The sequence below is a fragment of the Pezoporus wallicus genome, unplaced genomic scaffold, assembly GCF_028554395.1.
Source record: "Pezoporus wallicus isolate ANWC-B61680 ecotype Strahan unplaced genomic scaffold, APGP_CSIRO_Pwel_v1 scaffold_2584, whole genome shotgun sequence".
In the NCBI taxonomy this organism is placed as follows: domain Eukaryota; kingdom Metazoa; phylum Chordata; class Aves; order Psittaciformes; family Psittacidae; genus Pezoporus; species Pezoporus wallicus.
The window spans coordinates 2,013,838-2,085,926 of NW_026642851.1; the positions used below are offsets into that span (position 1 = coordinate 2,013,838).

Below are 72,089 nucleotides of genomic sequence, written 5' to 3' on the forward strand. Positions count from 1 at the left end.
GTCTTCAGTCCAGACCAGGTCTCTGCACAGTTCATTGATGAAAATCTGTTGGTTTTGCTTAGATTCTTATCCTCAAAGTTTCATATTCGTCAACGTAAAGGGTTAAGAATTTTCCATTTAAGTGAGTTTCTTAGTTTGCAGGTACTACGTTTTTCCTATTACCCGCCTCTCTTTGAGTCTTAGTTGAGAGAAAATGGCAGTCACTGTTAGCTCGTTGTTAAACTGAGTTACTCTTATTTTATCAACATTTGTTTTCACATTGTTCCTCTTCCTGGTTCCCCCTTATGCTCCCAGATGTGTCTCTTTAAAATTCAGAATACTTTATGGGACAGTCTTTGGAAGCCTACACAGCCACTGTCCAAGCTGTGTCATAGAATCATAGAATAGTTATGGTTGGAAAGGACCTTAAGATCATTAGAAGTCTTCCCTAATACGTATTTCATCCTGTAATTACCATGTCCTTTTTAAAACAGAGAAAAAAAAAATTATAAATATACAATTTCCATTTTTATCAGTGTAATATCTAGAAAAAATCATTAACTCTAATCATCATTAACATTCTGTGCAGTCAATTAGTAGTCTGTCTGATACTGGTCCATTAAAAAATACTTAGACTTGAGTTCGGAAAGTCCTACTTCAGTGTCTCAGGCAGCTTATGGTTAGTGTGCAGCTAAAACATATCCTTCATCAAAAGTCACCTTTGTCCACTGATGATGTTAGGCAGGTGTACACTGATAAAAAAGCCAGGTATCTGTGTGAGAGTTTCTTTTCATTTATTCATTACCCTATTTTCATTTATTAATTACCCTGACCTGAAGCTAAGAAGTAAGGAAATTCCAGGAAGAACTTTACAGAAAACACTAATTAGGGAATATAGCAAATGAACTAAAACAATGTAATAGAAGACTGAATGAAATACATGGGCAGAATAGTTTTTATAGATGTAATAGACCAAAAACCAACTTAGTACTGATTCTTTCTACATTTTAAAATGTTAAAGAATATTAGCTAAAGAAATGTTAAAAAACCAAACAGGTAGATGATCCAACTGTTCAGGAAGGATTCAGTGCATCTTGAAGTGCAACCACCCAAACAAGCATGGGATTCATCCCAGAGGAGCAATGCCTGAGTGCACATCATTTCTAGGGGTTAATATCAAATCACTAATATAAAGCTCCATTACTACAAATTTAACATGAAAATATAACTGAATTTTCATCCTGTCTATAGGCCAACTAGGTCCAGTCTTTAGTCTAATTTTTATACTTTGTGCTACTGAAACAAGCGTGCTCTTTCCCATGATACCATCTGGAAACAGTTTAAGCCCAAATATATAGTTTTTTAACATGATTTATAAGATAATAGAACTCCTATTAAAAGCTTTTAAAAGTCTTTTCACACACCTACTTGCCTGCTAGCCCTGCTTGAACAGGCTTCACTCGTTTCAACTCTAGGAGGAATCTTTTCATTCTGTGCTTGCATAGCACCTACTCTTTCAGCTTTGTTCATGACTTGTGCCTGTTGATGCTCTTCAGTTTTCAAAGCCTGAAGTCTGTAATGGGGTCAGCAATCAACATAGAGTGAAACACAGCAAAGAAAAAAGGAAAACAGGCAGAACCTTTTGTGTGATCAAAAGAACATCACAAAGAGGCTCAGATAATGAGGAAAGTTGGATTTCCTTGCAAAACAGTGTTCACAAGATAAAAGCAGTATAAGGAAGGAGTGACATTTTGAGAGTTGAAGGTAGGTAAAAAGAACAAGAAGGCATAGCTTTTCTGTTAGAAAAGAAAGTGAGAAGTGAAGCAGCCATTATTCCCTGCAGTAATGCCTGGAACAGTGGGATGGGGTAGTCCTTGAGACTGGACAGAAGCAAACTTCAATGTCACAACGTGTGGAGACAGTGTTCTCATGGGAGAATGCATAATTGGTACATAAACTCTGAATAATCCTGAAAGATACAGCAGGGCCATGAGAGGCCCGAAGAAGTTTAAGCAAGCAAGATAAGAGGCTGGAATTCACCAAGTTAATGAGAACTGTGGACCGTTGGCAAGCTTTCGAGGTCGAGTTCTCACACCTGTGTTTAACCAATTATATGTTAGTCACCAAGGGTCTTCAGGACATGTATCCAATCATAATATGCCAAATCACTGTAAGTGTATGTAAGAAATAGTATAAAAGGGGTTAAGGATTTGTATAAAACGAACAAGAAGCATAACTCATATTGAGTCGTTCTTTTGATTCCGGTCGCTCTCTCTGACAACAATGGACATTTGGCTAAATAAAAAATAAGCACAATGTAAGTGTGAACGATGAATGAAGTTACGTCTCCTGCTGCCTATGAGAAACTGGAAGAATGTTCCACTGTGTTTCAGACCCCAAAGCTGACCGGCATGTTTACACTTATGTATGATTGACACCATGTTTTTGTGCACTTTAGTGTTTCAGAACCTCTCCAAAATAGAAAATGAAATATTAAATATACCTATGTCAATTGGCAAATACTTGACTAGGCTATTTAATGCTGCTGGGGGGGAGGATGCACTGCAATTCCTTCATCTGGCCACTGAGAATACCCCAGCTCTGCAGAGCAATTTTTAAGCTGTCCTCAATTCAGCAGCCTTCCCTTCATTTTCTCAGCTGCTGTTGCTTATCCAGCAGTGTTTCAGGCAGGGAAACTGGGTGATTGTAAAAGAAGCACATATTTCACTGTGGAACCAGCTATGAACAAGCTATGGTATTTAAAACTTAAAAGCAAATATAAAAATGGGAAAGTGTGAGTAATTTATGGGACAAAAGCTAAAATGGAAGAGTCAAAACATGGGAAACTTTATTTGTGCATGAAAAATTGTAGGTGACTGTTAGGGGTGCCTGTGCAAAAATATACTTTTTGGAAATTATTAAATGTCAACTCTGATTTTTTCACGCAACTGATAATTATATACTTGATTCTATAATATTGTTTCAGGAGTGAAACCCAAGCTATATTAGAAATGGAATAAACCAGGTTTTATAACCTGTATCTCCAGAAGGTCATTTCTCACTGAACTTGATGTAACTCTGTCTCTTTCGAGTTATGCTAATTTCCCAACTTTTTTAAAATGAGTTTGAAATTAGGTGGAACTGGGCATGCTTGACTGAGTGAGGAAAATATCCCTATGTGTTGATTTTGGAAAATATCCCTATCTGTTGATTTTGATAGTGAGAGATCAAGCCTTTGGAGGAGTGCTTTTTTCTCCACACTAAATAGGGAAAACCTGCCACCATTTCTCCAATAATGACAACATTATTTATTTTCTATTTTCTATTGTAATTTCTTACTGGAATTTACAGGGTGCTGTTGAGTATTTCTTCCATTTGAGCACTGAATTACTTAGATCTCATATGACCAACTACAAAGAAACACTGCATTTTAAGGTTTTTTCAGCTTGAAAGATAACAGTAGGATTTAGTGCAGAGTAGCTCAGGTACTTGGAATCGATGTTTTTAGGAAGGTAATTTTAATTTAGGGAGGAAAATTGTTTTTATTACAAATTAGTTGGGAGTAGGGAGTCTCTGTGGCACAATCGGTTAGCATGTTAGGCTGTTAATCAAAAGGTTGGTGGTTTGAGCCCACCCTGAGATGATTGTTCCCTTTTGTCTGTACATGGCAGGGGGATTGGAACTAGATGGTCTTTAAAGTCAGTTCCAACCCAAATGATTCTATGGAACCTTGGAAAACAAATTCTCTGTTAGCCTCAGGCTCACTGAAACATGAGTTTGCTGAAGTATCAGCAATGGGTTAACAGACTGAAATATTTCCCTGCATCGTTATTTAAAGATGAAATTGCATAGAGGTAGTTCAATTTAAGAAGAATATCACAGAGTGTTCTTAGGGTTCACACTGTTCTGTCCTTTATTTTTGTCTGTATGGTGCTCTGTTGTGTTTCTGTGAGCTCTAATGGGTCTATATAATTTTATGATGTTGAAATGTAAACATAGATATGCAAAATGCCAACATGGGCTACTGTGCACCTCAGGCTTAGCAAAGATTTGTCATTTAGGAATTAACAGATAGCTGAGTAGTTGTGCCATTTGAAGAAATGTTGTGTTATGAGCCTGGTGAGTTGGAATCTGCAGGACAGCTGTTATTGTTTCTAGCTTTAACTTTCCTGTGTATGGCACACTAATAGTTGCTTCTAATGATAGGCATATGGATCTAATTCTTTGATGTGATGTTCTGCTTATGCTTTAAAAACACTTGCACTGAGAGGCTTAACTAAAAGAATATGACTTTCTCTAGAGCTTAAAACCAGAACAAAACTATATGCAGTGAAACTACTGAAGCCCATATCCTTCAGCAGTTGTCTCTTGTTATCAGTTTGAGTCAGCCCTTCTGTGTCATACTTTAAGCCCACAGTCTCACAGGGAAAACAGATACAACTCTCTATCCACTGCTCGTCTGCCTGTTTTCACGGTGTGTGGAAGAATTTAATCTTTTCAGATGTCTTCCTTTCTATAGTGCTGGAGCATAAGGATCTAAATACTAGCAAAGAGGCAATCAAAATGCTGTTTTCAAAGCTGAAAGCAAAAACCCTAACATACTATTGACATGGAAGCAGGAAGTCGAGAATTAGCTGATAAAGACGTGAGACAAGAACAAACTATATATACATATAATATTTATATGGCCTTGATCTAAGGGGAAAAAAAGTACCTAATACAACCAGAAGGGATCTTTACTCTTGTCTGTCGGCTTTGACAGAGTGCTTCCATTCTGCAAATAAGCCTTAGAAACACCTCCTGTTTTTCAGAAGATGGCTCTACCCCCTCAAGGTGGCAGAAGAGTGCAAAGCAACTTGAAAATGAAGAGAAATCCCGGCCGTTTTTCAACACAGTAGATCACATCAGATAATCAGTTTAAATTTGTTATTTTCAGTATCACAGAATCAAAGAACGGTTTGGGTTGGAAGGCACCTTAAACATCATCTGGTTTCACTCCCCGCCATGGGGACCAGGTTGCTCAAAGCCCTGTCCAACCTGGCCTTGAACACTGCCAGGGATGAGGCAGCCACAGCTTCTCTGGGCAAGATAATGCTATCATGAGCTTCAGATAGTAAAAAGTACTAAATAGTACTGCATACCTAAAATGACAAAAGTCCATCTAACAGTGGTATCTTTGCACAGAGGTTGTTGCAGCAGCTTGGCAGGTGAGTTAAGGACTGCATGTTAAAAAACATTTGTAAGCTCTTAATCAGATGAATTTGCATCTGCTGTTTCTGATTCATAGAACCTGACACCTCAAAGTCTAAATCATTATTGTCTTTTCTAGTCTGAGTAAGACTGCAGTTTGTTGCCAGGAGCTTTCCTGGTTTGGATGGGTGCTCTTCTGATAAACTAATATGTTTTCAGGATGAGCTGTAATACTGATCCCTTGGTCAGCAGGTCAGAAGATTTGGATAGTAACCATGACAGTGAATTCAGGCAAAAAAACAACCAAAACAAGAAAAACTCTCTGCAGGAGCCGGTAATGAGTGGTTAAGTCAATAGGTGGTGCACTATGCGTGTGGAGAACTGCTTTTGCTGGTCCTCTAAGGGTCTTGAGGATTTGCGTTCTAGAAAACTTGTTTCATTTCACCCAACCAACCAGTTTCAGTAGCTTGAATGGAGTAAGAGAAAATAAAATACATGTTTTTAAGACGGTGTTGGTAATTATTGGAATTAATTACATGTATTTCAAATGCTTGTGTTCGAAATGGCATTCAAATGTTGCATTTGTTTTGATACTTATATTTGGCTTAATGAGAACCATCGTTTGATGGTTAGTTGGAGAGTACACTCAAGCATGGAATCACATTTGGGAAATTTTGCTCATGTAATGCCTGTAGTCAGTCACCCATCTTCCAGGAAAGGACAAATTTCTTCTAGCCTAAGAATACAGACATACAGTCATTTCTGTGAAAGATCTTCGTTTATGCACCACATATTGCTTTATCTGAACTTGCCGTTATCTCAGTGTTTGAAACGCCTTCCAGATTTCTTCTTGTTCTGAATGCAAACTTTAATCTATTTTTAACCCTGTTGTTTAAACTAATTTATGTTAATTTAAACTGGTTGCATTACTACTGATAAATACCTGGTCATAATTAAATTCTCCAGAGATAATCCTTTTAACGAGGCAGACTACTCCCGAGGATAATTAAGCTCACTTTACCAGAAGTTTATTCAACATTTTATATTCCTGAAATTAGATGATATGAAGGCTCCTTGCCCTGTCTGCGATTCATCTCAGTTATTTTCAGCTACAATCCTGGAGAGAAAAGACAGTTTCTTCAATATTGTACATAACATAAGCAAAATACTTGATTGTGCAGTAAGTTCTGATGTGCTTCAAGCCTGCAAACCACACTATCTTCTTGGCGCTAATAAGTTTAGAAGTTGTGAGGTAGGTGCTATGTATTTTTTGTGGCTTTGTTTCCAAATGAGTCCACTTCTGTGGTCAAGGTGTGAAAACAGAGAAGAATTTGGAAGTTACCAATGGCCTGGTAGAAAGCAAGCATTCTCTGCCTGGCAGGACATGCTGTGGAACAGATCACAGAGAGCAAAGGAGAAATCAGAAGATGACAAAAGAGAGAGCATTTGCCCTTTGTAGTTTCCTTTCTAAACTTCACATGTTACTTTAACTGTGGTTTGTTTTTTTTTTCATTCCCAAGCAGCAATTGTCCTCCTCCCAGCCCTAGCAATAACCTTCATATGTCATAGTTGATTACACAGTCTGAGGGATGCGGTTTTATATTTTCAGTCATGTAAGAACTTCCTGGCTTATAAATAATCTATGAGAAAATAAACTTTTAACATCTTAACATATTATTTTCTTTTTAGAACAACATCTAAAATTATATTTTGAAATACTAAGACAATGATAAAAATATTAACGCTTTAAGAATCACCATGGTCCAATGAATAAATGCAGGTATTTACCTGCAGTATATTCTGCTCAAGAAAAAATGGGTTTTATTTTATCATGGCAATTCCCCTTTTACTAATTCAGCACAGAGCTGTGGGCACAGAGCAGCTGCATGTAGGGCCATGTTTTTACGTTTGCCCTTTTTTCTTTATACAGTTCATTGCAAGCATGAACGAAAACCTTTCTTTGGAAACAGTTTTTAGTGCTTATACCTTCGTGCACCATTTGGAGCTGCCTTCAGACTCTCAGCTGCTAACCTTTGATGTAACCTTTGGAGTGGTGCTTTCTTCAGGTTACAGGGAACTCCTGGATATTTTCCTCACGCTTCCCTTTGGGGGATCCTGCGGACTAAGCCTGTCTCACTTCTTCCCTTACCTGCTTTTGCTGTTGTCTTCATGGTCCTCCATGTGCTCCGCGAGCACCTTCGTTGATTCCAGAAACATGGCTGTTGGAACTGCAGTTCATTCGGGGTTTTCAGAAATGCACTGTGTTACAGTAGTCTCTTAAAAGGCCTCAGATTAAGAACAGTCTTTCCTTTCCATGGTGTTTTTGTGGTTGTAAATTATTAAGGTTAGCAACAGCGGATAGTTCTGTGTCTCACATAGAACTGACGGAACTGCAATGGCGTAACAAACCCTGATCTTCCTGACAAGGCAACTAAATTTAGAGATTCCTTGCATAGACCTCTGCACATCATTTCCAGAGCACACAGGCACAGTTCTGCTCAGCACAGCACAGCAAGCACAGCTCTGTCAACAGCCAGCAGCTTCCTGTCTTCAAAGAAGCTTAATTTTCTTTCCATGCTTAAGTGAGATTATCCTTCTTTCAGCCATTAATCCTGTTTAGCATTTTGAAAAAAAGGAAGGGATTATTTCTGCTCCTGAACTTCTCATACTATGAGGCATGGAGTTATTGAGTTCCTCGTGGACTTGTCAAAAGGTGGTTTTGAAACAAAGAGTCAAATAGACAATCACACCCTTAAGTCAGTTGTAGGCAGTCTTTGAATACTCTAAGCAAATGTTTTATAGCAGTGGGCTAAGATAGCTGCAGTAATGCAAATGTATTGTAAATTCTGGGTATAAATAAATATCTGCATCTAAGCAAGTAACTTAACTCATTAAATAGTTTCTTTTGGAACACTGGAATGCTTTATTTTTTTTTCACAATTTATTTAAACATCTCACATATACAAAATACATTTTCTTTCTTTTCTTGAGAAATGATGATTTTTTTTTTTAACCCATCGTAGGAGATGGAAATGAGATTCAAAAATGGGAACACCTGATTTTGGAGGAAGAGGACAAAGTTGAGGAAAAATTATCCACATGCTTAAGCTGTGGGTGAGACAGGACATTCTAAGCTTTGAGACAGACTTCAAAAAAACAGAGAAGTGATACTTCAAATGCTACTAGCACCATCAAAGTTCAAGTATCGGAAAGATAGTCTGTAATAACGCAATTAGCACCACTGTATTTTGAGTGGAACTGAAAGTACCTCAGATCATAAGGAGAAGTACCTACAAAAGATATGGATCACACTTGATTTAGTGTATGAGGTAGTTTAAACCTTTGGAAGTCATGGTTTTAAACTTCCTCCATGGAAGATATTCAAAGGCCACAAGTGGTGCAAACTTTCATGATTTTTTTATTTTGTTTTTTTTTTTTTAATTTACAAAGGTTGACATTTCCCACAGCAAGGTGTTAAATCTTGAAAGACTTCCAAGTCCTTTTGGGGCTGTATTAAATTTCATTGCACAATGCTCCAATCAATTCTTCTCCTTCTCTTTCGCCCAGAGTTTAAGCAAGTAGATGAACAGAAGAAATGGAAGGAGTCAGCTTTCATTATAAAAAGAAATGACAAGAGAATAATTTGGAAGAGGCTTTAAGTTAATTTTAGTTCATTCATTTGAAACAGACTGGGCCAATGTCCAAACCGAATTCTTGGTCAGCGCCGCCAATATCCAAAGGTGCAATGTCAAGGATGGGCAAGCGGGATGGCTTATTTGTTCTGTATTCAATGATTGTTTTGCCCCATTGGTTGTTCTTTCTCTGCAAGAGAAGATTCATTGCAATCGTTATTGTATTGTTTATGGTATTGAGAATTGCTTCACCTGAATGGATAATTTCTGAAAGAACTTCATACTAGTTTTGCTGCCATTGTTTGCAAATTAGATACCCATATCCAAGTATTTAGAGCACTGATACAGAGAAAGTGTTTAATCTTCTGAAGTCACATTTGTGATGGTCTACATGAGCTGCCATATTATTCATTGGTAGCTCAGAAACACCTGCCTCAGTTTTTCAAGACTTAAAGATCCTGCCCCTCCTTCAGCTTGTGCACTGTTTTCTTATCAATCTTCAGCTTACACAGAATTTGGGTCTAGTCTCTCTGAAAAGCTTTTTCTCTTTTGCCACACTGCACAGTACAAGGCAGGATTCGTTTGTACCCCAGTCCTTCCCACTTTTTAACGATCTGGCATAGCTGTTTTTTTTGAGCTATTTATCTTCAGTGGGTAAAATTTTGCTGGTTTCACTGATGCTCTAATTCAAATAAATCAAAGCCCAACTCTGTCCCCAACTATGTGCTTAAGCATGGGCAATCATAGTGCCCATGGTTTCTACATTACTTACAGAGCAGCCATCCTCAAGAACACTGAAAGTGAATCTGCTGTTGCCTTCAGCTCGTAGTTCAACATCATTGGATCCCTGCAGTATGACAGCCTTTTTAAGGTTGCCGGTTTCCTCATCCATATAAGCAATGCTGTTCTTGCAGTGGTAGGTGATGTTCTGGGAGGCATGGTTGGCCAGCAGACGCATGAAGGCAAGTTGTGTGGCCATATCCTTTGAGGTCACTCCTTCATCATTGTATTCAAACTGAAAAACAAAAAGGAACCCAGTCAGTGGTACTGCTGTGGAGCAGTGGATGTCTGTAATGGAAGTATGTGATATTTGCTCTAGGAACATTAAAAAATAATCATGTAAGTCTGCAATTGCTTGTCTGTTGCAACTCCAAGAGCTAAAGTGCATCAAATAAAACTAGCAGGAACAGACTGAAAACCAGACAGGAGTGGACATTACTGTAGAACTCTGTTCCAAGATAGGGTGTTAACAGTTTGTGTGCATTCAAAGATAAGATCAGACAAGTTTGAGGAAGACAAAATACTGTTTCCATAGATGTACAAATAATGCCTGTCTCAAGAAAAAACTGAATTTCTGTTACTAGTCAAATAGAATAGTGTCTACAGGTATTACAAAAGTTTGCTTCATTCTTGCATTCTTGTACAGCATCTACTTTTAGCCACTGTAAGAAACAGGACCCTAGACTTTTTGACCCAGTGAGATCAATCTTATGTTCTGCGAAAGATCTTGGACACTGTGATTTCATCAGAAGATCCACTCAATTTAAGTTAAGAATTCTGTTATTAGATCTCTTTAGCTTTAAAGAAGTTATTTAGTTGCGATTGACTGGTGTGTCTAATGTATCTAATGTGCAAGTAAATGTATTTCTTGTTTTTAATTACACTGGCAATTCTGAATGATATGGTGGCATACACTCAGGATCTGTGATGTGTAATACAATTATCTTTTCAGGAACAGTGTCATACATAAAAAAATATCTCAACTAAAAGAATAAGCAAAGATGTTTTTTACTTTTTCAGAGAGTTTCTGTGCTGTCTTTATATTCCAGTCCAGGCTTCCCTTAGCAATAGCCATTAGTCATGCCAAATTAATCATTTCCAGACAACAAGAAAAAAATAGATACTGAGAAATCTTTTTAACAAACTGTGACCCAAACCAGAACTGGAACTCTGCTCCCCTGGGATAAAAGGTAGTTCCCTTTTTTCATATTTCCCCTCTAAAAGTTTAATTTATATGTTTGCTTTCTGAGAGTCAGTGAACTGGGAATTCTTCAGACAGCAGAGTAGGAAACAACCATCCTCCCATCCATCACTTACTTGGCTGCCACCATTGATAGTTTCACCAAACCATACATGCTTCTTGTCCTTGGGATTCTTGTTGATGTACCAGTTCTTGGCAGGAATATTGTCAGGGTTGGCATGGATACAAGTCTCGCCAGTAGCAAAGTCACAGTATGCTCTAATGGCATCCGCAGAGCAGCCTTGGTTAGGATCAATCCAGTAGAAGCCTGCCATGAAGGAAAGAAATGCAAACAATAGTTTGCTCAGCTTAGTGTTTGCATTCAGTTTATATTCACTTGTTTGCTATAGTAATCCAGAGAGGTCACAAATATCACAACTAGATACAATATTAAGGTGATAACTGGGATAAATGCATATTTTAGATTGTTAATGTCTAAGAAACCGTATTTGAAAGCTAAGGTTAAATATTTTCTGTATTATTTTGAAAAAATTATTGCAATAATCATGCAACAATAGCTATAAAGAGCTTTTCAGAATGTCCTTGTGTCTATTTTCGGTGGAGGCAAAGAAAACTTCTTTGTGGGTCATTTAGTATTTTCACTGGGTGGCCAAGGATACCATTCGCCAAAGAGAGCTAGTCAGCTGGAAGGACTCCCTGAGCCAGAATGGGCAAACATCTGGCAAGAACATACCGCTGCTCCATTCTGGGTGGCTGAGCCTTAGGTCACGGCAGGTGCGAGCTGGGTTCTTTCTGGAGCCTTCTGGGGTCAGCAGGGTCTCAATTTGATTGTTCAGTGTTTTCAGAGTGGCATCAACTTCATAATCCTTGGGTCTGAGAGCAGGCTGATCAGCCCGGTAGTATTCTGCATCAAAGCCAACCTCATATCCACCACCATTGGGACCAGGAGGACCAGGGGGACCAGGAGGACCAGGAGGACCCTAAAATTTTTTTAAAAGCAAAAGCCAAGAAGCATTCTATCAGACATATGTTTCTCTCAATTAAAGCTTCCACACCTGAATAGTCCTACTTAACTCCTAGCACCATTAGCTCTAATCTGAGCACATATGGACTTGCCCCGTGGTGACTACAGTGGGCTCAAGCAGTGAAAGATGCACAGTGTAGGACTACAGCATCTTATTTGTGTATCTGCTCTCTGGCCATAACAAACAAACAAGGTGTAGCCCTATTAAGGAAAAGTTTGATGCTAAAAACAAAAGACGTTTGGAACTTGGTGGTTTGATTGTTTGGGGGTTTTTAATTTTTAATAATAATTTTGTTTTTAAATAAATAAACCCACATCTTATCCTAAACTGCTAAGCTTTTGAAGTGATTTTCTTGCAACTGTGACATAAATGTGTTAAATCAATTAAAAATACATTATACTTACAGCAGGGCCTTGGCTACCATGAGAGCCACGTGCACCAGCAGGGCCAATAGGTCCAGGGAGACCATTGCGACCATCTTTACCAGGAGGACCAGAAGGACCAGGTGGACCCTGAAAGGAAACTTAACAGTTTAATGGCAGTAGAAAACCCTACAAATAGAGCTTCATAAAAATGGTAGTGCACATATACAATTGCACAAAAGGAATGGGAGAGTTATTTGAATATGCTCTTAAATTCACATACCCTTGGGCCAGCTGGGCCATTGTTACCAGGAGGACCTTGATCACCGTGTTGGCCCTATTGGGAAAGACACAAGCATAGTCATTAAAAAAAATGCAGGGGCACACATTTGTTTTTGCATGATTCAAGAAGGAGCTGTAGTTTGCATGTATATTTGTGGTCAGAGAATGGGAATCTAGGGCTAATGGCATTTGTTAGTGGAGTTGAGGTATAAAAGGCCTGTTTGGGGAGGGGAGGAGAGAGAACATAAAGAGGTATTTAAGGTGATAATGTATAAAACTCCTTGTATTGTTTCTTCAGATTTTCAGAGAAAGCTTTAATATAGAAGTCAGAATTCCTAAAGGAGATACCAGAATTTAAGGGGAAGAAAATCTACAAATTACTTCTCTGTGATGCACAGGCTTTACAATTTCTGGCCAAAATAAGACATAATATTAAAAGAAAGGCAGAGCTTTTTGAATTCTGTGGTAGCCAAATGTAGTCGATCTTCAGGGCAACTAATGGATAGTAAATCAAACTATCAATGGCAGTATGAAATTTTTGTATTAAGGAGAGTTTAAAGAGAATCTTACAGCCTTTGAAAGATGATGCTGAGTGGAGTAAGTGGTATCAAACTGCTGGGTTGTGCATATTTACTTTTTTTTTTTGCTCTTTATATTAAGAATCTTGAAAAGCATTTACTTACAGCAAGACCAGGAAGACCCTGCAATCCATTGTGTCCCTTCAAGCCAGGCAGACCTCTATGCCCCTTATCACCAGGTTCACCTTTCTCACCACGTGGACCTTGTGGGCCCTAGGAAAGGATAGAGGTGTCAGAGGAATAAAACAGAGGCTTCAAGCACATACTACCGTCAAAGCAAGGATTAAGGATGAGCATTCTATGTTACGCCTAGGGCTTCCCCTCATACATATATGTACATCTTGTTAACACACCCAGGAAGAGTGTCAATCCCAAAAGCTTTGGGAAAAGTCCCATAAATGAATGCCAATTGAGATTCTAGGTCTGTAAATATTTACAGCTCCTTAAGCACTACTTTTTGGGCCCATGTCTTGAGCATAGTTGTGAGTCTTTATTAATACAGCATGTTTTCTTGCATCAGTGTGGTAATGGATTTAGAAATCAGACTTACAGCAAGACCTCTTGGACCAAAAGCACCAGCAGGACCGACAGCGCCAGCAGGACCCTGAAGCAGGAATAGAGAATTATGTCACTGCTCTATACTATACCTAATAAAGGTTCCATGCTAAACACATCTCTACAGAAAGCAAAGTAATTACCCACATATTGTAGAGGTTTGGTGTATAATGTATATATATATATATGATAGACAAAGGTTAGTCCTGGGTGAATCAAAAAAATTAAGGTCACATCAACTTACAGGTTCACCACGGTTGCCAGGCTTTCCAGAAGGACCAACTTGGCCATGAGGACCAGGAGCACCCACAGCACCACTGGGACCGGGGTTACCAGCAGCACCACGCTCACCCTGGGAACAAAGGAATGGAAAAGGAGAGACAGTGTGTTACTACTGATTGACACATTGGAATATATCTTCCATGATTATCAAATAAAGAAAAGACTAAGTTACCTTGAAACCAGGAGCACCATCACGGCCTGGAGGACCATCGCTTCCAGGATTGCCCTATTAAAATACCACAAAAAAATACTGAAGTCAATCAACCTTCATCTCACAGAGAACTGTGTGTCAGTCTAAGTGTCCCAGTAAGAGTAAGATGATATTGAGATGGAATAGCATAAATCTTGAAGATAGCCAACTCCCCCTTATAGATACCAGTCTCAAATCCCTTAAATAATATTAATGTTCTTAGAAAAGTATGATGGTATTCAAGTATTTCAGGTTTTTCAAAATTCAGTATAGAAGAAAATTACTGTGTTTTGCTATATTTCTCTAAAAGAAAAGGTCAGGACAACAGTGATCTTCATCTAGCTTGCACTCTTGTAAAACTGAGACCTACTTTTTAGGGGAAAAGTGCCACTGGTGAGAAAAGGATTTAAACAGTAGTCACAGCCAAACTACTTTGTTGTGGTACTTCACAAACTTAAATGGCGTCCTTTGAGAATGTTAATTTCACTTCAACCATTTCACTGTGTACACTATCAAACCTCTTCCTCCAGAAAATTCCCACAGAACAGAAAGTTTGTTTCTTTTTAATTACTATTTTCTGATCTCTTTGAAATCCTGTAAATCTCAGGACTTGCAGGAGTCCTCCATCAAGAGTGCTTCAGGTTATCAAATAGGCTTCCTAGATAAGGCTCAGAGAAAGCCTGATACAGGAGACAAGACAGTGTGTTAAAGTTTTACTTTAACTGTTCGTAAAGTGTAAGTCATGTGTAACCACTACTTGGATGCCCTTATTCAATGTGAACTCCTACCTTGGATGGTTCAATTGGATAGATAAATTTATTTCCTGCTCTATGAAGAGCTAAGAGCAGGGCCCTGTCCTCCAAGTAATCAACGATGAGGCAGGACATTAGATGGAGCATTTTTTTTTGCTCCAGTGTTCCCACATTCCCCCTTCAGCACAGCACAGGTCTTCCACTGTGTCTTAACCTGCAAGGATCACTGCAGTTCAGCACTGCCTGCCACACAGGCATGTTTTTAGCCTGAAGACATATTTTACATCTTGTGGTGAGGGAATACACATTGGGAAACACTGTGTAGCTCATCCACAATGTTAAAGAGCAGGCATCTAACATGACGTTTAAGAAAATTTGCTAGAAACAACCTTTCCTGAATTATTATTCTCTATAGCCAAAACCTCATCCTCTCGGATGTACTTTTTTTTCCTCCAGCTCTGACAATGAGTTAATCTTTTCTCCACTTCATCCTTATTGGCAATTAAGCAAAAATTCAAAAGATTCTGACAGTGACTCCCGGAAGTATTTCAGACACAATTTGTTCCTTGATGAATTTTTCCAGTAGCTGAGGACAAGGAGGGGAATCCATATCTGTAATAATCCTGCTATAACTTTCCCTGAAGACACCACAAGGTACAGGTTTGCTAGCAGAACAGCCTTCAGTTGCATCCATTTTTAGTCTGTATTTGTCTTTGGCTCAGAATAAAATAAAAGCAATCCTGAAAAGGAAATAAGACGTTGCTTACATCACGACCAGCTTCACCAGGCGCACCATTTGGACCAGGAGAACCCACAGGACCAGAGGGACCACGGGCACCAGGAGGACCAGAAACACCCAGGGGACCAGGTTCACCCTAATACAGGAACAGTGGAAAAAAAAATGACATTGTAACACAACACAAAGCAGTCTTACAGAACTTTTGGCCTCTATGTAAGAGAAACATTTATCTGCAATCAATTCTGAAGTGAAACAGAACCAGGACACAAGATACCTAACTACACCAAATATTATCTTCATTCTCAATCTTCTACCTTTTCTTCTTGAAATCTTTGATGCCATTCAAACATACGCTCATCTGCTGACACAAATCTTGTCTGTCAGCAAGCAATAATTTCTTCTACTGCCTTGTTAAGTCCATATCCTCTGTCTGCAGCAGCAATGGAAACAGCAGAATCTATATTTCCTTTTCTCTGGCTTCCCATAAGAGGACACCTCAACTTCTTTCTTTACACATATCTGTTTAAAGCAGTTAACTAGTTGTATACTCACTGCTGCTCCAGAGATGCCTGGAAGACCACGTTCTCCCCGAGAGCCTGGCAGACCAAGGATACCAGGAGCACCAAGAATACCCTGAGGACCTGGGGTACCAGGAGGACCCTGTGACATGAAGAGAATATTATTTATGTTAATAGAGAAAAATTAATTTTTATTGCCCTGCATATTTCTTATTTCCAAGGATCTCGGTGTGTGTCAGTGATAGTTCCTGCATGGAAGAAGTTGATACCAAGCCATTGATACCAAGACTTTAAACTCGAAGGCTAAAGGTCTGTAACAAGGTAATGCTGGTTCTACTCCCCTCACAACTATTTCCAGTGAAAACACTGTTTCTGAACAACACTGTACACATGCTTTTTCCTTTCCCATTCAGTAACAAGGGGTAATGCATGAAAATTGGAGTATTCAGCAAGAGAAGATGACTATGTGAGGGAATCTCATAGAGACTGATCATCTGAGACTAATTATGAGACAGCCTTTTAAGATATCTAGGTGGTATCTGACATCTCCAGACAACCCTTAGAGCTCCCTAATGACCATTTGAAAGGTAAACTTTAAGTGACTTTTCCTTTTCCTTGCAATTTGAACACCAAATGTAATCAGGTTGAGTAATCAGCCTAACAGATTGCCCTAAATTATCCTAACTTTCAGAACTATTGACTGTAAGTTTTCATAATTCAAACTGAATTAGAGTATCAAAAAATAGAAGATGAATTACTTTATGCTGGACATTCAGGGGCAAATTTTCAGTTGTCACCTACAATATTTTAACATCTGTGTATGACAATGACACTGATGATCTCATTCTTAGCTGTAACTTCTGCAGATCCCACAAGAACTTTCTATAATTTTTTACTGAGAATTAATAGAGTGGTAATTCACACAAGTCCATACTTCCATAAACCAGGAATGTGTCTGACTTTCAAATGCCAGTACTTCTGGATGTGCAAGCTTGAAGACACTAAAAGGTAATTAATTATTTGCATGATTATAAGCCAGAAAACTGGGGCCAGACAGCTTTGTGATTTCCACAAATTAAAACTTCTGATGCAGGAATGATTTGAGATTGCTCTAAATGAATGTTCACATGTTTCTTGTTTTGCTCAATTCAGAGCTGGAGATTCTGCTTCCCTTTCACAGTCTAAGTAGCAATTTCTTCTGTAGTTAGCCTTGATGCTTCCATTTGGCCTACTTGCTGGGAAAGATGCAACAGATTAAAACCTGACCCATAGATCAGGTTCATTTTTTTATGGCATGTTTGTCAAACATGTCTATAAACAATTTCTTGAGCCTCAAGGGGAGCTTCTATTTAAAAGCTTTGCTACGTTTGTGGATAAAAGAGAACTCATGAATACCAGAAGCATCTTGGAAGCCATAACACTTATAAGAAGAGACATATTTTTAATAAGGTGTGATACTCAGTAACTTACAGCAGCACCAGCCTCTCCAGATGGACCTTTCTCACCAGCAAAACCAGGTGGGCCAGCAATACCTTGTTCACCAGTACGGCCGACTGGACCAACATCACCACGTAGACCTCTAGCACCATCTTTGCCAGCTGGGCCAGGAGGACCAGGAGGACCAGTGATGCCCTAGGATTGAGCATGGATATGATATCACTACAATATAGACCCATTAACTGGGGAGAACAATTTTTTTTTGTTTATTATATTATCCCTAACCATGCAACTTGTGACTTATCTCCCATTAGAACACCTTTATTAGTTACTTACAGCGGGGCCAGGAGGACCAACTCTTCCAGCAGCACCAGGGAAACCAGTCATACCCTAAAAATAACAGTTACAAGGAAGATTTAGTTTAAAGGAAACAATGACCTCATGGAAAGCAACAATATCAGTGCCAAAAGCCTGAAGACTTACAGGAGGACCAGCATCACCACGAGGGCCAGCAGGACCAGCAGCTCCAGCGGGACCCTATGTATGAAGGATTGAAAAGACAGATGAACCAGGCCGAGTGTTAATGTCCCCTATTTAGAATAGGGGCTCAGACTCACTCTCATGAAAGTTAAAGGCAATTTTGCTTTTTACTTTAACAGGAGAAGGACTGGGACCAAAACCACAATTCCTGTCCTGATATAATTGTAGTAAATTCTCACTGACATTTTGTATCAGTATTCTAATGTCTGACAAAAGCTGCATAAGCCATTTATGATTCAAGTGAATTTGCCTTGCAGATGTTACATACACCTAAACAAATCTGAAAGTCAAAATGCGAAAGACATAGGAAGGCAAAGAGTAGCAAGTCCTCTGCACTGCAGGACTAATACAGCCATATAGTGCAAGGGCCTCTACTCTCTATGGGAATCACACAATGAGAACCCCAAGCCATGTTATCCTGAAACACTTTGAAGTATTTGAAATACCAGGGCCTGACTTTCTGCATCATTTCAACTAGCTTCCCAGTAACAAGCTGCATGCATATGAACTAGAACCTTTGTTCTACAAAGGTGCTAGCACATGAAGAACCTGTGTGCAAGTGGGTGCACAGAAAAAATTGCACATATATTTGAGGATGACTGGGTCTGAAAATCAGACTGTGACAGCACATCATGTTTTGAGAGGAAGGTATCAACATTCTCAGCTCAAAACTTACCCACAACCATCCCCTGAATGGTCCAAGACAGACTGATTTTGCTGATCTTCAGGACAAGTTGAAAATAACTATTTTTCTCTTCATTTCAGTTCCTGACTCATGATCTGGGCCCACATAAATAGACTGACAAAGTTTATACAATGTGTGAAGGTCAGCATGCTGACTTTCCTCACAGACCAGTTTTTGTTTCTTCTTTTAATTACCTTTTCAAAATTCAAGGCCTTCAGGCTAGCATATTGCTTGCATTGCACAGTTAAGAACTATGCATTTCATAAAGACACAGTTCACTTACCGGTGGTCCAGAGGCACCAATTGGGCCAATAGCACCTGTTGGTCCACTTTCACCCTTAGGTCCTTTAGGCCCACGCTCGCCTTTAGCACCAGGCTGACCCGCTGCACCCTATGGGCAGAATAACACACAGAATGAGAAGTTGCAGAGGAAATAGAGGAATGGCCTGGCATCAATAAGAGTAAAGTGCAAACAATACTCACAGGAGGTCCAGCAAATCCATTAGGTCCTACGGGACCAGGCTCACCACGTTCACCCTAGAGAGAGGACAAAGAAGAGAGGACTGGTTGGAAAGGGCTTTAAAAAGGCATTTTTCTGAACATCATGTCTTTGACAGAGGAATAGCTGTAGGAACTGTGACTTACAGGGATACCACGGGCACCAGCAGGACCAGCTGGACCAGCAGGACCACCTTCACCCTAAAAGAGATGGAAGAAAATATTATGACACTGTGGAGGAAGTCCTCACTGCAGCCAGGGCAGTAGTGGTCTTGCGGTACAGACACATATAGCGAGTATCTCCTAATGGAGAGGGTGTTACTGAAGATGCTTCTGATTTGACCCACCCTGTATTAATAATTTCTAATGATACTTGGACAGAATGAAGAATCATTCTGAGCTAATGTGTGGTTGTACGTGACCATATCAAAACTACTTCTCACATTTTAAGGACTGTGCAAATTAGCCTCAATTGGGAAGAATTCAGACAAAACCTAAACCAGAATCTTCTCCCCATATAACCCACTGCCACACAGATGTGCCCCGCTTCCCTGCCCTTTCAGATAACCCTGTCTTTTCAGGTGGCAAACTTCACTGAATAATTCTACAGTCCCAATAACTCTTGCATCCAAAATCTGAAAAGCTTGTAGAATGCTTGCACGCTAGAAAGATGGAACTTTTCTGGAACTTCTCATCTTAAATATACATGTGTGGATAAACTGCATAAAGGCAAGACACTTTTTCATTTGAAGAGTAGACTTACCCGTTCACCAGCACCACCAGCAGGGCCAGGAGCACCAATAGCGCCAGGGAGACCCTATAGATCAAGAGACAGGACACCATTTCTAACAACATGTAATTATAATTTTGTGCTGCTTTGCTGGCTGCGTTTAGAATTAGCTGTCTGGGCTGAGGACAATGTCACAGTGAACAACTGTCATTTCTCTGCTTGTGTTAACGAAAAGTGATCAGTTTTCTCTCTCTCCCCCCACATTCAAACATCCCTGGACAAGGAGAAACAAAGTCATATTGCACTGTATCAAAAGTGAGCAGATAAAGAGAAATGCAATACAATGGGAAATCGAAGTCCTGAACATCCCTTTCAGTCACTTAAGTTCGGAGGTGTAGCAAGGTAAACTCAAGCAGAACCAAAAGATACATACACGGGCACCATCTCTTCCGGTTGCACCAGTATCGCCTCTCAGACCTGGGGGACCCTAGAGTACACAGAGGAGAAAAAGAGCCTTATATTGGTAACAAACACGAAAGTTTGTATGAAAGAAGTCTTGAACTGTTTGTTGAGTACCCATGTATTAACTTGCATATAATATGAGATGCTTATCATGCTAGGGTGTTTTTGAGAATGGACTTTACTATTTCATTCTTATTGCTGAGCACATACTGACTTGCAAAATGAGAATTTCCAAACAAAGCGGCCTGACCTGCTTTCCAAAATTATAAGCCTGCTTCCTTCATGGGAAACCTACTTAGTTTCCCCCAGGTGGCAAGCATTTTGAATGTAATAAAAAACTCAAAACCAAGATGATGTGTGTTCCAAATTATGAATGTAAATTCCCACTTAAAATCCCTTTTCTTTCGGTCAAGAAATAACCATAAGCAGAAATCCTTCTGAGTATTCATGTTACACTTTCTATTTGAAGCAGGAAAACCACTGTTAAAAATGATGTCGTACAAGTGGTCACGTAAAATGTGTAACAAGAAATTATATCCAGGCTATGACTAGTGTCAAGAAATCAGACCAGCATTCTGTTCTATCTCTTTTTTTAACACATCCTACTCTTCTGCATTTATCTGCTTGTCAGTAAAATAGTGTTTTATAAAAAGTTGCAAGCAATTTTCATCTTAATTTCCTTGCAACTCCATATATGCCATGGGTTTTTTCAGTCAACACAAATAAAGCCGTTCTAGAAATCTCAGTTTAAATAATGAACAGAAGAGAATATGGGGTGAGATGTACATACCAAGATAAAAACCAATTTTATAGACAATGGATTAAGCAGAGGTGGCAACAGGACTTGCAAACAGACTTCACAGCTTTATATAAGGGTTTACATTGGCTAAAATGATAGAAAACTGATATAATCATGAAAATTTTGTAACTTGTATTTACTTGTTTCATAGCCAAGTTTCATACTTGTTTACTTGTATCACAGTCACTGCACCTAGAGCAGTCACAGATCTGATCAGTCACTGATCTGATCTGAACTTTATAGTAGGCCCATGCCTACTATAAAGCCTGTACTCAAAGACAGCTTTAGTATTTCTTTGGTAAAGATAAGCTCATTGTTAACCAATCCTGTAAAGAACTAGCTGCCACATAAACCAACTGCAGATGCTGAGCAAAGATCAAAATACAGTATCTTAGAAAAGACTGTCTGTTAGACCAACAAACTCTCTACTTACTGACTACTAAGTAATACAATTTCACAGTAAATAAAAGTTGCATTGGGGTAACCTGCAGGGTTTTTAAGTTAATGAAATTCAAGCATCTCCCAAACCTGTGCCTGCAGTAACAAATCAGGTTGTCCACTTTACCTTTTCACCCTTGCCTCCTGGAACACCAGCAACACCTCTCTCTCCAGGGATTCCACCAGGGCCAGCAGGACCAGGACCACCAGCAGCACCAACATTGCCAGGCTCACCCTAGCAGCAACAGCATATTATGTAAATCAGTCAAATCATCCACGTAATTTGGAACAAACTTCTGTAATTACTACTTTGCTCATCATTCTGCTTGCCTGTAAACAGTGAGAGAAGCAGTATTTTGTCTTAAGCTATCATACTTATTTTATTTTTTCAGCTAGTGAAGATGCTATGCTTGAACACTCTCTCTGATTCTGTGGGCTTCTGAGGTTTTAGGGTGTCCCATAATCCAAACTAAACTTCTGTAGGACTACCCATGAAAATCTTGAAAACTAAGACTAATTCAGCTAGCATCAGCCAATGTTGTTAGATGACTGCTCATTATTTGGCTTATATTTTGGGGGAAATATTTCTTACAAGACACAAGAACTTCCTGTGTATGAGTAGAGGTGGATACACACAGAAGTCAGCATGAATTTTTGCCAGAATCTCGGGCCCTACCTCAAAACAGAATAGTATACCCAGCTGACAAGCTGTATGCAAACAGTCCAAACTGGAATTCCCCTCCTATCATCTATAGTGTTAAACATAAGAACCTTTAGTACTAGTGTGGATTAGCTGGGATGGGGCTTTAACCACTTGAAGAAACAACCCAGGAGCTATGGTATATGGGTAGCTACCGATTACCAGTAATCATTTATGCTCTTAGGAATTCAATAGTAAGGCAATGGCAGCTGGAAAAGTCATACCTTGTTACCATCAGGGCCTGGTGGGCCAGCTGGACCACGGCTTCCAATGGGACCGGCAGGACCAACAGCACCGCTTTCACCAGGAGGACCACGTTCACCCTGCAGGAGACAGTCTGATTTGAGTTCTGCCTTGAACTGTTCTGAGGCTTAGAGGTTTAAAAGCACTGACTAGTAGCAATGACAATGGAATACATTTTTATATGAACAAACCATTAAGAACCGTATTAGAATTGTGCAGATATTAACTGAACTGGTTATGAGAACTGGCTCTAGGTTTTGACACAAACATAGCAAAGTGAAGAATTAAAGTCTTGTTGGATGATAACAGCTGACAAAGTACAAGTACTTCCTGAACATGCTCACTCTGGTAACACTGTCTTGCATTCTATTGTCAAATGGAGCTTCGGACACCAGTTAGAAGGCAGATAACGGATTCTAGTGAAATTAGAGCCATAGTAATTGGCAAATAATTATTTTTACAGCGGCAAATGCCTGATGAATATTGGAGAATAAAGGTGACAGCTAAAGCCTACTAATGTGACCTGTATATTATAACAGGTATAAGGACAAATTCTGAAACAGATGCCATCTGTAGACACGGAAGTAGCCAGAAATGGGCTTAAATGCACAATGGATCTACCAAAGATAGAAATATCAGTTTAGCTATCCTTGTTTGGGCTGGGATAGAGTTAATTTTCTTCCTTAACTAAAGACATACCAAATTATCCCATTGTGATAAAGCTGGACAACAGTGAATAATCTGATGAGGCATAATGCATATTTTTAGTTACGATGGAGAATCTGGGAATTTGTTTGAGAATCTAAAATGTAGTCAAATAACTGACTCAAAGAGAGACAGCACAGTGCTAGAAAGCACCAATGATGCAGAAGGCTAATTTAAAATGTACTGATGCTCCCCAATTAATAGATCTTTCAATTATTTTTACATACATTTTGTTAATGACAGAGGCAGAAAAGGAAGAAATATTATTCATGAAATATGCAGATTATCACAAAGGTGGAAACTCTTGTCATCAGGAAGAAGGGCTGGCATATTTGTTTATCTTGAGAAACATGGAAAAGTACATATCTACTATTATCATGGAACACATTAAGAAAGTCTGTACTAGATTTTAAACGAGTTACTCACTCTTGGGCCAGCAGGACCAGGGACACCAAATTCACCATGAAGACCCTAGAAGAGAGCAGACATACTGATAAAGCTTATTTCTAAAGCAAACTTATCAGCTTAAATTGTACTCTGTTTCCTAGCAGTAAACAGAAATACTTCTCAATTGAAGTAGCATATTGAAAAATCTTTCGCCCAAACCCAGGCATTTAGATACACAGAAATAAACCCTTTTCATATAGCTGCACAATATTTCAAAGCACACATGAGATGATAGTTTCTCATCTGAAGAAAGAGTTAGCTATTAAATTTCAAGCTCATTTTTCAGGTTCATGCAATGTAAACTCTTGTACAGGGACATAGAGAGATCTAACTATAAAGATTAAAGGTGGTGTATGCAAAAGCATACAACTGGAGTAACACAGTTACATTGAACCTTGAGGATTGCAAAAAAAAAATTGAAGTAAAACGTTTTTCATGTACTATCTTGTCCTTCAGAGAAGGAGGCATATTTTAGACCTAAAAAGCAAAGGACTGGCTTTGATTAGTTTCATACCAGAACTTTGAAAAAAGAAGTATGTTGCAGATTCCAATGGACCTTGATCATTTCTGGCTAGCTTTAACAAAAGGGACTATTAAATTTTGCATACAACATGGATTGCTTAGCTTTGGCAAATGGATGACAACAGGCACATATGCAATTGTAAACATAATGCTTATGCAATGCCTGCCTGCCCCTACTTGTGGAATACTGTATCTGTCACTCACCCTTTCACCTGGTTTACCAGCTTCACCCGCTGGACCTGAGGGACCTGGCAGACCCTAAGTGTAAAGAAACAAGAATAAAATAAAGTTAAAGCAGAAGCTCTTAAGATGCTTGGTAAACCACAGATAAGATTGAGCAGAGCACATAGTTATTTACCTGGAAGCCAGGAGGGCCAGCAGGACCTTGTTCACCCTTTCCACCTTGGTTGCCCTGGATGGAATGAAAACCAAGGGATTAACTTGGAAGGAAAAACACAGGAAAACAGATTCTAAAATTGGAAGTCTAATTAATGAAAAGTAACTCACAGACTGGATCTGTGCAGAAGCTGTTACTTACAGTGACTCCAGGAGGACCTTGAGCACCGTTATTTCCCTCTGGACCAGGAGCACCCTAAATGTGTTCAGGTAGAAAGCTGTTATCAAAGCTTTGATTTGTTATGAATAACATCTCCCTAAAGTGATTCTGTGCTGAACTAAAGGTTTTTGGCTGTGTATTTTGAACATAGCCATTTAATTGTAAGAGCTTCACTGTCGAAGGGTATACAAGATGCTTATAATTTTAAATTCTCATGATTCTTTTAGTTATTGCAGCATGTTCATCCTTAAGGGAACTTCTTTTGGAATTACAGATTATGGGAACCTTGCTGATAGTGTTATTCCTGCAACGGACCAATTATTTGGTCCCTTAAATGGAAAAACTGGTAACTTTCAACTGCAAGAACTTGGAAATTTCAGTTGGAAACAGGGTGAATTAGAAACCATACACTGTCCTTAAAAATCTGCACAGGGAGTGCTGTTTTTTCCTCTTCATAGGAAGCTAATACCCCATAATTTATTACCCAATTAATACCCAAGAAGGGTAGTTTTCATTTATCCCTTAAGTAATTGTTCCAACTGATAGGAAGCTAGACAAACGCATTCCCAAGTGCTTTTCTATTTCATTATCTATTCATGCTCACAGAAGACAATGCTATTTTATTACAGAGGTTTTGAAAATCTACTTTTTTATCTCTGGAGGTTGATAGAGGAAACATATCCACATACCCGTGGGCCAGCAAGACCAACATTGCCTTTTTCACCAGGTTTGCCAGGTTCACCCTGAAGTTGAAAGCAAGAGATACAAAAGTTAACCAAGACTTTATGTTAGAGTCAGTTTAAGCTACTAAAGAGACACTGTTCCACTCCTTGCCAGGACATTTATTGTAATGTTTCTTTAACCCTAATTAAAACACCTGCAAGTTCCATCTGCCTTTTGGAATAGCTCAGTTTTCAAAACTCCATTCCTCTATTTTTTGAGATCTTAACTGATGACACTCTGCACAGTACACTGCAGTACGCTATATATATTTGTCTATATATGTGTATATGTATAGCAACACCACAAATCCAGGAGATTATTATTGCTATATATGCCCTCTGTGTGACATGTCAAGAGCCCCACTGCATGGGTAGCTTTTCTTCTAAATTAAGTGAGCTTTGGATTGTGCTCCATACATAACAATGCTCTGGAACTGAAACTTAAGCTTGGTGGCCAACCTTTACAGAACTTTTACTTAAGTGCATACACAAAAGTGATAGACATGCAGAAAATACATATATATATATTATTCTAATAATTTCAATGTCCAAATATTCCTAAACTAATTAAATTGGTTGTCATTTGTTGTTTCATTGTTAATCATATTTTAGAAAACTGGAAAATAATGTAAAACAGAACTCTTGGATGCCATCCAGTAAGCAGTACAGGAGGACACAGGGGGATGTGTTTGATTGTTACAGCTGGGGACCTACAGATTAGTCTGGAAATAGTAATTGAAAGTCATAGAAATAGTAATAGAAAGTTTTTGTATTGTACTTACAGTGGGACCTTTTGGTCCAGGGAATCCAATGTTGCCGGGCTCACCTCTATTACCAGCTGGACCAATTGGTCCAACCCTACCATCTGCTCCAGGGAAACCCTAAGAAAAGAAATGATACTATTAAATGGCTGGGATATTTTAATTAGAGACATGTGTACTGACAGGAAGCAAATGCCATTTAACTTTTAAACACTGTTTATACATAGCATCCTCATGCATTTCTCCATTTGTGTCCTTTTTGTAGAACTGTGTGTTTCTTCTTCCAGGACATAGGCCTGATCTGAGACCACAGAAATGGATGGAAAGTTTTTCACTGATCTTGTGGGTAATATGACAGTAAAACCTTGCTGGTTTTACAAAGGGCTGTCTAAGAGCTTATTGCTGAGATCTCTGCTCTTTAAAATCTCAGTTTATGTTGATGTTTTACATGCAATGGGGAAACAGAATGAAAACCAAAGTACTTACAACAGGACCTTCCTTGCCAGCGGGGCCTGGGCTTCCAGGCTGACCTGGGAGACCCTGAGAAAAGAAAGGTTTCATGTTTTCAGAAAACAACTCACTCAACAATTAACCAAGTTTTTTTTCTACATTTCTGCATATACACACAGACACCAAGTTATCAATATACGCTGTGGAAACGGGGCTGTATGTCTCATCAAGTTTACATCTAATCAAGTTTAATTTGGTAGCGTGCTCTCCCATGCCAGTTGAAAATCAGTGTAGGTAAATGCCTTTTTCACTCAGATAAAGTAATTTAGGCTGTACTTTAGCAGCGAATGTGCTTAAATGTTTGTAGATGCCTAATAGTTCACATGTGCTTTGAAAACTTCCGCTTCATGAGGTGGCGTAGAAGAGAAAGAATAGATTAAAGAGGATAAAGGACAATGGCATGTACATAATCTGATAGCAGCCAGCACCACTAAAATTGGATGGTTATTTTCAGTGAAATAATTTGCAAAATAAAACTGAAATAATTGAGATCAGCTATCTCACATCATTTTAGTAGGGTTTGCTTTTCTTGTTATTAGTTTGAAGAGGACACACACATACTTCAGCTGTGATCTCAATGATCATACCTTGTAAATAATCATGAGTGGAACCCCTCTCAGAAGTCAATGCAGTATCCAGTACAAGGGACCACTGCTCCTTGACAATGCAATCAACACCACCACACACAAAAAACATATTTCAAGAAAGATTTTGATGCCTCTTAATCATTTCCTCATGGATGCTTTTTCAATAGAGTGGTGGAAGTGCCCTGTCATTAGCACAGGCTGAATTTTTGCAGTTGGATTTCTGAATAATTTTGCCCCTAAATTTCTTTTTGCACAGTTCAAACTTACATCACATAGTTCAAACTTACTCTTGGACCCATAAGACCAGGCTCACCAGGACGGCCAGCATCACCATTAGGACCCTTAGCACCAACAGGACCAGTAGCACCACGGTTACCAGCAGGTCCCTACCAAAATAAATACATGAAATTAGGCCGGGGTAATAAAAAGCATCACACATCTGTGTATAAAAGAAGATGATTTAGAAATAGTGACCCGGACAAAAATCTTACCATAACACCAGCTCTGCCATCAGCTCCAGGGAGACCACGAGATCCAGGCACACCCTGCAAGTGAACACAAAACAAATCTAGAAAGGGAAAGAAATAAATCTATTCTTGTGGAGTGTATAGTCCTTACTAAATTTCAGCCTTCCAAGCAGGTCCACTGAATTTGAGCTAAGTGCAGGCCTAAGCACACACACCTCAGTGTAAATGTATATTGTGAAAAAAATACACTTCCTTTAGATTTCTCCAAGTTCTAATCTGCTTGTATCAGAGTATTTTCAGTGTTCATTGTAATCTAATAACGGCCCTAGCAAGCAGCTAGGATCCCACAACCTGGCCCACACAGTCTCATGTTCACTTCTCTGTAGAAACTTACTGACTTCTCTATGACTCCGTAAACCCTAACCAAGGTGCAAGACTGAATCTTTACCTCTACCAAAAAAAAAAAAATCTGGTGGAAACACTGCCGTTTTCCCTATTATTTTCCTGTGAATTCTTTCCATGTATGAAACCACACGCATCCTGAAGTTCATGGAGTGGTTTCCTCACAGACTGAAAAGGTTACTAGGCACACTTGAATTGAAATGCTTTGCCTCACATTATGTGTGAGCCAATTATCTATTTTAAGCTGTTAAACCCATCACAAAGCTTTAAGAGTAATCAAAGATAATTCACTATTATACAGTGGATAAATCAGAGCAACCTCTAATTACTTCAAGGATAAGAGAGTAAACATCATTAATACATTAATACCTTAATACAAAGCAAAAACAGGTTTGGTCCCAGCTAATCAAAATGCTCAAAACTGCAAATGATCTTTGCTTAATAGCATGAATGCAAATTTAATTACTCATAATGACTTAATTTGCCTTTGTGATTGTAGCTTTATTTCCTTTTTGCTTCTACTTCTGGAACATAAAAAGAAAACCTACTCTTAGACCAGCAGGGCCTGGGGGACCAGCAGAGCCAGGTTCACCATTGCTGCCTCTCTTGCCTTCCTCACCACTAGGACCAGGAGGGCCAGCGGGTCCAGCAGCACCCTGTTTCAGGCAAAGAGAAAAGGAAGAAATCAGATGCTTTGTTACCGATATTATCAGGGTTTTTCACTGAAAAAAACCCTTCACATGTTGCTATACTTACAGGCTCACCCTTGTTACCACTTTCTCCCTTGGGACCAGCGGGGCCTGGTTCACCCTAGAGTCCAAAAAAAAAAAAGAGATCATAGAATTAAGCATAATTTCAAAAATCTCTCTTCTACCTCGACAGCTTTTAATGAATCCAACAACTTCTTAATCATCTAATGCCATGTCTTCCTCTACTGTCATACATGGTCAGTGAACATAAACTGTACTTTTGGCTTAACAGGCATGAAAAAAGGGATGTTAAAAGATGCTTAGAAATGACAGTAATTCACACATTCAGGGTTGGTCCCTATACTGAGGATACCCATTGAGGGCCTGTTTGTGAGACCGCTGCCACATCTCTCTTGGTACTACCAACATGGACAGAATTTAACAACCCTTGCACTCAAAGTGAGTGCAAAGTGAACCTCTTCAGTCTCAGCATTTGAAGCAAGCAGCGAGGCAGAGAAATGAACTGCGATGTTTAATTATAGTGGAGCAAGAAAAAATGCCTGCATTTAATAGAAAAATCTTTTACAATAGAGGACACTGTGACCAATTTTCAAATGAAGGCATACAATACACAAAGTAACTTACCACAAGTCCTCTAGCGCCACTAGGACCAGCGGGACCAGGAGGACCAGGAATACCACGGGGACCAGGGAGACCAGGAGCTCCAGCAACACCGGGAAGACCCTGTCCAGCAGAGGGGTAAAAGGTATTATGAGCCCAATATCTTTTCTGTTGCATTAACTGAATTGGTTTTCTTTAGAGCAAACAAGTGTGGGTATGGCTGTACTTACAGCTGCACCTTTAGCCCCTGGGAGACCATTAGCACCAGGGTTCCCCTGTTAAGAAAGATAACAGTAATGGTTATTTCAGAGTCTCAAGTGCACCCATCTGACAATAGATGAAGTCTGGCAAGTTACTCACTGGAGGGCCAACAGGACCACTAGAGCCAGGAAGTCCAATCTCTCCTCTTGGGCCAGCAGGACCACTAGGACCAACATGACCAGCAGGTCCGATTTCACCCTGTTTGCAAGAAGGACAGAGCCCTCTGTCAGTGCACACAATATTAGGGGTGTTAGGGCAATAGTGGAGCAATCCTGTATTATCCTGACATTAAGAAGATAATCATATATATGCACATATATTCCTACTTCAGAGGCCAGGAAATCAAGAGGCCGAGAGCTTTTACTGGATTTTAAAGTCACTGAAGCTGAGATGTCTAGCTAGGCTCCATCAAGGCTGATGGCTAACACAGGAACAACAGATGCTCAGCGTATCTGAAAAGCTTCATTATTGCCAAGGTTTACAAAGAAGGTTGATCTAGAAAATCAGAATTATGATTCTGGTCTTATCTGCAGCCATGTGCCTCCAGCATTGGCCTGAGATGCCTCATAGTGTAGGAGACCTAACTGACCATTATCTTGCACCTTAGATGCATTGCACTAGTGCAAAATGATGCCTGATCAGAGAGCTATAGGATGGTGTTCACAGTGGAGTAAATTACAGGAAAAGGCTCTTGGTTTTACTCTCCGAAGCTTGTATTCACTACATCTACTATAAAACCCCTGAATATTATGAAAACTTTTCTTCTGCAATTCTCTAAGTAGTCAGAATTCACCCTAGACGCATAGGCAGCCTTCTCTTGAAATTGCATGCTGTAACAACACTCACATCTGCATCAGAGAAGACATCATGCTTTCCAGAAGTCTAGCCTTTTGACAAGAATAACCAGAACAGGATCTCAATTTTCTCATCTTCCCTGCAGTTAATACTAAGAGATCTAGCAAATAACACTCTATTTTCTTCTACAGGTGGATCAAGACAAGAGTTTCATCTGCTGTGACATGGAATTCATGTACCTGTGTGAGGGTGAAAAACCGTATCACACTATCTCTATATGCATTCAGCTCTGAGCTTCCTGGCAAATGGTCAGTGAAATTTGTAAATGCAGTATATGGAATAGTCTCGCCCCAAATCCTTCGTCCTTCCCTGGACAAAGAAAAATTCAAAATAATGAGACTCTTACCCAGGTAAAAATGCTGAGATCCGGGCAATAAACTGAGTTATCTAAGTCACATTCTGTAAGAGCAAAAACAATACTGCCCTAAACCTGAAAAGTTTCAATGCAATCTCCTCACTTGCAGTTTCAAGAACCTGGGTTGGAAGGAGCCTGATACTCGACTGCAGCTTCTCGGTCCTCCACTACTTCTCTAAAGTGACGTAAACTGCTACTTTGCTTATTTATTATGATCCACGTCACCCTTCAAAGGTGTGTACAACTGCAGCACATAGGAAGCAGTAAGAAAAAAGAAGAGGTTATGTGTCTTCCTGAGCCTGCCTAAAGATAATTTGCAGCTGTGAAAAAAGTGCTGTATTTAAATTAGCGTTCATAGCAGGTCTTCTCCAAATACTGCAGGGATTCATCCTCATCCTGATCTGCAACTAATAAGGAAGCACTCCCCTTACAGAGAAGGTGTGTTTTTGCTACCTAGCAGTACTAGTTACTATATTTCATCTTCACTACCAAATGTGCCAGTAGAATCAGATGTTCATACCTTAGCACCAGGAGCACCTGGGAAGCCTGGAGGACCAGCAGCACCAATAGGACCCTAGGAAATTAAAGGGAAGCAGTTAGGTAAATGTATTCAGCGATGACTGAAACATCTTGCTTGCTGAAGTAAGCATTAAAAAATACATTTCCACACATTACCCTCTCAGAATATCAGTTGCCTTTTGCAACTCCAAACTGACAAATTTGGTTCACTACAGACAGTTAAGAACAGTTTTAAAAAAGTGTGAATTAAACAACAATTTGTAAAACTTTGCCTTGAGGCCAAACACCTGAGTAAGAATAAACAGAGAATGGGCAGAGGCAGACAAGGGGAGCACTGCATCCTGCAAATACAAATCTCAGGTGGCTGTTTCCAGCACATTTACTGTGCAGGAGTTATCTGTGTACGCTTTCAAACCAGTAGTCCTTCTGGACTACTGGCCACACACAAGAGCCCTGGATTGATGACAAACTTTGTCCTTCACCCGTGGGCAGAGGGTTGGTAAGATCTCTGCACCACTTTACAAGCCAGTGCTTTGCACAACTTGTATTTAGGTCAGTACTGGGAATTGGATCAGGCTGAACAGCAACTCAGGGCAGGAACTGATTCTAACATGCAAATGGATTAGAAATCTTGATTCATGCCTAGATCATACATTTTGCAGCAGTGAACACATGCAACTCCAATGCTTGTTCTTTATATTGTGTGGGGTTCAGTTTTGTTTAATGTCAAAGGGAATGAATGACATGTCAGCTTGAACAGGGACTTCTACTGATCCTGCTATATCTAGATATTGCTGTGAGATATGTAATTATGATGGGACAAGCTTCCTAATGTACAGAACTCAGACATCACAAGAGAAGATATACTGGTGGATTCATAGCCTTTGTTATTCTTTAATGCATACAAAGGGATGGTTTTTACTCAATTATTAATGAATTATTCAACTCATTCACAGCCATTGGGGATTGATATCTACTTCTTTGCAAGCTAACATATTTCAATTATAAATATTATTATAAAACTGCTTTGCAAATCTAAGAGAATTTAATGGGTCAGCTGCTACAGCAAAGAGGAGTTGGCTTCCAACATTCTATAATCTACTCTTATGAACTGAGTACCTGGAATTCTCACTGGTTTTGCATAAAGAGAGAAAAAAAGATCGAATGCCCTTTAAGATATGTATGTAAATATATACTACCAGAATTTCCACTGCAGTGACTCTTTTTATGTTTTAAATTGCAAGTGGCAAGGAGAATAAAACATTATTTGTTTTATTTTTTTAAAAAGAGTGATAGTAAGTGCTATGCAGAATGTTTACAGCATCATAACCTAAGTATGTGTAAAATAACCTTAGCCTGGCATAGGCACTGGGACCCAATGCAGCTCCCTGCTCCTGCCCATTCCCAGCAACACCTCCGCAATCAGCAGCTCCTGAATATTTTTCCTATAGTAACTCAATTGCCTTCAAGATAGCTAAAAGGCTTTGGTTCTACTTCAAACTGTAACATCAGATCTCAGCTATGAGGTCTCTGTTTGCCTGCAATTTAATTCCCAACCACGTATTTTTTAAATATCCCATATGGGAGAAATGAAGTGAAATTCGTACCTATGCTAACATTCTACTAAAGTATAGTGCAGTATAGTAAAGTATAACAGATGTTTCAAGTGACAAGGAGTTAGCAAAGTTAACAGAACCAAGTACAGCTTCATCACTCATTTAAATTTTGAAAGCAGGAAGGAAAAACTATTCTGGGCTATTCCTGACTTTCATTTAAGCTTCAAAAATATGCCCTAGTACACACATTTATTTCACTAAAACAAATGAGATTTATTGAAGTCAGTGGTATGCTATGGTGACAGTAATTCCTATTAAAGGGACAAAACTGCATTGGATTAACACTTATTCGTATAGTTACTGTTTAACACTCAGCTCAGGACAGTTGGATCTTACTGGCCTTCCACCCTAGCTCACCTAATTCAGGTATCAGGGGGTGAATGAAACAGATTAGCTCCTGTTAGTCAGACAGGACAATGCTGCGGGTGCAAAGCTAAGTCCTGGACTGCATGTAATAGTTTAAGGGTGTATATAATTATAGTCATCTGCAACATGTGCATGGTATGTATCTGCTAAAAGGCATAAAGTCTCTTTAGTTTTGGGATGAGAACTGTTCTGTTAGACTGTTGGAAATCAGAATTCTGATCACTGTTTCCCCCTGAACCCACCAGTGCAAATGACAGAATATTTGGTTCCTTTGATACAGATGCATTTTCTATATATCCTGACGCTCTCAGGATATTGTCTGCAAAAGGTTTATGTTTTATCAGTTCTTTTTGGATGAAGCAACAAAGAACTGTGTTAAGAATGTCCACACAGTCAGCTTCTCAGAAGCCTGAGAAATACTCTTATTAACAGAAAGAGACACGAGGCCTAATGGAACCAGACTGTCAAAGATCAAGAATGAAACTTACAGCAGGTCCAGTGGGGCCAGCGCTGCCATCACTTCCACGAGCACCCTGTGAGGAGAGAACATGACAAAAGAGTTGAGAGAGATTCAAAGATCAGAGAATGCCACAGCAAGTGGCTGGTCATGATGACAGGCAGATGGGAAGCTACTTACAGCTGGTCCAGGGGCTCCTATTCTTCCTCTCTCACCAGGGAGACCACGAGCACCCTGAAAGAAAAATTAAATTGACTCATTTAATCCATTCACTGAACAAAGATATACAGATTTGCAGCCAGGCAATTCTGTTGTAAATATTCACATTAGAGTATCTAGCTAGCTACAGTGTCACTGACGACAAAAACTGATCAAATGCTGGCCGAACCATATCTATCAGATTATCATTTTCCGCAGCAGCAGTAAATACTTACAGGTTGTCCTGGGGTACCATTTTCACCAGGGGCACCAGGTTCTCCCTATGAAAAAGAAAGTTTGCAGGCTTGAATTTCTTAAAGAATGATTTGGACAGATAACACAACACCATCTAGAGACATATTCAACTGCTGGATACTATCTTTGTTTTCTGTGGCACCCGAGCCACAGTATAAAATAACTGCACATCAAATCCTGAGGATGCAGAGACTGACTCTCCCTGCACATGCTGGAAGGTGACCAGCTGGAATCTTCTTAGAAGAGGAGGGCCAGAGCAAGTCACTTCACCTACCCATCTTAGCTTGGTTTATCCCCTTTCTTTGTTCTGATATTTACTCTGTAGCATGCACTTAAGAGATAGGGCCCGAATAGTCAACTACCAATTCGGACCAATCAGCAGCTGTTTTTTAACTAGAGCAGAAGCAGAATAATGCTTTACTTTGCCTTAGGTTAAGGTGACAAAGTTCCTGTTAAATGGCTGGAAATTAGGATCTGCCTCAGGTATTTTTAACGTAGGACCAATAATACTGAAGTATGACTGACAGCTATTAAAACATGACTCCTGTCCCTTTAGTACTAAGTGCTCTGAACAAGGCTGTAGTTGGTCTAGGCTGGTCTATAGGGGCAAGATTAGCCTTAAGGCCCTTGAATCCTGAACATATCTGAATACACGTAGTCTTAAATGCTGCAAACAGCACAAGTGTTTGCCTTCATCACTGCTTTCAGCATAGTTACATCATAGGTGAACTTCATTGATTATGCTTGTGTTTTGCAGTCAGATTAGCACTCTTACTAATAATGGTTCTTTACTTAATTGCTTTATCTGTCCTTAATCTCCAATACCGGCAGCCTGAGCATTTGCTGTCTCTTGACAAGGTTAACAACTTGCAGTGATATTGCAGAATGCTATGTTACAATTAATAATGCTACAAGCAAGTAGTGCGAAGCTCTTAGAAACAAGCAAGAGGGAGGATTAGTATCTGAGCTTCTCATTGTTATATCAAAAGCTATATAAATCTCCTGTGAATAAGTCAGCAGCATTAAAATTTCCTACAACCCGGTACTGTGGTAGTGTTTAAGAAAACTGCCATTAGTCACTGACGAGGAATGGGAGAAGAAACCAAGAGAGGAAGAGTTTGATAGAGATGTTTCTGGACCATATTTAGAAACAGTTTTTTAAGGGTAGACTTCAAATGTGCACTAATCCAAAGAAGGTAAATTGGGAAAAAGACTGTGAAGATCAAATAGCTTTAACTCGGAAAAGTTAAAGAGCACCTGTCCAAATTTTTAGCAGACTGGAGCAGGTCTCTTACATGGCAGAATTCTGTAGAAAAATCAGATATTTTCATTTTATTGTGCCTTAAAACACCATTAAAATGCAAAACACAATCCATACAAAGAGAGAGCAAAATCAGTCTTAAGCGCTGCTGGGTAGTCAACCATTAGGAGCTCAGTTCTGCAGCTCTTACTCAAGAAGTAAGTACAAACTTCAATAGGAAGTACAAACTTTAATAAAGACTCAAGAATAAGGTCCCAGGAATGATTTCTCATGTTAAGAGAAATGCCCATATTTGCTATATGCACACCCACTGACATCTAGATTATTGCAGCTGGGCAATATTTAATGACAACATGGAAGACTGATTGGAGGGGACTTCATATGTCTTTTGCTAGGAAAAGCTACAAATGCATCCTACATTTTCAGATGTCACCTTTACCTTGTTGCCAGGAGTACCAGGTTGTCCCTTTTGACCATCCAGACCATTGTGTCCCTATATTAAGTAGAAAAACAGATATTAATATATATTTTCCTACAAATGGCTACACATAAACTCCTAGTCTTGTAAGGCAAAGCCTTCTTTCCATACAAAATTATTTTCTAATATAATCTTAAGATTTAAAAAAAAAAACCCAAATCAGTCTTTCATATCAGGAGATAGTAAGAACTTCAAAGAGGTTCACACACTCTTAACTTGGAGGGTATTTCCAGGGGTTTTCAGCATGCTGAAGTGCTGTCAATCATAACTAATCAGGGAAATTATGCACATACTCACCCTAATTCCCTTAAAGCCAGGGAGACCAGGAGTTCCAGGGAAACCACGAGCACCCTAAAAACACACAATGCATGAATGATTGTCTCTCATATTATATAATGCAGTTAAAGACAAATAAAAAGTATTTCAATAAAAGTAACTGGTAGACCTGGGCTGTGATACTTCAAGTGAGGAACACAGTCCATTCCCGAACTCCCAGGACCAGACTTGCTCCAAGACTAACAGTAATCAACTTGATTTTCCAGCTCTGACTCTCAGAGATTTCATGTATTAACATGTGATAGCACAACTGTTTTAGCTTTCTATACCAAAGTGCCTCCTCATCTGTGCCTATGTAACTCATCACTATGTCACTTCTGTTACTAATTACACTAGCTTTACTTGGGGAGGGGGAACACAAAACAAATACATAACTATATGATATCCCCGAAGGTACGAACTGAATTTTGATTAATCCATATAAGAAACATTACTAGATAGTTAATGGTGCAATTCAGGAATGCTGTTAGGTTTCACTGATAGAACTGGTTTGCATTGTCTAGAGCAGATTGCTACATACCTGAGGGCCAGCAACACCCCTCTCACCAGGTCTTCCAGGTTTGCCGGGGTGGCCCTAAAAAAAAGGCAGTAAAAATGCACTAAGAAGAAAAGCTTACTTAATAAAATAACAACATAAACCATTCTTAAAAAGAAAAGGCACTGTCTAAGTTTCTCACATTTTCAATAATTACGGACAGCTTGTTAGCTTTCATGTTTCCTTCTCCCTGTACTCAGGAAGTGAAATAATTTATTTGGAGAGGTTTTGAAGTTATACATTTTTCTGTACATCTCCAACATACAGCATCTCTTGTATTGTAAAATAATTATTTCAAGGAGTTATTTATTTTATGGAGTATTAGAGAACAATGTAAAAAATTATAGCCAATTGAATGCTTCGTTTAACAATGACTTAGAGTTGAACCACAGCCCCAAAAGAAATGAGAAACATTCAGTAACCACTTACATCTTCACCAGCTTTTCCTGGAGGACCAGGGGGACCACGAGGACCCTGGGGACCCTGTTAAAAATAGACTGAGGATTACTTCAAGCATCAGTTTTTCAGGTAAGTCTTTTCACTGGGTTCTGGCTCGAGTTGGGGCACAGGTGGAGCATAATTGACTTTGCACTTTATGATTCTAGTCTGAAGGAGTCTGAATCTGAGTGTTCAGCTCTGCTTCTGTAACAGGACCAACCAGGAATATCCAGTTGAAACATTCAAGGACGTGCATATGGATAGGAGAAAGGGGCCTAAGCATTACAAGCCTACTTTGTTGTCCTATTTCTGATTCTAACAGTGTCTGTGTCTGAAACCTGTACTTACTGTTTGACCAGGTTCACCAGGCTCACCAGGAACACCTTGAAAACCAGGAGGACCCTACAGAAGGAGGAAGATTTTGTTAGTGTTTGAACAAGCTACTTGTGATTTTCCAGATATGTCAATGTTTATCAATCTGTAGGAGAGCTGAGACTGTACTTACAGGGGGTCCGGATGCTCCAGGTGGGCCTCTAGGTCCCATTAAACCCTAGGGGAGAAAAATTACAAAACATTTTGTTTTTTTAAAATCACCATTATATAAACTCATCTGTAACACCAATTCCTGTTATTCCTAGAATACTGGTAAGCCTTACAGTTTTCAGTGTGCAGTGTCCAAATCAAGTCAGAGGAAGTTAAGAGTTCTGCATGAATTTGCACAGGCAGTCCAAGTGCAAATAGGTCTTCTAATGGACGAATTAGCACAGAGGTGATTAGGAACATACCATTATGGCTGGGAACCCTGTGATCTATTCTAGCTTGTCAGTAAGCACACTGGTTCATTCTTTTACGTGCCTTCTCCCTTCCCGTAAGCTAAACGCAGAGTTTAAAGATGAGGGTCATAACAACAGATTAAGACAGACTGTATTTTTGGGCCTGCCAATTTTATCATAATTTTCAAGAAGAGAAGTTAGAGAAAAAGATCATTAAAATTGTAGAGCTATAAATGGGAAAAATAAAGATATATAAATGGTGGTATTACCATGAATTGGTAGGTTCACACACAACTTTGGAAAGAAATCAAACAACTCTGGCACATATTGTGTAATGATCTATTTCAAATAATGATCCATTTCTATTTAAATATTTCATTGTTTTTTATTTCCTATTAAATTCTCTTCATTTAACGTACGAAGTCAGTCAGTCACTAACACACTCTTCTTGACTGAATTCAGAATTTACATACATCTTGAAAAAAGGATCAAAAATCTCTCTTAAAAAGGAAATTTCCATGGATTACTGCACTTTTGTAATAGTTGTCTTAAACTTTACTAAGCAAGCAACTTTTAGTGAAATTTAATTTAGGCTCCTATTGTCCAAATGAATGTTTTAAGAGATGTGACAACAGAAATTGCTATAGAAATATGCAGTAATTCTAGGAAAAATAACTAATTCTGAACAGTCTGAATCACGTGCTGCACAAGCCCTGTGAATCTCTTCACAAATTATATTCCATAATGGCTTTCCCCTTCTTCTCTAAATTCCCAATCTCTCACATTTTCTTTATGAAATTTAAAAATTCCCCACAGTAGGTAGATTCTATTGCTGTTCCTACCAGGTGAACCCTAACTGATTCAAAAATTGAAACTTAGAAATTGTGACATCCCAAATAAATCTTCATCTATATTTTCATATTGTCAGACACTGAGGGCAGAACTTGATTAAAGATACTCCTATTTTCTTATATTTAGTATCTGAGTGGATGCCAAAATATTTTCAAAAATTCATTTAATATTACAATATTTTTGAGAAGGGAAACAAGCAGTTGACCCAGAATAAACCTGAGCAGCCTTTATCTTACTGCTCCCCCATCAGATGCATTGTCTGTGATGTTGGTAAGTGTGGTGAATTTAACCCATATTCTGCTGTCTATGCACACTGAAAACATCTGCTAACATCAGGAAGGGTTAGAAATCCATGTAGAGAGGCAATAGACTTCTTAAATGCCCATGTGAAAATAGCATGCAGTAACTGATACAGATTTCTCCCAAGAAACAGCTTTGTAGCAAGTACTAACATTCGGTTTTGGAGAATTGAATATGGTGGCCAATTTCCTACCAAGCCTGTGCAATCCAAAGATATCAAAAGGGTTTAACAGCCATGTGAGAAAAATGGTCATCAACTGGAGCTGAGCTATTGAGTTATTTTCTAGACCAATGTCTGCTTTAGACAGCAGCTTTATAATTTTTCTCATTCATAAAACACAATCTGTCTCATTATGGGAAAAGTAATACTGTATCAAAGTACATGTTATCTGACATCAGATTATAAGATTCACTTATTCATAAAAGTGTGGTCAACAGACAGAATTAAAGCACAAGGCCCATAAGTGCTATATTCAAATTAAACATGCAGTCCCAAGACCACATTTCAAGTCCTAGGGCTATATTTCAAACACTTTACATTGTCCTACATCAAAGAATCAATCCACAGTTTGGCTTGGTATATGATCAAAACACTAATTCTAACACTATGCTTAGCATTATTACAGCTGGATTAGACTCAAAGGAAAATAGCAAATGTGTTATCTATGCAAGTTATCAAGTGCTAAATCATATACCTACCATAGGTCCAGGGCCAAAATCAGCTGCTTTAGATGGATCATATTGAGCAGCGAAGTTCTGTAGGTGATAAAAAGTTTGAAATTAACATACTACAAATTTTCCTTTAAAAATGTTGATAATTATCATGCTACATATAACTACCATCGGACTTGCTATACAGTATGTTGAAGTGGCATACGTAAAACTCAGCAAACATGGTCCTATCATAAATACATTTCTACTCACTTTCAAGTTTCCAGAAAAAAATTGATTTTAATAGGAAGGCCCTTTCATGCAGTGGCCTGAAATATCTATGCACTACTGACAGAGAGGCATTGCAACAGTGTGAACTGAAAATTAAGAATGTAAACCCAGTACTCATTTAAAATTGAAAACTTTCTTGAAACCCTCAAATCATTCTACCTAATTTCCAATGAGGGAAGTTGTACATATTTTTTCACTGCATTGCTTAAGTAAAATCCTTGTACCAGCCCTGATGGGCTACCTGATGAGGTGGGGCTTCCCCCTTCAAAAAGATCTGAGGAGCATGCAGCCTCAGAAGCTCTGCACTGGATTTTTCATCTTCTATCCGTATAAGTTTTGTAAGCAAATATGCATCTAGTACATTTTCTCTCTCCATTAAAATGGAAAAAAGTTCTATGCAACGCAGTCAAAAATCCTTTTCTTGTTTTATTAGCATATTAAAACTAGAAATCAGAGAAAGTAGTTCGGGGTTTGCTAATAGGAAAAAAAAAATATTGTTATTCATATTGAATGCAAGAAAGTATTCTTCCATGCAGGAGGATTTACTAAGCTTGAACAATAAGACACTGTCTATGTCTTCACGCTCCCTGTGTGAGCTAATGACAAGCAAAGAGTTAAAGCCAGCATTCTGCAGAGAATATATGATAGACACTTCTGCAAAAAGTGTGTTTGCAACACAGTCCACTTACTTAGGTTTTGCAGCATGAATACAGATAGAAATGAAAAATTCTAAAGGAAAATACACTAGAATCCTGAAGGACTTTCAAGTATGAACTTTCAGCTTAAGGGTAGTCTTCAGCCTGTTCCAATACAGTTGCTGTCTCTTGAACCCGCAAAGTGTTGTTTCTTTTCTCTATCTGCTTAACAGCACAGGTTTCACTTACTTGATTTCTAATCCATACAAATTATGGCTGTATAAATTTAATGATAATTAACATGGTTGATTTGCTCCCGTGCATAAGTTTGCTCCCGGCAAATATACATCCCAAGGAGAGTTTCATTGGAACTGGGACCATCAATTTTTTGCTGATCACGAGAGAATGTTTCCTCTACTTTCCTCCAATGCAACTTCAGTGTTTTCCAGCAGATGCACATTTAGTCTTAATCACAAAACACAGTTTATTGGTTTCAGTAACAAAGTTTGGATGCCTTACTCCGCCAAGACCTGGAGGACCAGGGGGGCCTGGAGGACCTGGTAGACCATCTTCACCATCTCTGCCTGGTGGACCTGGTGGACCCTAGAGTCAAAAAAAAAAAGGATTATAAAGTGAACATTAGAAGTGGCTAAAGAAATATCTGAAGTGATAAATTCATTAACAGCCGGGCACCTATAGCACATAATACAGCAGTACTATATATGCAATTTCAATAGTGAGAAAATGAGCATAGCCTGAATTTACATTGTCTTGTCACGTCTCAAACCAGGTATTAACTGTAGTTTCATGTTTGAGATTTATGGGGGCAATACTGAATATATGCTATCAAAGCGTAATCTCCAAATTGGGAAATTTCACTTTAAGCAATGAAATTTTGGACCCATAAACCCCAAGTGACCCACGTGGACCTAAACAGCCTGTCAGATTCTGCTAGCAAGATCCTAAAATCTGACCAAAAGGACTGACAGAAGTCAGCCCTACTGGTATGAACTAACATAGATTCAGAGTAAGTTGAGAACCAGTTTCTAATCAGTATATACTATTTGCTGGTACAATTGCAAATTCAACAACAATAAAGCAGTGCTCTTCTATGTATTTTTGATGCTACCACTCTGCTACCACTGTCGGAATTTCTTTTACAACAACCTGAAATTACACTCATTCAATACCATTTGCCCGTATATTCTTTCATCCTTGATGCACAAAGATATTCAAGTTTTGCCATCACGACAATGGAGGCAAGGTATTTTATTTGGTCTGTATTTTGGATCCAGTTCAGTGCTAGATAAAATCCAGAATAAAAGCCTTACGGATTTCTAAAGGAACAAGATCAGCCTTGCTGCCTTCAGGACAAATCATATATCTCATTTCATGAAACAAATTTAGCTAGTGGCAGACTAAAGCAAATACCCAGTTGACCACACGGATACACTCTTCCTAATAGTTCCCATTATGTTTGTCAGCATATTATGACCTAACAAAGCTTTAAGAGCTAGCTGTCACTACTATGGCATTTTCATTTTTAAGATACAAAAAAGACACATGATAATTACACACTGCCCGGATAAGGATGTGAATTTCAGAATACCACTTAAAAAAAAAAGCAGCAATAATGCAGAAGCAAATCAGAAAAGCAGCCATCAGCAAAATGAATGAACATTACAATTAAATTCTTCAACTGTCCTTATTTATGATTACTTTACAGTAGCCTTTAACAGTCCAGTATCTGCTTTGACTAATAGAAGGTAGATGACAAACACCTAACTGCCAAGAAAAGAGCTTTCTCAAGCCATCTTTGGAGGCACAGAAAATGAATGATCCTTGAAGCTAGCTTTGTCTATTCAGGTTTGATGTAGAGAGCTTATCCACATACCATACTGTTCAAAGACTACATTTTTATGTGTCAACTTTCCTTTCTGCATTTTCATGCACTATTTCCACTGTGGGCAGTGGAAAAAAAATTTTCAAACCACTACTTGTAGTTCTAGGCTGCTGTCTGAATTCAACCACATCTGCTCAGCCACAATGACCACAATAGTTTGGTGAGGTATTGCCAGGGCAGAATTTGGTACATAGGTAACTTCCTTTCTTTGCAATGAAATTTTACAGGGAAGCTTCTATAGGTACATTAATTTACTCTCACATCAGTGCCTAAGCTTAGTTTTTCCCTACTGGTCTTCCATCAACTGCTGTTCAAAGATCACAAACAAATGAACGTCAATCTAATTCCTTACCCTTTCTCCCTGTGGCCCTTTGTCTCCTCTAGGGCCCTGCCAGAAGAAAATAAAACTTAATGAGTTACCGCAGAAATTTTCCAGGACAACACAGGGAAACAGATACATTAAAAATAATTAATGTACACAGAAAAAGGAAAGCAGACCACACATACAGGTCCAATTGCTACTTTCCACGGGCAGTATATTCTTTTTCCACAGTAAGCTACTGGAAATACGTAAGTCACTGTCATTACTACATCAGTTAAAAGTATCACTGCACAGTCCACAGAAGTACTTGCAAAGTTGGTTTTAGTCTCTAATGAGTAATTTGCTCTAATTTAACAGCAAATTTCAGATATAAAATAGAATTTACTTAGATTTTTAGACCTGTATGGATATTGCTTGTGTTCCATTAATGTAAATCTTTCCAAAGGAACTCTGGTTGAACAAGAATGTCACTTTGATGCAGTTCAGTTCTTGGTAGGCTTAGTTCTGCTCTTGGGTAAAGCAGCTTAAATCCAATATTTGAATTTACTCTGGTGTTAAGATGCTGCGCCTATTGTTCCCTCCTTTTTACTTCATACTCATCTCAGTTCTTCTGCTGCAGCTAACACTGAAAATAATGAATGTAGTCAGTTTTCCTTTTATCCTATATTCAACCAAATATTAATCTGCCTAAGAATATCCGATATCATCTCCATTCCCAAGCAAGAAAAATAAATATGCTTACCTTCCGCCCTGCAGTTCCCTGGAAAAAATAAAGAAGATAATTTTAAAAATGATACAGTTTCTCTCACTATTTTAAACTAAAATAAAATATAAACTTGCACTCATCTTCTTACATATTTTTTCTCTGTACAGTATATTTCAGTATACCTTATGGTTTTAAATTACTTATAATTTAGGAGTAATTTAGCTAGGAGTTTATTATCTAGCAAAGATACATGTAACTACGTTAGAACATTTTGTTGAAGACTGACAATTTTATACGTATTACAGCCTATAAAACTGGCATAAAAACAAAAAGTCACACCTGAGTTCTTTCATAATCCTTCTGTGCAAGGAAATTTAGACTGTAAGACTGGCTTTAAAGTAGAGCTATCTTCAATCCAAACCGCCAGGTATAATGTCCAAACACCACTGCTCTGTTACTTTCTCCTCATGGTCTTTACACCTATGAAGGCAGTCTCTTAAAAAGGCCGTCCCACTTGAGAAATTGGGGTGGGTACCTTTCCAGGCAGTCCCTTCAGGATTTAATTGGTATCTTTCCATGACCATCTTGGGCATTAACCTTAATGAATAACACTGCCACGAAAGGGAAGTCTAGCCTGTTAGTTGAAGATGAGTGCTCATAGGAGATAAAAAAAAATAGTTATACTGACCTCACTCACATCTGGAAAAAGAAGGGAAAGAAAAAAAAAAAAAAAAGAGATAATTAGAGCATGGACTCAGTTATTTTTGCAAGTTTTACATTTCAATGCTTTTAAGTCAAATGGCAAATTTACATTTCTTAATGCAAGGAACATATTCTTAATGTAATTTCTCATTTTTAAGGCGATTATCTTAAACTGTAAAGACTCGCAGGTGAGATTGTCAGACTCAAAACTGACTTGCTAATGAAATTAGAACAAGTAATATGTTTGAAATGGTAAAAAGCCAGATACCTTCTATAAGCCTGCTCTAAATATGCTTGAACGTATCTCCATGGAACAAAAATGCACACACATATTTTCACATGTGTCTGCATGCAACAAATGAATGAACCCAGACAGGCTGACATGTGAAGATATTAAATTGTAGAAGTAATCTTAAATTTGAATGTCAATAGCCCCATCTCACTTTTTATGGGGCATGATCCTATCCAAACATACCTATTTCCACAATCTCCTGTAAAACGTCAGCACGTGTAACAGAGCGGTTTGAAGCCATTAAACACAAATAGGAAATAACTTTCTTTCTGCATGCTATTTGCTATTAAGTATGCTCTTGTTAACCAGTTGGAGATTCTAACTTTCAAAAATCTGTTTTCTAAATTTCAAGCAATCTGTTGCTTGAATTAAATTTAAATTAAAAATCTATCTTTGGGCTGAAACTTACCATGGTACGATTGTCTCACACCACACTTAATACCAGCAATTCCACTACTAGCTAACGGGTTTTGGGGTGTTTTTCCACAAAGTGCCACTTTGGCGATGTATGATCACACTAAATTCAGATGATTCATGCAGTCCAGCAGACAGGTAACAACGCCTGAAGTGCTGAACGCCACAAAGCACTGAAATACCACGGCAGAACACCGATCGCCTCTACTAGCTCCACTTTAAAACCACTACTGCCCCCAGGTGATGGTGACACTGGTGACTACAAGGTCTTATTTCGGGAAAACCGGGGTTGGTGGGTGCGGCGGGAATGCCCACGCGAACAGCTCCGTCTCCTCAGCCGCTGCTACCGCTGCCCGTCACCCGGGGATGGATGGATGTCCCCGGGGGGGAGCGTCCGCGGTGTGCTGGGACAGGCCTCAGTCCCCCGCCCCTTCAGAACGACCCCAACACGGCCGGCAGGGCACGGGGAGCATCTTCCCGGGAGCCCCCAGGAGAGGGCAGCGCGCTGCTGCGCCCTCCCTCCTCCGCCCAGGAACGCAGCTAAACCCCAGGTCAAAGCTAGTCTCGCGGAGCAACAGCGGCGAGGGAAGACGGGGAACGCTTCGGTTCACCAGTCAAGCGGGGCGCGGTTCTCCCCCTCCGCATTAGGTGTGTGGACAGCTGCGATTCCCCCTCCTGGAGGAATGGGGACTAAATCCTCTTCCCTGCACTATTCCTCCCCTGCCTCCCTCCTCCTGGCTCGTGCAGTCTTTTCCTCTCCGGATACCCCCGGGAGGCCGAGCTCAATGTCCGGGAGCCCCCGACGGCTTTCCCCGGCCGAACCGGAGGGCGCGCAAGCAGGGATCCCGTTGCGCCGCCAGGCGGCGCCGCTGTGAGCAGCGGGCAGCGGCATGCCAGCGGCGGCAGCGGTGGGCGCGGGTGCCGTACCGAGCCTCCCGGCCTGCCCTCGGAGGGAAGCGGCGAGGCACCCCTCTCCCTCTCCACCCGGCTCCCCGCTTCTGGAGCCGTGCCTCACGTCTCACGAAAGCGTAGTGTGGATGCAGCCTGGGTTCTTCCACTCGCCGCACACTCTCCTCCTAGCCCTTAAGCAGCGGCGCTTGGATTAGGGCTTTGCATTCTCTTTTGGATACAAGCCCCTCTGTCTTTTTTGGGGGTTGGGTGAGCAGGGGGGTCCTCGTTGGCCTTTTGCCACCTTTTTCTATTTCTGAGGGAAAAATAGCTGGATTCTGATCCGGGACAGAGGTGGTGGCAGTTGTAAGAGCTGGTCTCTACAGCTTGGGAAGCAGCAGCTCCCCGCAGGCTACCATCCGTGGGGAAAGAGGTCTGGACAGAGCGCAGAGGGTCAGCCCCTCCTGACCCCCGTCAGGAACAGCCATCCCCTGACACCCCCCACGCCACGAGCAAGCTGAAAGCACTTACGTTGGCCTGTTGCTAGGTATGAAGTTACTGCAAGCAGCAACACAATCCGCGTATCCACAAAGCTGAGCATGTCTAGTTGCAAGACATGCAGACTCCTTGTGGTGCAGAGCCCCCGGGTCGGTGGTTAGCTATTACCTATGGGGCGCAGGCATACAGTCTTGAGTAACTCCAACCCTAGCGGAAACCTGCTGCCCGGGATGCTAAATTAATCAAGACCCGCTCCGCCCTATTTATATCGCAGGAGGGTCCCGGGTCCGCGAGTCACCGGCGCCCGCGCAGCCAATGGGAGCGCGGGGCCTGCGCGGCTCCCAGGCCGTCACGTGCCCCGTGTCTCCGGCCCGGCGGAGCAGCCTTGGCAGCGGAGGGGATGGGGCGGAGGGGAGGATGCTGGAGGGGGGGGGGAGAGGCGGCGACCGTAAATTGGTTCCATGCTTTGAGGACGTGGACACTTTGAGGCTTTCGGGAGGAAAATCTGACTCCTCGTCCCGTTTTTTTATTTAAGGGATTTTTTTTTTTCCATCGTTCCCCCGCCCCTCGCCCGGGTTTTCAGGGCTGCGCGGCCCCGAGTCTTGCCGGACAGCCGGTTGGCAGCGGCCGGGAGGGCGCTCCGAGGGCTTTCAAAGCAGGAGCTGTCCAGGGCCTGCGCACCCAACCGTCCCGCTCCCGATGGCGGCGGAGAAGCGCCCTGGAGAGCCGGGAGGGAGCTGGGTCCTCTGCTCAGGCTCTCCTCCCAACCGAAGGCAAAAAGACGCTCTGGCCCTCCCCAGAAGTGCCGAGGCGCCTCCAGCACGGGGGGCGGGCAGCCCGTCACCCCGGCCCCTCGCATTACCCGGTAGGGACCAGCGGCCCGTGGGGAGCAGCAGAGCCCTCATCGGCTGCTCGCAGCCCGGAGGTTCTCTCTCCCCAGGGAGGTCTTTCCGGCCGGAGCAGGGAGTGTTTTTCCCCCTACTTCGCGGCCGCTGGGGTAGCGTGAACGTGTGAGGGGCAGCCCGGGGAGTCCCTGCAGCCGGCTGTCCCGCGTGCTCCGGCGCAGGGAGGAGGAAGGGCCCTCACGGCAACTCCCTGTCCCTGCAGCCACCCGCGCACCCCGCCAAGGGGAAAGCTGGAGGGGTTGCTTGCCACGTCTGTCTGGCAACTGGCTTCCAAGTCTCGGGCGGGGGGGTGGGGGGGGTGGGGGGGGGGGGGGCTAGCCACCGGCCGCCCCACGACAGTCAGGGAGACCGAGGGACGATGCAAGCAGCTGCCCACACCGTGCCCCTGACGACCGGCAGGCAGTGGCCTCCCCTTGCGGTGTGCTGCGGGGCCCCATCCTTAGCCCCCGGGCGCCTCTGTTCCCGGGACGGGGCTCGGGGGCTGCAGTCACTTGGGGTCGCCCATCTCAGCCCCGCCGGCCTCTGGCCCGCGGTGGCTGAGCGGAGCTGACGTGGTCCCACCGTCCGGGCCAAGCGGCGGCCGCGGCCAACCCACATCCCTGCCCAGGGGCTCCTCCCGGGCAGGCGGGAGGCCCCCTCCCGGGCCCCCTCTTCTCGCTGAAGGGAGTCCCGGGCAGAGCTAACCGAGAAGACAAATGGGAGCCCCGCCGCAGAGCGGGCTCCCCTCCCCGCGGCGGAAGCGGCGAGGAGGGCTCCGCGGAAAGGGGTGCTCATGCCCCTTCCCTCTCTCAGCCACAGGGTGTGGGTCGCCGGGCAGGTGGGTCCTGCGCGGACACAGCAGCGAGCCCCTGCGAGCCTCTGGTGCGCCGGCGGGGAGCCGCGGCGGAGGCAGAGGGAGGTCTCCCGGCAGCGGGGCCGGGGAACAGCCGATCGCTGCCCACCCCTAGGGCAAGGGGGTCCTCTCTGCCGCAGCCTGTCTTTGGGGAGGTGCGGAGGGTGTATCCATCCCTGACTTATAAGCTGCCCCCGGGGGGGACGTGTACAGGAAGAATGGAAAAGGTGGGACAGGGGTGTCCATCTGAGGGGAGACCCCACGGAGGTGGTGTCCCAAGAGCACTGCCAGCATCAGGAACTGCTGAATGCGGCAGCCCTGTGCCACGCTTTCACGCGTGGCTGGGAGAGCCATCCTACTAGCCTGGACAGCCTGCCTGAAGCCACCTCCCTGTACGGGATCTTCCTTCACTGTGAAGAGTGCACATGAAACGGGTAATGTGCATGACAACACACGGAATTAAACTGCATGTGAAACTAAATCTGCACTTTGGATAACCCCCAGCATTATGAAAAGACCAGTTTGGATGGGGCTTTGAGCTACCTGATCTAGTGGAAGGTGTCCCTGCCCGTGGCAGAGGGTTGGAACTGGATGAGCTTTAAGGTCTCTTCTAAACCGAACTGTTCCATGATTCTATGGAAAGGTGGTCCAATAAAATATGTCTGACCAAAAAACAGGATCTCAATGGATGATGACTCATTGAAACATGGTAATAAAAGTATACAGCATAAACAGTACAAAAGTACTCTCTCAGATTATCTTTCATGTGAATGGTATCAATTTAAATAAAAGAGATTTAAAATTAATCTGGACAGCAAAGTTAACTACTTTAAAGTTTATACCAGCATAAGCCTAAAAGAGCTCAGTAACCTTCAAATAAGTTGAAATAATAATTAAACTTAGACCCAAAGCACTGAAGTTCAAGTTTGAGTGTTTCCTGACAGTTCCACTTCCATTGAGTAGTGTGGGTTGTTTGGGGTTTTTTTTAAACCTCTCCCTTGAAAGCAATCATTTCACTCTATAGCCAGAGTTTTTCCTTGTTTTGTCAAATGAATTTTGACTCTGCTGCCTCAGCAGAACATTTATTGATTGGTAATAATAGTAACTAGACTCTTTTTAGTCTTTTCTGATTGAATGAATACAATGTCAGAAAACCATTGCTTGCCTACTTTTATGCACATTTTCAAGAAAACATAGTCCTTTTCTACTAACAGAGTAGTCTGATGGTGCAAGAATGTGGACACATGTATCCTGACCAAACCAAACTCAATCACCATTCCCCTACACCCTCCACATAAATTTTCAGACAGGAAAGATAAGGAAATCCCCCAGAGAAGGACGCCCTCTCTCCCAAAAGATGTGGATTTTCATTTACCACATGTACCATAAAGCAAGGGGCTGAGGGAGACACATAGCCAGAAGCTGAGCAACACACAAAAAGCATTGAGATGACACGAAACTACAGCTCCTAGGCTTCAAAAGAGATACAAGATTGGTGCCTATGGTAGAAAAAGAAGAAAGAGTTACAGAATACTAATTCATTGTCCCGGGTCTTCTCCCATGTCTATGGGTCTTTTTTCAACAAACCGTCTTGAAAGAAACATAACTGAAGTTCTCTAGGACCATCAGCTTTAACAAAACAGTCTTAGACCTTTGGGACCTATGGAGCCCTTGGCCATTTTCTTCACTAACATTCATCATCCTTGTTCTCCATATTTTAAAGAATGATGAGGAAGGAGAAATAGGAATCTCTTCTCCCCCTAGCACCAACACTAATTCAAGCAACACCAAATGATTTTAGGTTAAGTGACAAAGGCCTATTAAGTTGATCCTCCTGCAAAGTATCTGTTTCATACAGATACTGTCACAGCTTCTGTTGTGAAGGTAAGCTACATTGCTCATCTGCTCTATCTAAGCATACAAAAGTAATTCTGGAAACTGGGGGAAAAATAAAAGTATTTCCAAAACAAGGGAGCGCTTGGTGAATTTGGTTCTATGGGGTGACCTCAGATTTAATTTTTTTTTCCTAAAAAAACATTTACTGCAAATGGTTGCTATTAGGCAAATATCTTTACTAGTACTGGGACTCCTAATTTAACAGAAGTAACTTGACAGCTTTTGGAGCCATTAGCACGCCAGAAGTGATTTGATCAGCCAGCTTTAACAAGGAAACATCTAAGAACTCGTTTTCCCTTTGGATCATATCTGTTTAAAGGAACTATTTCACACTGAAGCCAATAATGCCTGTGGCACAACTTAAACTAAAACTGATGATGATAAAAAATAACCTCTAGAAAATTTGCTGTTCGGGCAAGCTTTGAAAGAGATGAGCTTCCAGGTGATGTTGAAGCAGATTTACTTCTCATTATTTTGAACAACTTGTTTGAATGCAGACTGTTTTTTTAAATACATAACACTGGGAAACATTTGCCCTGCCTACTCCTTCAAAGCTTACTCACCAACCATTGAGCCATTCATTATCCAGCCAAACAATTTAATACTGTCTGGCCAGTACCATATTGCAAGAAAACACAGAGCAATGCCAGAGTCTGGAGAGAGATCTGCATCTTTTTAGGCTGGCTGTAAACCTCATGCCCCATGGTGGATAACTGGGTATGGTGTGCTCTCAGATCCTAGTTCTTCTCAGGCTGGTAGGAATGAGAAAGCCACAGTATTTGTAGTTGGAGCAAATAGTCATTGATTACTTTAAACCTATTCCAACACAAAGCTTCACACATTTGTTCAGATAATGAATGCATGCCTAACCATATAGCAGTAAAGGATGAACAAGAAAGCTGCATAAGGAAAATAGTTTCCTAGTGGGGCTCCTTTGAGTACTGGAGCTGGAGCTGGCTAAGAGGCACAGTCTGGCTTTAGCCTTTCTTTTGTAGGATATATGGATATATGAGGGTCTATACAGCATAATTCAGTAAAGCACTAGCACTTGGATATACTAGGTGACTTGTGTAGACATATTGGCTTCATTTGAGCTAGCTTTGATAAAACTGTTTATGATTCTGCACTTCACATCTTTGCTTGGTTATAGACAGTATCTTGCTCTGAGTAACAAGAAGACAAGTACCTTGTCAGTGGAGAAAATACAGAAACAGGACAGTGTATCCCCCTCACCACAATTCAGTGTTTCATGTTTGCTGGTTTCTGTGTTTGCTGTGGAATACTCTCATAGGAAAACCCTGAAGAAAAACGGACAAGGCACTGCAAGGAACTTCCACCACTGCTCTGCACGCGGGGTTGAAGGGCCAGTTATGCTAAGCTCCTGTGGTCAGGACACTGTTCCCATGTAGGACTAAAGGTATACAGAGATCTAAGAGAATGGTACAGGTACGTAAAGAGTCATGACTTGGCTGGTCCATGGATCATCATTTAGAGGGAGTCTCTAGAGTGCCTGTAAATGGTATGGAAGCAGGAATATTTTCTTTCTGAAAATAGCTCATAACCGTTGGCTTTTAAGAAGTAGTCCAGCAAATTGACTTTTAAGGAGAAACAAACAGGTTCTATGTGAACAGCCATGGCAGCTGCTTCCTTTAGTCTCTGTTCCCCAGTGGCTGTCTACACTTGAAATAAATCATCGTTCATTATTCTCAACAGGTGTAATGGTCATGGACTCTCAAAAAAGAGCCACTGATAGGCTCAGCAGCCCATGGGGGATTGTTGTTGAAGGAAACAGCAGGCAAATTTAATGGAAATTTTTTTTCAATTATACATAAGTAAAGACAAAAAAGAGGATGGCTCAAGGCTGCTTCACTGAAACTGGGGTGTCTAGTTGTCCTTCTCAAAAGTGGTAAACTTCTGCAGTGGCAATTAGCTTTCTGGGTGGTGTTTACATATTCAAAGTACTGTTTTTCATCTCTCCCCCCCCCCCCCTTCTTCTTTTTTTGTTCCTTAAAGGTTACATATTTAGGGATTGAGGAGGTCAAAACAAAGGTTTAGTTCACATACTGATAGAAGGCTCAGTTGGTTGTTACTGGAGCCCAACCAGCTTATCAAGCTTAGTAAATTCAGGACACATAGGCTACTTTTCAGATCATTATCAACTCAATCTGATACTCTGTGACACTGAAAATCATCCAGTGAAATAATGTCATTATTAAGATGCTACCTTACTTTACATCTAAAAGCTTATTTTAGAACTATTTTTTTTAAGACCAATTGCACTTCACTTCTGTTCCCTTTGGTAAAGCTATAAGTCTGCATGGCTGTCATAAGTAACACTCTGCACTGGCTCTGATTTGTTCTCACTCGGATAATAGAACAGAAAATCACATCAAGTTTGGTAATAGCAGAGCCGGGCCAATATTCACTATAGTTGTATATCTCATGAGTATTTCAGTAATATCACAGAATTTTTAACCTCTTTCAGGTTTAACCATCTAATTAGGTTTTTTTTTTTTTTTGTCCCATTCTTTTGCCAACCTTAGAATTTTGACTTAAGGCATACAAGATTCTCAACAAAACAAAAGGCAAGATAAAACTAAGGCAGGTGGTCCTTTAAAAATGATCATCAATCTCAGTAAATTCTACTAACAGCAAATGAAAATAATGCTGGTGAGAACACTTTCTCTTTACAAACACAGAAATTAATGGATGTGTGTAGGCTTTAAATAAGTTGGTAATTCTCTGATGGGGCAGTGAATTCTGGTATACTGAATGTGTACCACTCTTCATCAGCATATTGCTGAAATGAAGATCCAATAATAGTATTAAAAAGGTTCCGCTGCATCTTTATGGCGTAGCACTGTGAAGTGACAGCGACAGAGCCTCAGCTTCTGGGGATTTTCAGAATTCTTCTTATGAGAAAAGAAAAAAATGAAAATGCAATGAACATCACATGTAGCAGGTCTGTATAAATCCATTCCTTCACGTTCTCAACAGGCTTAGGAGTGATAAGGTTAAGGACTCGGAAGTACATGAATCAAATAAACCCAGAAAAATGTAAGAGGTAGGGATTAATGGGATTACTGAAAATAAGCAAACGTGACCATGGGTTGTATTTGTTTTGTGTGCAAATGCATTTGCAGAGAAGGTTGTGGAAGGTATCGTATAAAGCTTTAGTTATTACTTGATACGATTATTATAGCAATTAAAATCACACAGGCAATATTAGAGGAGACTGCCCAATCACTGGTACCTTGCCTTGAAATTAAGTACTGAAAAAGTTTGCTGCACAGTTAGAATAACAAAAACCCCAAACCACCAGAGGAACTCACAATGGACCTATTTACAGCAGGTGGAAAAATAATCAGTCCTCTTTTACCTTCAGGTTGTGAGTTTCAAGAGCGTAATAATGAACGGTAGTTTTCCATATCAAGCAATAATTTCTACCTACAACAAGGAGTACGTAACTGATGATTTAATGGAAATAAATCTCTCTCAATGAAGGAAGCACCTTCAACCTGATCCTTCAATAGATACACAGCCAAAAGAAAGCAGCAGTGCAAGTAAAGGCTTGTTTCAGACAGTGCACATCACTAAAGCTAGCTTCTGAAGCAGCTAAATTCCCACAGGCAGTGGGTGTAGTTTTCAAATGCTTTTAAATCCTACTTTGAAAAATGAGGCAGCATGCAGATGTAAGACTCAGAAACAACATTGCCTTGTCAGTTCAGGCTTTTCCATGGCTTTGAACCTTTTTACTCCTTGTCATCCTGCAGATTCAAAAACCCTTCTGCACAGGCCTTGAAGTGCTTTCATCTACAGCAGCTATGGAAGCCTGTTCTGCTTCGTGTTTAGTTATAACCCTTCATTCTGGAGGGAGGATGCAGAGGAAATCATCTGCGTGCTGATCACTTTCGGATGTCCTTCCCGCAACTTTCTACTCTCCATTCACTGAAAAGACAAACAAGATTTCCTGCTGCAGACTAGGAAAAAGTCAGCACATCTGAGTACAAGGACTCACAGCGTATGCTCATGTCACACAGAGGCAAATGTGAAATCTCCACAGATGCACTCACTCATGTAAGGCTTGGCTGAGTGCAGTATCTTGCTGTGACCCCGAGTTACTTGTAGACCAGTGTTCCCATTTTTAACAGGTAGAATAAATGAATGGTTTGCAGTATGGTGTGGTTTCCCCCTACAAGCATTTTTAAAGCTGACTTAAAAGCATTTAGAACAGTTTAATAGGTCATTATTCATTGCAATAGCAAGTAGTTTTGTAAAAAATCCCGGGTGTTTCCATGAGTAGTGAAACCAATAGACCTTACAGGTAGATGTGGCATACATCCTAAAACCCTCAGCTCCTCCCTTCTTCCAGATTATCCTCTCATACCCTGTATTATCTGCTCCCTCTCACTAGGATCAGCTCCCTCCTCTGCAACTATCAGCTGGGAAAAAAACAGTCCATGGTAGGGCTAGTCCCAAGCAGGTCAGCGTATCTGTACTGATTAACCTGCTGGTAAGCTAAACAGGAGAGTCTCTGACTCCCAGTGCAGCCTTTCCCCTCAGAGTTGCTGATTTGAGTCTTTTCCCCTCTACCTGCCTGCCAATTTCATGAAACTGGAAGAATCTTAGAGTCTATGTGGGTTCTTCCACCAGTTCCACTGAAGTGGGCTGCAAGGTTAGGATGAGGGGATGCAATGGGCAGGCAAATAGAGAAAATGCAAGTGTCCCCTGCTGAGGTCTTTCATGCCTTCAGGGCAAAATACGTTTTGCTGAATGTTGTTGGCACTCTTCAGCACAAAATAACTTCTTGATATTATTTTCCTTGTTAGTAGATGCCGCTAATGGATAAAGAGTGGTAGCTCTCCATTCTCACTCCTACACAGTTTTCCAGTCTTTGAAAACAGTCACTAATCCTTTGACTTGGTATATTCCTGCACAGTCCTGTGAGAGGATAATCACCCTTGTTGTGATAATGTACTCCACTTTTTCACAGGGTGATGTTTTCACATATCAAAATTTAAAGATAGATTTGAAGCATTGAGCAATAAATAAGTGGACTCCTTGAAACTCTGCACAGGGTAAATCAGCAGGTGAGAGCTGAGGCTCGTAGGTGCCGCACCATGAGAAGCTACCGGCAGTCAGAATATATTAATAAAATTCACCTCTTATTTTTCAAAATGTCTTCTATGATCACAGTCAGAGACAAAGCCCTGCATTAGATGTACTACGCCCTGACCTGATAGGGCAACTCTCAGAATCCAAAGTACTTGTGACAGAAAAAGCCACAATACTGGATGGAAGCTGGGTTCTTTAAACAGATAGGTCAGTTGTATCCATTTGTTTTATATAACTGGTATCAGTATTGAGCCTGTGTATGTAAAATAATTTTTATTTCCAGTATAGTTTGTAGATTCAAAAAGTTTACTCTTATCTTCTTGATCTTTCTTGGGAAAAGTGTGTAGTTTAGATAATGCCTTAAACTGCTGCCAAAACATTAAATGGAAAACTAATGTACTTTACAGGTATACCTATGGGTCTCAGAGAAAGCACTTCTGGTGATACAGTCTAACTGTGTGTGTCTCCTCCAGAATTGGTTTATTCATCTCAGTTTAAATTCTCATAGGAATTATTGCTCGAAGCTATTTGCATTCAAATAGAGAATATGGAAGTACTACATAAGCCCTAGTTCATTATTTTCTGTAATAAATACTCATGCTTTTATCTCTTAATTTTCAGTGTTTGTGCTTTGAGACACTTTGTGCTCCCACTGGTATTCAAACTCTAGTTCTTCACTCTCAACATCAGCTGTGTCAAAGCTCCCAAGACCTTTGAAATCTTGGTGCATATACAGGCACATCAGTACTCAGCCTTACAGGTTCTAATATTCAGAACTCTAAGAATTTAGTGCTTATAGTTTAGAGAGATGCATGGTTCAAAATTCAAGCCTTATCATATATTCTGCATTATTGTCTCAGGACAAGATTTGCTTGTTTACATGCAGACTCCAACCTTACTCTACAGATACTTCCCAGGAGTCTGGGTGGTAACAAAGGGAAAAGCAAAATGCAGCAGAGAATGTGTATCTTAGCTTGTACAGGGGTTCTCCTTTTTTCTTTGCTTTGCGTTAATTTTCTGTAGCTGCTTCCAAATCCATAACTTACCCAGCAACTCAGTGTTGCCACATTCCAGATGATTTCTGACCAGAGTTGCCCAGCTGAACTTTTATTGCTTTGGTTCCAGACTCTCATTTTTCTCAGCTCTTTCCAAGTTGCTGAAACTGCTGCCCCTATTGCAGGAAAAAGCTCTACTGAGCTTTTTTGCAGGAAAAAGCTCTACAGCACACAAGCTTGCTGTCCCCTTTTTATGCACAAATATGAGTTTGGGATAAAAGGAATTACATTCTTCATGTTTATGCAGTATCAACTGCAAAGACTGTGTTTGAACAGTGAATTTTGTCAAACAACTCATAGTATCTTAGGATTTTCTTAAACAGCAATAGGGAAGCAGTGGGCTTGCTTCTATTTTAAGTCATCAGAGAAAGTGTGGAAACTAAACTACTCTGCCCGATGAGCACAAGTTAATTTGCTGATGGGTTAACTTGGCTCATGAAAAATTCTTATGATTCACAAATTTGACTTAAAGAAAATTGGTAACCTAAAGAACAGCATAGAGTTTCCTTTCATCCCCATTTGAGGAAATACAGAAGGAAAGAGTTCAACAGGAATAGAAGACTCACAATTAGAAAAAAACTTTTTTAGTTAAAAGAAATATTATCATTTCATCCTAGAGGTGTTTGATTTGTGTTTGCTGATCATATCTAGAACAAAAATATTTCTCATCTACCATTGGAGATATGCTGAATTATAGAAAGATTTTATGTAATAAATGGGTAATAAATCCATCATATATCAGGTATCTGATCTGCTAGTGCATTCAAGGGAATCAAGGCTACAAAATGTAAGCTAGAGTCTTTTTTCCCTTGTGAACCTCTGTCTCTGCAGTCTTCATGCATTGTATTGACTTCTTCCAACAACAGCTAAGGCAATGAGGAGAAAAGAGATTTGAGGGCAATGCTTTATTAGGCTTTTACCAGGAAACCTTGCTCAGTAACTAACATGGAAGAGTGGGCATTATAATTTGAGCAATAGTTTTTTTTTTCTAACCCAAAGTATTTGGGTAATGCCTGGGAAGTATTAAGATTCTAGGGCTTCATTTGGTCCAGAAGAAAACTTTTTGTAAATTCATTCCTACACTGTTACACTTCAGTTCTGAAAATCTAAGTGTGATCTCTTTCTTCCAAGTAAGTTTTTTATCCAGAATAGTATCTATCTCAAGAACAGGGCAAAAGTATACTTTGACCTCAAACATTCCAGTTTCTGATGAGTTTTGTATCACAAGCTTCAAAGCAAACTTCTTATCATTAAAAGGTTGCCAAAAAGGAGAGCACTTTTCAAGGGATATCCCATATTCAGTGGGTGCAATTCTGCCTTGTAATTGCCAGCCTTTGTTCCTGGGCTTATTCATGGGAATATCCCAAAGACAGTGAGGTGGGAAACCGTCTTTTCCAGGATGGGCAGTGAAGATGCCAGACAAGCATTAGCCTGCCTATAAAAACTATCAGGACACTAAAAGGAGGTAGCAAGTATCTGTGGTAAAAACAGGAACATGTGAGAATAAACAGCCATCTCCAACTACATCCTAGTCTTAATTTGCTTCTCTAGACTGATGACTGAAAAGGATTTTTACATAATAGTCCTTACCCCTAATATCTTCATTGTTTCCTCACAATTAACCTCTTTTCCGACACCTACAATCCTCTTTCTACCCATATTATTTCCACAGTTCCGTTTTCTTTGAGTAAAACACCCAACAAACCAAACCTAAACTTCTAGCTTCTAGGTTACTTGCTTGTATACAGACCTGCATTTCACATTTACAAAGTTGTTCGTTAAAAATAAAACCATCCCAATTTTTACATAGATTTCAGGCTCTCAGTTCTTATTCCATCAAAGTAACAATTGCTTCTAAACTAAGGTCAGAGCAGGAGCAGGGCTCACTTATTAGAGATCCAGAACTAAATAATGATTGCATTTACACCTGGGGGAAACTGTCACAGCGCACAAGAGAATTTCACTGGTGCAAAGCTCAGACCACTGAAAACGGCAGAACTTTGGCCTCATTATTAATATCCTTGCCAAAATCTGACTGAGAAAAGTGAAGACTACCTTCACATTCACTCCCTGCAGTATAAGTTTCATAGTTTTCTTCTTTTTTAAACTGAGTTTGCTATTTTATCTCCCTTGATCTGGCTTACCAGTTAAATCACATTTCATTCAAGCTAAACATGCTGCATGCACCAATATTCAGTTTTAGGGTCATTAATATAGTCAACAGACTCAAACAGGTTGGTTAGAGCCCCTTTTTGCCAATTTAACAGAACTCAGAATCTCATCATTTCAAGAGACGGTTAAGGTTCCAGATAATTTCTTTCTTTTCTGCAACAAATGGAACGTTTGCATATAAGTTATATAAAAAGGCAGCATGTTGGTGTTTGCCACAGAACCAGCAGTCAAGCATTTGTCATCACCTGAAGCCACTGATTTACTAGTTAACTTCTGGCAATTTACCTCCTGGGTCCTTGTTCCTCCCCCTGCATAAGAGCCTTCATTTACATTACTTACAGATGTGTGATGTGTGCTAATAGTTTCATGCTGGCACAGGTCTTTGAAGATACAAAGTTCAAAGATGGTGCTAAATATTCTTCTTTTAGTCAGCCCTGCCTTAATTTCCACTGACACAGAAATGTTAGTGTTTTGGCACAAGCAGGCCCTGTGGCTGAGTGCTAATGCCAGTTTGAATCTTTTGTGTTGTATCTATTCACTCAGCTCAAGCTACACCTGGGCGTTATGCATCTCCAAGTAATTAATACTTCAAGAGCTATCTTTCAGTCATTACATGTACAATTCTATTAGACTGCTTACCACTGTGGGATGTGATCCTTTGAATATTTATACTTCCACCAAGGAAAATGTCAGGCCTTATTTTTTACAGAGTTTTAATGATAAGTAAGGTTGGGAAATGACATTCTTGCTACATGAATTCAATAGTGGATATAATTCAACTTTTCAGTCTTTTTCACACTAGGAAGGCGACTGCAGAGGCTGTCTGGCCATTAAAATGCCACTTGGAGGATGCTGTCTTGGTGACCAACTCTATGTTAGACTGTTCTAAAGAAATTTTGGAAGAAAATTTGTGGATGATTATGGTTCTGAGGGCCTGAGACACTAGCTTTGAACCACAGCAAGCTGATTGTGCTTTAGCTATTCTCTTACATATACACTTCTTACTGAGTTTGCCAGAAACAGATTATATATTGTTGCTTGCAGAAACTTTGCCCATCAAGTAAGGGTGTAAAAGAACCAGAGCAAACAGGAAGCCCTTGTCTTCAAGCTGTAATTTAAACAATATGTGTGTTTACAGAGAGCCAACTAACAACTATTTCGCTATATGATCATGCTGGTCAGGGATTTGCAGAAGTCTCTTGGGTAGGCAGAATGTAAACACATCTTGCATTTCAACACAGGGATAGAAGACAAAGCACATGAAAAAGATGCAGAGAGGGACCTAGACTGGTTGTAGCCAAGGTCAGGAGATGGCTTAGGGTCATCTTTCTGTCTTCCAAGTATGCCTGTATGTATATGTGATATAATCTGTTCTGAAGGTTCAGTCCTACTCACATTACCACCTTTCAAAGAAAGCAGCACTTCAGAAGTGTCCATAGTTCCTGGACTTGCCCCACAATAAACAAATGTTCCAGGACTTGTCCCATAATTAGCTGACCTAGGTATGTTTTCTGCATTGTGCATGAACGTATAGTCAGCTGGGGTCTGCACGGTGGGGAAAGCAGCTAGGCTGACCCAGGTGGCACTCAGGAAAAGAGACAGAAGGTAAGGAGCTTTATGAAATGGCTGCTGTTCACCTGATACCAGACGTCTGCCTCTGCCCTGACGGGCTTTGAGCTTTGAGAAAAGCAGGAGCAGTGTGCTGTGTGGGAAAGACTGCAGTAGGCATGAGAAGAGCAATACTAGAAGACAGAGCTGGCTTTGCAGGGAGTGGGTGCAAACATTGTAGTGAAACCCAGTTCATTTCTGGGTTGTTCTCTATGAGCTACTTAACGCAACTAGGTCTAAACAGCTAATAATAGAGCTGCAGGTCCTGGAGGTGAAGTGGGTTGACTTACTCCAGCCCATATAGAAGGTTCTTCACTTTGTTTTCTATAGGATCTTGTGTTTCACTGCTATGAGGTATTAGATAGTTTTACTGTGTTTTGTGCCCTTTGATGACAGATGAAGCATACACAATTTCTTGGAATATAATACTCTGTGGTTGCACTAATTTGGCAAAAGTAACACAGAGCCCTGTCAGTCTTCACAAGTCTTTGTACACACTGTAAGCCCAAAGATGTGAACTGCTGTATACAGGTGGTTTAACAAATGACCTGGCACCAGCTGAGCTGTGATCAGTGTCTCTGTGCATGATGAAGAAATCTATGACAAACGAGAAAATGGGATTACTTTATCTCTGTTTCCTTAAGGGATAAGGTAAATTGTATTAGCTTGCAGATTACTGCAAGTTTCCATGAACTGAGTGTGAGCATATAGACAATAACACAAACAGTTGATATGTAAACATATCTTGAAGCACTAATTTGAATGTGTGTATGCATCTATACCTGTTTACATCTAAAATGCTGTAATTGTGGAAGTTTGTTGTGCTCCTTGTAAGAGGGAGCATCTGCATCTGTACTTCATGGAAATCTTTGGTAAGTAAAAACATGTTAATTTTAATGAATTTAGGGTTTTGCTTTGGTATTGATAACCAGAAAACTTTCCCTGTTACACTGTAAGTTTTCTGTTGATGTTTATATGGCGTGGTCAGCCTTTTTTTTATGGTTGAAGGCTACTTTTTGATGGATTGTTCCCAAAATCTGTTTTTTTTAAAAAAAAGGAAAAAAAAAAAGAAAAATCTGGAATGCAAAAGAAGGAACCCTTTACAGCCAGTACTGCATCATGCCATGTCCCTCTGAGAGTGTAATAAGGAAATCTAGGAAAGAGCCCATGTCCCCCCCTCATGTGTCATACAACAGCCATCACCCAAAGTGGTGACTTTGGACTGAGCTCCCTGTGCTTAAGGAACTGAGGAGCTGCCTTTTTCCCCCAGCAGATTAGGTAGAGTGAAACTTTTGACAAGTTGCCTGGTGTTTTAAAGATTCTAAAAGAGGCAGAGACATTATGAGTCAGAATAGACCTAAGGAATGTTTTCCAGCCCAAATAGTTTATTTAAGTAAAGTGCAGTCTGAAGAATGGGGGCAGGGAGGAAGACGGGACTTCAGCTCAGACATTCTTATGATTTCAGCAGAAGTTTCTTGGGTCCTGGGGAGGAGTTATTTTTCTTAACCCTCTCATTAGAAGTTAAGTATCTGAATAGCTACAGGCAGTGCCACAGACAATCAGTGCATCTTTAGCTTACTACAACAACAAAGTCTATATTTTTGTGGAGAGTAACAGGAGGAGAATAAAGACAGAATAACTGATATCAGTTTTCTACAAAGGAACAGAAATCTTCCTTCATTTACACTAGTTTGAGTCTGGTGTAACTAGTAAATTATATGAAATTTCTTCAGTGTTATTAGTTTGAGAATCAAAATTAGCTACACCTTTAGATACTCCTTTACATTTGATGCTGTACATATTAGTAGATTAATACTGTACTACTGCGCTGAAATGAATTCTGCGCTGAAAACTCAGCTTGTAAATCACAGCAAATAGGTAACATCTGATGATGTGTACTCCTGCCAGCTACTTACATATTTACAGCAGTGTATACACAGTGGTATATTGACACAGTTTTGAGTTTCTTTTTTTGGCTTTCTGTCCCCTTCTTCCTCCTATCCCCCACCATTAAAAAAGCTCACCCAAAACAGCCTTGTCTGGCTTTTGTTTCCACTGTGCTTTAGGGAGCTGCTGCAAAACTATTTTGTGGTTTGCCTTGATGCAGTGCAGCTGCTGGGAAGTACAGTATCTCTCCAGCCCTCAAAATGCTCTTTATAGCTACAGCCTTTCCCCTCCTCCTTCCTCTTTCTAAAACTGCTTGCAATTCCATGATTTCAGTGTGCAGGCAGAGCAAGTTCATGCTAAGTATTCTTATGCTGAAGTGTACTAAGAGAGGAGAGGGAGAAAAGCTACTATTAACCTCTTGGTGCTCTGAAAAAGTAAGTCATCACTCACTGCAAATAATTGTATGTAAACAGCTCTTTTCATTCATACAGCCCTTCAGAAGAAGAGAATGGGTGTTAGAGAAAGCCCGAGCAGACCTGGTCAGCAGTATGCTTGGGCTTATCTGAAAAGTAGGGGGCTTAAAGTAAGACAGAGATAAGTTAGCTTGTTTGTTAGAACCCACTTTTGACAATAAAACCTTTCCATTTTCTTCCCCCTCAAATGCTCATTAGTACTTTACAGCATTTCACAGGCAGTTAGCTTGCAGCATATAAGCATAGACCCCAAAGTTGAAAGCTCAGTGAAGGGCACACCCTTTGGTCAGCATAATGACCATTTATCTTTCACAAAATCCACATGACTCATAGTTTTTTAACCAGACACATGAAAGAACTAAATATATCTCATCATCATGGCTTGACTTCTTGAACGAAGATTTGGGACTAAATACATCTAATACTCTGAGATATCTATGAAAGGCAGCTGGGAAGGACTGGTTCAACCGTAGTCTCTACGTGGCTGTGGCAGCTAGTAGTCCTCTCTTATTTAAACAGAATGGCCAGTGAAACTGTCATTTCAGCCTTCAGCGGCAATTTATTCAGCGTAATTGCATTATGTGCACTGCACTTCTTGGATGTTTAATCGCCTGATTCCAGGACCTGCAACTAAAGAAGTATACAAAGTGTCTTTAGGATTAAATTATGAAATTGTGAAGTGCCTTGGTTTATGCTTTCTGACAGCCATCAGTGTGAAACTCATTGGCAGTGAGCTTGGGGTAGAGTCACTCCTAGACTTTAACCCTTTTAACTTCCATGCTTTGCTGTTCCTGGAAAGGTCTAACCTCTATGTGCCAGCTGGACATAGCGCAGATGACCATCTCAATCATCTTGTACATGTGAAAAAAACCCCAACATGTATTTTATATAGTAAAATATCAGAAATGCTTAATTCTCCAGAAGAATTGGTTCAGCACTTTGATAAGGCTGGACATAGCTTTATTTCACAAAGACTGGCTTGTAATACAGCTGAGGGTTTATTGATGAGATAGATGTAAGTTGTTGGAAAATGCTTTGGAAAACTGCTTGAATGGGTGTCCTCTTTTAATTGCATATCAGATAATACTGTTTCCTTTTCACTCCTTATTAGTCTGGAGTAAATACAGTTAGATTGTAATTACCACAAAACAGGTTGAAAAACTTCCTAAGAGTGCTTCAACTTCTAAAAAAGAGCATGGTCAGAAACACTTGTCTGTGGCCCATGCACCCAGTGGTATGGATGCTGAAGAGAAATAAGCCTTGAAAAGATTGTTCTGGTTCCTGCCAGCATGATCTTGGAGTGCTTTGGCAGGTAGTCCGTTAGAAAAGGGTCTTGGAAATACAAAAATGGGGGAGAAAAGAACATGAGGAAATACTTTCATAAGAAAGCCTACCAATCCTACAAGGATTGTAGCAAAATTTACTTGAAATTCCTCCATCTGTGAACTGGAGCCCTGATTTGGAGAACTTACTGCTGAGCCACGTTTGCTTGTGTCTTAAGGAGAAGGCTGGAAAGCAATAGCATTTGTTCCAGCTAGTTAGCCATGTGGCAGCACTGATGTTGCTGCAGTAAGATTCCTTCATCATTACGTTTCTTCTTTTGGGCTCCACGGGCAGTTCAGCTCTAAGAATCTATGCTGAAAATTATGAGGTCTAAGAAAAAAAGGAGAAAAGCCGCCTTCTGCCCTGCCCCCTTGTAGTCTGAACATGAAATATTTGCAGTAGCCACACAGTTCCCATTGAGCAGGCAGGAGACTGTTGCTTTGAATTAAGCACAAAGCAATCACTGCCCATCCCCAGAATAGACCGTAAGCACTATGCAGCTGTGTATGCAGTACCTAGAAGGCACATAGCCAGCTCTGTGGGTGTGTTTGACCTGGGAAGTGAAGTTCCCTTAGGGCCTTGGGAGAGCTGGGTTCTGGGGAAGATTCACAGTTCACAGCATGATGAGTGGGGGTTTCCTGCTCTGGCTCACAGGAGAAAGGCTGGAAAAAAAGCCCGATTTTTTTTTTTTTTTTTTCTCCCCTCTTCCATGTGGTAGTGGAATTCATTGACTGAAATCACATCCTGGACTTCATCTCCTACAGCTGTCTCCTCGGGATTGGGTAGTTTACTTGTCCTTTTCTGACATGGGAGCTGCTGATGAATGTGCAGACTGACCCTAGCCATTCCTTCTTATTCCTGGGGCCTTTAGACTATGCTGGTTAAATAGAACTCTGTTGTTACTTTGCAGTATAGGTCAACTTCTGTTTCAAAACTTCCCTGAACCCCTTATGCAATTAGGTATCTACGTGAATTGCATCATCATAGAATATATGCTGTATTAGATAGGACTGTGCTTTGTATAGTTGCAGGTATCCATCCTGCTGAGGATATAAGGCAAGCACAAAGTCAGAGCTTCACACTGCCCAGCTTTGGAAATCTGCCATACAGATATCTACATTAGAAGTAGTCCTAAAAGCTGCATTTAGATGGAGAAAACAGGTGATCTAAGGATATAACTCACCTGATGTACTTTAGACTCTTAGTTTTGGGTGAGATGAAAAGTATGAAAGTATTTATCTTTGTTCGTGACTGTAAAGGGAACATGGTAGGGGGAGTCACTGTGGGAGTGGTAAGCTCAGCTACATTTGGTCTTCATTTGCTCAGATAAATCCCACCCCGTTTGGGTTAAGAAAATGCTCCTTTCACACATTTGTCTAAATTAGCTGCAAAAGCTGGCAGAATTCCAGCAGAACAGCAGAAACAATGAAACAATTCCTTTTTTTTTATTTTTATTTTTTTATTTCTGCTTTTCACTTTACCCCATACTGCCCCAAATAAAATAAAGGGTTTTGTTTAGGTGCAGAGAGCATAGCCATATAGGTATGAGCTCTGTTGTGCCTCTTGCCCACAGGCCTAGACAACAGACCTTGCTCATTTTATCTACTAGTATAGATGTTGCTACAGACAACTGGTAGGAAACACTGGGCATAGGAATATGGCGTAAATCTTGCCCCTCTTCTAAAAGTAAGGATATTGCATTCTGCTTTAATTAGAAGCCTGTGTGAAACTGGGATTTCCAGGCCGAAGCTGCTCTCTATATGATGGCACTTTGGTCATGTTTAGTATAATTTCATCATTCTTGCATGCAAAATATATGATCGATTGCTGAAGCAGATACCAGAAGCCAGGATTTTGCTGATGATCCCATATCACAGCTTGAGTTCTGTACTGCATTTTAAAGTGAAGACTGTGACTTCTGTACCTTGAACTGAGCTAGTATTACTTAAGTAGTGGAGACAAGGTGATCTTAATGTAACCCTTTTAATTGGTACCTATCTGGCATTTAGGCACAAATATGCATGTAAATGAAACCCTTCAAGAATGTGAGTACTGCGTCTCTTACTTCAGCTGAGTGTGTAGGAGGTCCAGTAGCTGCACCTCCGGCTCCTAAATTAGTTTTATTTGGAGAAAACCTGGCAACATGAGGATGCTCTTGTGCTTATTCACCTGGGCATGTTTTTTTGTTGTGGGTCTCTAGGATATCAGTGCTTAGTTTGAATTTTAAGTTTTGGTAGATCTCACATTTCATTTTCCTGTGCCTCAGCTCCTCAAGGATTAATTGTGAACAGCAGCAGGTCTTTGTCTATAACCATAGTGTGAAAATAAATTCAATACAATTGTTGTGAAGCACTGAGAGACTTTGAAAATTAGAGAACATTTTTCTAGTAGAAATTACTTCACAGAAGTTACATAGAATGCTATATTTTCCGTATTTCAGACTATATAAAACATGCAAATATGCAGAAGTTAGGCTGTATATTTAGGCTATATATTTGTGCTGGCCTTCTTTCCATGAATTCTTAGTTTGAAAAATCCTTTTCATATGAAATCCAAGGTCCCTCAAAAAGAAGTTTTAATATAAAAAATGTTTAGTTTAACTCTGAATAAAATTATGTGAAATGGAGGCAGTGCACCACTAAAACCCAAGGAATGGGGATAAAAATCTACAAACCCACTTAATTCCTGTGAGATAAAATTCTGAAGCAACCTAAGAGATGATTTTCTCTACTTTCTTTATATACATGCTGTACCATGAGAGTACTGTACACATGCTGTACACATGCTGTACACATGGGAAAGTGTAGTTTGTTCTGGTACAGTAAATTGTTTACTAGGGAGTTTGCCACTTACTAATTTTTATCTGAAATGCTTTTCTCACATGCATAAATGCATACCACACAGACATATGCATATGCAAGCACACACATAAACAAATCACATAGTGTCCTCATCTATTTATAAATATGTGAATAATGCTCTTAAATGCAAAGCAATCTGTTAGGAACATGAACTGTTTTCTGAATATAACCATGTCTAAGGTCTCTTTTTTGGCATTACAAAGAAGTTCACATACAATTATACGACTGAAGCCTATGGCTAAGGTATAGACTTCATTTTCCTATGCAGAAGAGTTGATCAGTTACAGTGAAAAGGAAGAAAACTCTAGAAATACATGTCTCTAGAAATGTAGTGCCACAGTACTAGCTGACTTAGCTGGGGTTCTGTCAGTGGAACTGCGTTCATTTACCCCAGTCAAGTCCCAGACCCAGACTCACTTCACTGCTGCTCTTTGAATCCATGCCAGAGCAAGGTATAACTTAAACCAGAAACAGATGTGGGTGACTATAGCTTAGCTGTAGAATATGTACAGGCTCCATACGTGTTAGTTTTCCATGTATTTGTAACAGGGTTGCTGAAATAACTTTAAAATCTTGCAGATAATGAACTCTGAATGGTGACAAGGGTTTCTGCTTTGTTTGCTGCAAATTATCTCTCAGTTCTGCCCTCCCTGTTTAGATTGCACTACATTTATTTTGAATTGTTTTCAGCCTTTTCTGCTAAGCATCATGGGAGCCCAGGCTTAAGTGATTGCAAATGTTTCTGTGGTAATCATTTCCATTAGAGTCGCCAGCTGGATTGTCCCCCGTTAACTGGCTGAAACTTCTGCCCTTTGCTTTTCAGAAAATAAACCCATGGTGGGGTAAATGTTTTTTGTTTGTGTAAATTCGGTCCTAAAAATGTAGGATGCAGGTAAAAAGGAGTGTATAAAGTGAGCGTTCCTTGAAGCAGGGACGCGCCATAGTAAAAATTCTTTCTCAGTGCACTGTGGTTTTGGAAAGCAGAGCAGGAGAGAAATGAGGCTTCCAGGGAAAACAGAGTAATGCGCCAAACCAAGCAAAATACTTAGAGTGAGCAAAGCAAAGCAAAAGTCCTTTAACAGTTTGTAGCAAGAGACTGTGTTTTCTTTTCCAACCTCCCACCCCAGGAACTTTGTCTTAACATCAAACAAAAAACACAACAGGAATAAACAGATTGCTGGGGATTCATTGGTTGTGTAAAAAATAGGCTACTCCAAAGCTAAAATGATGGCTACTTTCGGATGTGATTTAATTCTTTTTTATGAAAGGTTCACTCCTGTTATTCACTTAAAAATCAAGACTAGGTCACTGTCCATTTTCTTGCCTTAACTCTGCGACCTGATGATGTGTTTAGCTTGTTTATGAATGTACTATCAGATCTGCTGTGTTTTTTCAAAAGAAAGACTCTATCTTTAATAGGAAGGGGCGCAGTTGCATCATTTACCCTGTGAATTGCAGGACTGAGAAGAATGTTTAGAAAGATTCAGAGGTCTATTTTTTTTTCCTTGCAATGTTTATGCAGTCTGAAATGAAAGTGGAGAAAGAGAGTCCGTTTTTCCCGCTGCAAGAATTTCCATGGATATATTTCCAGCTGACTAAGTCCTCACAGTCCACAGTGGCTTCTGCAGCTTTCATTCTAAAATCTTGAGAGGCATATCCATTCCATTTCTCTTCATTATTACAGAAGAGTTCTGAGGGGATGTCCATGGACAAAGCTTGCAACTGAGATTTCCAGCCTCTGAAGTTACCAACTGATCCTTTAAGTTAAAAGTCACTTCCTGGGCAGGATACCAGCAAAGGGCCCATCTTGCCACGTACGTCGCATCTCTGTGGATCATAGGAATGTGAAGAAGCTGTGTTGTCTCCCTGTGCTTGTGGGAGTGTAACAGTGTCATTGACAGTTTGGTTTTGTATCTGAAAAAAGCATTCATCTCTCCATGTTAATTGCAAAAGAAAAGGGGAATGCCTCTGAGTTTCAGAAAAATCAGTTAAAGAATGTACCGTCCTGCAGAGATAACATGTAAAGCGTGGGTTGTGGGAAGGCTGAGATATTTCTGTATTCCCCTGCTCAAAGCAGTAGCTAATGAGAGAGACTGGGAATTCTTCCCTACTGCACTTCAATAGTAGGAGTGTCTAATTCATCAAAAAGATGTGGTAATGGAACTTTGCAGATGAAGTGAGGAGAAGCACTCTACACTGTTATGCATCTGGAGATCTCTAGAACGTGAGTTTTAAATAGGAATAGTACTGAATAGTAGCGTTATCTATGCTATTCTCCCCAGTTCAGAAGATGCCACCCATAAGAAAAGTGTTTGTCAGGACTCTGAGGCCACTAATAAGCCTTACTGGGACTAACCTCACCCTGGGGCCTCCACCCTGACCCAGGGGCCAGGAGCCCCATTTCAGCTCAGCTTGGGGCCATCAGTAACTTGTGTCTTGCATGGATTTGGACCCACAGTGTAGTCTTGCCTCTGGCCTGTCTCCTGCTGCTTGTAAGTGGACACCCCGTAAGGACCCCAGACCCAATTCCGTGCATGTGAATGACCCTGTTACCAGCACTTGATTCTGCCTGCTGTTTTCCAGTCAGCCACTTCTACCAGTCTGGAAATTGTTATTAAGCAAACTTTAAAAGATTTCTAATTTTTATTTGAATGTGTGAGAAAAAGAATAAGAAAAGCCAGAGTGGCAGGTCTGTGGGAGATTTCAGGCTTGAACCCAGGAGACTTGTCATGTTGCGTTATCTCAAAATACTTCAAGTGGCTAAGGGAGAGAGGAGGTTTCTGTAAGCAGAAAAAGCAGTCAGAACTTATTTAGGGAAAGAAAAATTAATTTGCTGAATATTGCATCTCAGATGGATCTAGAAACAAACACATACACACAAGACTCCTGTGGTACCCTGCACTGGAAAGAAACCATCGTTTGTGTTCTGGTGAAATTCAGCACTGACCAACTGTATTCTCATTAGTTAAATTGCACTGTATTTCTCCTCATTATGGAACCTGTGTCATCCTGTTACATTTATCCCTGTGTTTTGTGCAGTTAACTTCAGTATCCTACTTCAGTGAGAAGTACAGAAAGTCCTAATGAAGTCAAGTACTTTAGAAGAATATTGTTAAATCTACTTATCATCCTTCTGATTATGAGACTATTTTGAAATCATTGGAAAAAATCAGAAATGCAAGAATTAATTTTTTTTTTTTTTTGACAGTGAGAAAGGTAACGATTTGTTTTCTTAGCACATGTTCTCCCTGGTCATCAGTTGTTGTAAAACTGACATGAAAAACAAGTTAAAGATGGATTTTGGGTGACTTAATTTTGCTTACCAACTTACAGCTGATCATTGAAGACTTCATTGTGTCTGAATGACAAGAGGAAGCGTGCATGAAAAGTTGTTAAGCATGAGCTACTAGAATTGAATTGACAAGTCCTCAGGTAGTGCAGTTCAATGCTGACAGCTAAGTGCAGCTGTACCAGCTGAGCCCTTCACAACCTCTAAAGCACTCCACCTTCAGAGCAGAACTAAAGACTCTGGAATGAAGAATCTTATTCACTGGTGAGGAGTCACTCCAGGCAAATCTCCATGCATACTGAAATGAAAATTCACAATGCTTCACAGTACACCTGGCTACCCAGTCACAAGCAGCTTCACATTATGAATTCATGGCATTGTATAGCTTCCAGCTGTGACAAGTCAATACAAACATGGGACCCCCCTCACCTACATTTTGTAGCCATAAGAGCAGCATTCACATGTTAGAGGTGGAGTTTGGTCAAGGCCTTTCTCATTAACCTAGAAATTGTAGCCAACTGAATGCCACAGCCTGAGAGATACGCCTCAATGTATAAACAAAACACTATGGAAAGAATGCGCATGTTGCAGTCTGCCTTAGTTTAGCTTAGTGGTATTTTTATTTAAACAAAAAGATTTCATTCTCATTTGCAAGTCCTCATGCCTCTATTAACTTCTCTACCTTAGATAGAGTGAAAGAAAAATATGTAAGCTGCTTTTATTGTTGTTATTACTAGTTTGCCCTATAGGGAAGAAGACCAAGCTAGAAACCATACAAAAACCTTTTAGCCTGGTTTTAGCCTGGCAACTTAAGGGTGAACTATGATTTCAGCAGTAGCCAAGTTCAGGCCTCCTTAGACAAACTGTGTCTGCAGGAAAGCATAGCAAGTGCGACCACTTTGCCTCCCTCCAAGAGTTCTGAGCTTACTTTGTCTCCAGTCTGGGGCTGGTGTTTTTGTCAAACATGAAAATCACCGAGTCCCAGCTCCAGCTCCAGTAATGACCCTGGCACCAGCAGTGAAGGGACTTCCCCCTTCGGCAGACTAGGGCTGTGCCCAGACGAGGAGGTGCTCAGAGGACAACAGTGCTCTTGACCCTATGGCCAGGAGTTGGGATGGAAAGGTCTGAAATAGCATGGACTGAAGCAGATTTTACACTCTAAAAGGCAGGTCTAGATTAGATTGACAGCTCTTATTCAGAGAGAATAAGAGCTTTCAGGGGCTGGCCCACTGTGAATTTTTGCTGAAATCTGCCTATGTGTCTTTGCATGAAGAGGTTGCCATATACTGGATTCCATAGTAGACAGCTCTATGGCAGATGTAACTCAGCTGGCAAGTATAGAAGCTGAAGCTGTCCAAAGCTTTCTCAGTTGCACAGTTCCAAAAGGTAGATATGTACTGAAGTGGTATTTTGGGTCTAGAAGGCTTTTACACCTGACTCCAGCCCTTTCTTTAGAAAATGCTGTCACCTTCTCATGCACGCAGAATGCAGAACAGGTTTGGCACATGGCAGAGAAATTAAACCCTATGGATCTCACATGAGATTTTGTGGTTTTTGTTTTAAAACTCATTTACTGAAGTCACCAAGTGATAAACCCACTGTGAAAGCCTTTATCCAAAAAGCAGTGTAAATTATATTAGGACTGTATCACACATTACCAACCCAACTGTAGTTATTTAGGGTACGATGCATTTCACTTTGTATATCGTTTAATCTCCAGAGAGATTCTAAACCTCTGTCAGAACAGAGATACAACATTTTCTCCTCCCTATTAAGTACGTATTCAGTAGCTGACCTCTCAGAACTGAAGAAGTAACTCATTGGTAGCTCTAAGGGGTTGGTTTTTCAAGTCCTGGAATGGTCATAGGCTTCTTATAGGAAAAATGGGTCTTCAAAGCAGTTGGCTGGAATCAAACTACCTGCTGCTGGA

The 72,089-nt window shown here is 40.4% G+C and overlaps 1 protein-coding gene across 1 annotated transcript; it reads right to left on the reverse strand.

Moving 5' to 3' along the window:
* Positions 1–8,564: 8,564 nt before the first annotated feature.
* Positions 8,565–46,990, reverse strand: COL1A2 (collagen type I alpha 2 chain). Its single transcript, XM_057432633.1, has 52 exons — positions 46,777–46,990; positions 44,638–44,648; positions 43,986–44,003; positions 43,274–43,309; positions 41,538–41,621; positions 40,141–40,197; positions 38,022–38,066; positions 37,865–37,918; positions 37,508–37,561; positions 37,064–37,117; positions 36,505–36,558; positions 36,169–36,222; positions 34,450–34,494; positions 34,196–34,249; positions 34,047–34,091; positions 31,578–31,631; positions 29,947–30,045; positions 29,817–29,861; positions 29,611–29,709; positions 29,033–29,086; positions 28,825–28,932; positions 27,899–27,952; positions 27,695–27,793; positions 26,797–26,850; positions 26,332–26,430; positions 25,517–25,570; positions 24,810–24,863; positions 24,630–24,683; positions 24,476–24,529; positions 23,729–23,773; positions 22,579–22,677; positions 21,782–21,889; positions 20,389–20,442; positions 19,989–20,042; positions 19,373–19,426; positions 19,211–19,264; positions 19,011–19,118; positions 17,986–18,039; positions 17,839–17,892; positions 17,536–17,697; positions 16,100–16,207; positions 15,576–15,683; positions 14,039–14,092; positions 13,829–13,936; positions 13,580–13,633; positions 13,135–13,242; positions 12,453–12,506; positions 12,212–12,319; positions 11,516–11,762; positions 10,899–11,089; positions 9,574–9,816; positions 8,565–8,991 (listed from the first exon to the last, which is right to left on the reverse strand). Exons 1-52 carry the CDS (start codon positions 46,844–46,846, stop codon positions 8,845–8,847), a joined length of 4,092 nt encoding a protein of 1,363 aa, XP_057288616.1. The 5' UTR covers positions 46,847–46,990; the 3' UTR covers positions 8,565–8,844.
* Positions 46,991–72,089: the final 25,099 nt, after the last annotated feature.

What these genes read in the sequence shown, in the direction of transcription:
- COL1A2 (XM_057432633.1), bottom strand. Translation starts at nt 46,846, where the DNA reads ATGCTCAGCTTTGTGGATACGCGGATTGTGTTGCTGCTTGCAGTAACT. An exon ending in AAGGGCCACAGGGAGAAAGG is followed by an intron (nt 41,622 to 43,273) that starts GTAAGGAATTAG and finishes TTTTGACTCTAG; the next exon opens with GGTCCACCAGGTCCACCAGG. An exon ending in TTGGTCTTGCTGGCCCACGG is followed by an intron (nt 24,864 to 25,516) that starts GTATGTGGATAT and finishes GAACACATTTAG; the next exon opens with GGTGCTCCTGGTCCAGAGGG.